We start from the raw sequence: 71,119 nt of genomic DNA, 5'->3' as shown, positions 1-71,119 counted from the left end.
GTCGGATTGGGCGGAGCTACAGCGACAAGTGTTTGGAGATCCTGACCGGACTGCTGGGACTCAAACAGGATCACATCACATCAGGTACCATCCCAGAGTCTCTAGACTAAAGAGAGCGAAGGCTGCAGTAGCAGGATCTTCTGACGCTCGTTTCTGATGTCCGCTGAGCCCCAAAACCAGGGATCAGAGTTAGCCGCCATTTTACTTTTATTGATCAAACCCAGCATCACAGGGTTTTCTGATCATGTGGATTAAACTGATTATAATGTGGTGGTCTCTGATGTGTTGGCTCGTTTCAGTGTCAGACTAAATTCATGTTTCTGTTGGAACTGTACAGTCTTTAACCACAGCCTCTCTTTGTCCCCCCTCCCCCGTCCCGTCCCCCAGCTGTGGTGCAGACGATGCGTGACCTGGTGTGGGTGTGTCCTCAGTGCAGCGACACGGTGTGTGCGGCTCTGGAGGGCTGTGAGGAGACGCTGCAGGACGGCCAGGTCAGGAACACAGACAGATATCAAACCAAGAGAAATAAACACAGTCGATGTCTGATGGCGTTGTAGCTCAGATTAATCAGTGCCTGTTTGATATCATGGGGACAAAAATAGAGCCTCTGGACACCCAGCATCAGGCTGTTTCTATGAACATGTCACAGCCAAATATGTAGGAAATGTCTCAGAACAGAAAAGTTTCCAACATGTTTGAACAGTTAAGACAGCGACCCGGCTCTCTCTCAGCAGAACTGGTCAAACTTAAATGTGCATGTGTTAAAAATCATGATAAAACTCTCATTGGATGGTTTAGACCAGGGGCTCTCAAGCTTTTCAGCCCGCAACCCACAAAATAGAGGTGCCAGAGGCCGGGGACCCCCACTGTACCTGGAGGAGGCTGAACAGCCAGGAACTTTCTAGAATAGTCATGTGGAGACAAGGCCGTCCATAAGGGGGGATTAAGAGGGAGGCCTGTGGGACCCAGCCAAACTGGGGGCCCATGGGGATCAGCAAAACCATGGTCCTTTGTGAAGTTAAGCTGTGAAAACCATATCACAACCATATCACTCTGATCAAAAAAACAAATGTCTTTATTTTATTCATTTAGCCTTTTTTAGATGAAAAAACTTTCACTAAAAACATTTCAATGGGTTAAAATTTACCAAAATTGGTTAATAATGGCAAAAATAGTGAAAAGGTGGTGAAATTGGATTTTTAAAGAACATAAATGGGTTAAAAGTGGAAAAAGAATTGGAGGAAATTGGATGGAATGGGATGAAAAATTGATAAAAACTGGCAAAAATGGGTTAACTGGTTAAAATGGGCAAAAAGGGGTTGATAAAGGCAATGACAGGCAGATAGTGGCAAAAATTGGTTTAGAAGTGGCAAAAACAGGCAGAAAAAGTGATGGACATGGTTTAAAATAGACAAAAATGGGTTTAAAGTGGCAAAAATGTTTTAAAATTGCCGAAATCTGTATTAAAAAAGTGAAGAAAAAGGGTTAAAATGTGGTAAAATTGGTAAAGTTGCAAGTTTTATCTAAAAAATGGTCTGATTTTAAGGCATCTGTTGACCCCCTCTCACTGTCTCATGACCCCGAAGGGGTCCCGACCCCAAGGTTGAGAACCCCCGGTTTAGACAGCCTGGTCTCCAGAACTCTCCGTGGCTCTCCGTGGTAAAACAGCCGCACATTTGCATGAATCAGCATGAATGATCTTATCTTCATTCTTGTATTCTGTGATCTTGTCTAGTCAGCATCCTCACTGCCTCAGCACATCTTACAACCACACCATCACTGCCTACAAGAGCTGTTTTATATTTAAATCCTATTTTTATACATCTGCAGTTTCTCTGTTTTTATAATTACTGTTTAATTTCTGAGTCAGCTTGGTGTTTAAGCATGTTTTACTACTAAAAGGTTAGAGAGCGCTGCTTTTCCCTAAAGGTGTGGAGTAAAGCTGCACAAGGGCTGTCGCGGTATACCGGTATTGACGATAACCGTGGTATTAAAAAATAAAATTTCAATATTGTGTTAAAAATGTGATAATATCGTGTAAATGATCCAGTGCCACTCCAGCGCCGTCACGAGCCCTGAACATTTTTAATAAGCCCATCAATGTCACAGATCATCAACTCCTGCTCTCCTCTAACCTCTGCACCCTCCTGCTGAAACCGTCCAGCCTCACTTCACCACTCTCTCTCTCTCTCTCTCTTTCTCTCTCTCTTTCTCTCTCTCTCTCTCTCTCTCTCCCTCTCTCTCTCCATGCGCACCAGCAGCATACGCACACTGGGACCTCAGCAAGACATTTAGAGAACACAAGTTTTCTTTTTCCTCGTTCACACATCTCTTAACGGACAGGATGTAGAGATAGAGCTCTGCGTCGGACAGCTAACACCCTACCTGCCTATTCCCCCTGATTTCCTGATCATTAACACCTGCTGGTGCGTGTGTGCCATCCCTCTCTCTCACCTGCACGCACAACATGTGTGTCCAATTCTTCCTAAAGTCTGACCATCCATGTAACGCACAGAATGACAGAAACTGTGTTCAGGCTAAGAAATTATAATATTGTGTTCACTTAAGCACTGCCCTTGACAAATAAGGTTTTTTCACTGTTCTAAACCAACTGAATGAAGCAAGAAAAAAAGTCTCACATCCTCATCAGCTATAACGCTCCAAAAACATCAGCAGCTGCCAGCCTGGACTAACTAACTGGGCAATATTGATAAGAGTAACATCAGGGTGATATTTACAGACTACATCCTTTGTTTTTTAAGCCGTAGGTAGAATTATTTTCCTGATCATTGTTCATGAGTGCCAAAGTGGCAGCGCTCCATCAGCTCTCTCTGAGAGTTCGTTTTTACTCTGTTTGCTCTCTCTGTCCCTGTCCTTGTCTGTAAATTAAACGCTTTATGAAAAGAGGCCAATTTTTATGGATAGAAAGAATTTCCCCTCAAATAACAGCATGTTGGCTCAGTATCTCTCTGCCAGTCTCTTCCTGTGCATCATGACGCGCATCAGAGCAGTGGAGACGCTGATACTGTCTGCAGCTATGAGGAGCGTTAAAGCTTCTGTGCACATTTAAAGAAATGAGACTGTGCCCTGTTTACTAACTTAAACAGTTTTAGTGCAAAATTTAAATTCAGACCTGATCCCAACACAGACATCTAACTCAGTTCTTTTAGTAGAGCTAACAGGATCATTCTGGTTAAAAACTGCTGCAGCTGCTCTTGAAATATGTCTGTAATTAATAATTTCCTAATGTGTTAATAACCCTACATTTCTGACACTGTTTTGGCATTATGACAATGTAAATCTCGTGCGGTGGATAAGTTTATCAGTCAGAGGGGGAGCCATGGGGGGGCTTGTGGGGTCTATGCCCCTAATGTTTACTCAAAAGCCCTGAATCTTTACCTCTGGTGAAAGTACTGATGAATGTTAAAAGAAATATCTTGGATTTTGATAACAGACTGACCCTGCTGATCACAACATGGAAATTTCAGTTTGTTGCCAAACTGAAAAAACCCATATCAGATGTTTTTTTTAGTTTGAAAAGCTTAAAAGCACATGCTACAGAGTAAATAAAAACCTTACAATTAATATTTCTGCATTTTTTGAGAAATATGACCCTCTGCAGTGACACAACAGCTGCAGTACCTCCTTAGACGGGTATTTTGAGTGTAATTCATCTGCCAAAAGAGGGAACACAACATAAATAAAGTTAAAGACAAATTTGATTAATTGTCCCATTATTATTTACATTTTTATTGATATCATGATAATATCGTTATCCTGACATTTTTTTTGCCCACGATAATCGTGGAGTGAAAGTCTGATATTGTGACAGCCCTAAGCTACACAAACCCCCTCTCAGATGCCGTTGCTCACCCTGGTTGAATATTCACCGAGCTCAGAGACAAACAAAGGAGATGCAAACTGTGGCTGCAGCCTGCAGCATAATGAACAGACTCACCTGTTACCTGTACGAGGCTGAGTGCATCTTATCTGCACCGCCGGCCCAGCAGGTTATAAAAGTTTAATAAGAATAACCTTTAATCCCATAAAACTCTGAGGGCAGATTCAGATTTAAAACCACTCAGTCATTTATTAACGTATATCTAGTTTGTTATACTCACCACAGAGCTCTTTTATGTCTTAATTTGAAACATAATTCCTATTTTTGCCGCTTCTTTTTGATACTTTTATCCCACTTTTTGCATTTTTTTTGCCCCTTTTTGTTTATTTTTGCCACTTCTCACCCATTTAAGCTGCCTTTTGCAGTTAAATTCCACTTAATTCCCATGTTTCCACCTTTTTGCTGATTTTTTGCCTATTGTAGTCACTTTTGACTATTTTTTGTCACCTTTTTGCCACTTTTGTCACATTTTTGCCACCTATAACTCATTTTTTGCCATTTCTCACCCATTTTTGCCACTTTTCCCCCAGTGTTTGCCCCTTTTTGCTTATATTTGCCACTTCTTGCCCATTTAAGCTGCGTTTTGCAATTGAATGCCGTTTTTTTGTTCATTTTCGTTTGTTTTTCAGATTTTTCACCATTTTTCCCACCTTTTTTTAGATTTTTGCCACTTTTTGACCATTTTTGCCAGCTTTAACTTATTTTAATCGCCACTTTTCACCTCTTAGATTGTGGCTCTTGCAAATGTATTGTTCAACTACTTGGCTCTTTGGTTGGCTATGGTTGAGTAACACTGATCTACATGATAGGCAAACATTTAAGTTTCTTTTGTGGATTTTTTTTTCTAGAAAAATCCTACTTTTCTTCTTCATTTGTTCATTTTTCTTTTTCAAAACAAGAATAACAAAGAAATGATCATCCATTGTGTTTAGAATTTCTTTTTTAAATTATTTATTTATCTAATATGGTGCTTGTTTTAATAAAGAATGATTTTTTGCTGGTGTTTGTTTAACACCATATTAGATGGGGAACCTAAAAATAATCCCACATTCAATCACAATATTGGGAAAAATAATCCCAATTAGATTATTTTTGCAAATCGTTCAGCCATAATTTAGATATAAACTCACAAAAAAGGAAATAGAACATAGTGATAATAATAGCAACAACAATTACTACCACTATTATTATCACCATAGTGAATAAAAAGGTGAAAATTAGGCTTCTAGTTTCTGTTGAAGACCTCTTATAAATAAATATGATATTCTTATAAACCAGAGAGTGATATTTGAATATTTCCTCCTCCTCAGACTTCCTTCATTCAGGCCTGAAACCTGAAATACCTTTAGACTCTGATTCAAGGTCTCAGTTATTTTGTTGTGGGTATCTGGGCGTGTTATCGATACGCGCTGATATCTCTTCCTCAAACGTGAACTCTGCTGGTGCAGCGCGAGCAGCTGAGCTCTGCGGCTGACTGGATAGGGAGCGTTAAAGCGGATCGCTTCAGGCGATACCCAGCCCTAACAGGATAAACCACCCCAGCAGACAAAATCAATCTTTTTAATGTCACCTTTCTAAAAACACCTGGGATGAGCTTAGACTCCACGTGCTTCTAACAGCATTCAGGTATACCTGGGTAGGAGTTTTGTTCTGATTTTACCCAGAATTCTGCACTGAGTGAAGAGATTATAACCCTGCTCCCTAAAACCTGGGACTAGAGACATCCTAACTGATCCACCAATCACCATCAGACGATCGTTCATGTGATCAATAGTGGGATTGATACTTCCTGTCTCATTTATGTTTGAGGTCTCTACACGTAGATCTGATCAGGGATCAGTCTCAGACCTGTCGGACCGCTCTGACCTCTCTCGGCTCCTCCCCCAGGGCAGGCAGGCGTTGCTGTGGCTTCTGGGTGTTTACGGCGAGAGGATCTCTAGCGCCCCCTACACGCTGGAGGGGTTCATCGACGGCGTGAGGAGCGAGGCGTCTCTGGGCGTGAAGATGGAGCTGCTGACGACCGCCATGAGGCTGTTTCTGTGCCGACCAGCGGAGACGCAGGACATGCTGGGACGACTGCTGCATTACTGCATTGGTACAGGAAGTGATGTTAACATCTTTAAACGAAGACTTCCTGTAATATTCATTGCAGTCTAAAACTTTATTCTTCCATCATTCTCAGCGGTGCCTGGTTGTAATGTCATGCCTCCACCAGATGGGGGCGGTAGTGATCTTAACGCTGTCTGCTAACCAACATTAAACACCAGTATTCTTCTTTTATTCCAGAGGAGGAGACGGACATGTGCGTGCGTGACCAGGCTCTTCTTTACTACCGCCTGTTGCATTGTGGGATTGAAGAGACTCGAAAAGTCCTGCAGGGCCTGAGGTCAGACCCCTCTCTGGGCGTTCTGATTGGCCGTCCCGCTGAGCCCGTCGGCCAATGGGCTTCCACCTTCAACACCCTGGAGCCTCTGAGGCAGGTCGCCGTGGAGACGGAGCCCGCCAGCAGAGGGAGCCCTGAACACGTGAGCACGGCGCCGTCGGACCCGCTGAGCTGCAGCGCAGTCGAGGAGGTCCAGTCAGGTGAGCGAGGGGTTAAAAATCTGTCTGTGCAGTTAATCAGAGTTAATTAGGCAGCTGTTCTACAGTTAATTGCAGTTAATCTTAGAGCTGAATGACTTTTAGTTTAGTCACAGTTTGATATGGAGTCGTTATGGTCGCAAAACTCTCATCTCACATTTTAACGTTGGACAGCCAGACTCACTGATTCTGTCTTTGTTTGTCTTCTGTTCTTTGCTTTTTCTTTTTTGGTTTCTTTAACCCAACCTTCTGCCTTATTTAACCCATATTTTAAACCACTTTTAACCTATTTCTACCTCTTTTGACCCATTAATTGCCACTTTTTTACCCCTTTTCACCATTTTTCCAGACCATTTTTGCCTCTTTTCCTTTTTAAACCTCTGTTTGACATTCTTTACTATGTATTATAAATTCTCACCTGTTTTTTTGTACTTTTACCCACTTATTGTCATTTTGAATGCCCTTTTTCCCCACTTTTAACCCATTTCTTCTACTTATAACCCCATATTTGCTCATTTTTGCCGTTATTAAATCTTTTTTAACTCAATGTTGTTCGAGTTTCCTCTGCTTTATCTTCTACCAGGTGATAATTAGCTATAAAGTCTAACATTACTTTTCTAATGTTGTAGTTTAGTGTGCCCATCCACATCGTTAACATACCAACAAACAAAGACTCTGTTTTAAGAAAGGTTTGGAAATGCTTTATTTTACTGCAGGGTAAACCCATAATGAAATGTTTTTGCTTTGATCAGAGTGGTGAGAATTCAGGTTAAAAATATTAAATATATTTATCACAGATTAACTTTATAATAGACCGGGGTATGGCTGACCTCCATGGGCCCCTGTTTGGCGGGGCCCCAGAAGGCTCTCCCTTTGCCCCCCCCATAATGGATGGCCTTGTCTGATGCTGACTGATGGTCAGGAAAGACAAACGCTCCTCTAGTGTGGTTTCACTGATGCTTCCAGGACCCTGACTCAGCTGGCATGTCTGAATGTTCTAGCATCTTCCGTCCAGTTTAACACCCCGACCTGACACATACGCCGTGTCTTTGTTGTGTTTTCCCGCTCTAGCTCGAACCGTTGGCACCATGATTACTGGTGATGGTCCAACGTTAGGTCTGTGTGCAAAACCTTCAAACAGCATGAGCGGACAGAGGGCCGTATCTGAGAGGAAAACCTACAAACTCAATCAGCTGATAGCACCATGACTGGTCAGGGTCACACTGGAGGGGCTGCCCGTCTGTGGTCCCGGCCTGGACCAGGTTTTTGCTGTGTAGTGGTATCAGAATGGTGTCACCTGTCTGTCCTTCAGACTGCTGATTGGTCTCATTTCTGCATGTTTTTTCTATCCCAGCCTCCTGCTGTGAGGTTTATGTACCTGTTGATCTACAGCCTCAGGATCCTGTTGTTGCTGAAACTCTTCTGACACGTTCAGGTCCAAATCAGCTGATCAGATGTTCTGTTTTATCCACAGTCGTCACTAAAATCCAGCAGGCATCCTGCAGCAGTTGTCCCTCTGCATGTTAAAGATCTGCATTCAGGAGTCTAGTCTTTATTATAGATGTGAAAGAGCCTCATCTGTCTGTGTTTAACCCTCCTCTGTCTCAGCTTAGACACTGGTTTAACAGGACAGGATGTCACTGAACCTGGACTACACCCTGGTTTAGATGAGTTTCACTTCTGGGTGTCTTCTCACAGAGCTGCTGGTCTTTCTGGTTCCTTCAACAGGTTTTATGGGTTTTTTCCTCCTTTGTTAAACAGCTAGAAGCTAAAAGAGAGTCAGGCTCTTCATGACCAGTATGAGAGGAATGTGCTGCTGTGGAGCGGGAAAAACTCCAGTAGATATGGAGATAAACTACAGAGTAGTTAGAGATGATAGCTGCATCGCTTTCTGGTGTGGTGGGGGCCAGCATTGTAAAGTTAAGCTGTGATATTTATAATTTATTTATTTATTTTAACTGAATAATAACCACTCTTATCAAAAAACCAATTTTAATTCATTTTTGAAGCAAGTAGCCCTCTTAAAAGCGATTATTTTGTTAAAAACAGAATTATGTTAAAAATAGCTCAAATGGGTTAATATTGGCAAAAATGGTGGGAAAGGTGGTGATTTTAGATTTTAAAAGTGGCAGAAATGGGTTAGAAATGCCAAAAATTAGATAAAAGTTCCAAAAAAAAAAAAAAAAAATGGCAAAAATGGGTTAAAGTGGCAAAAAGGGCATATTATGTGGTTAAATGGATTCAAAAGTGGCTGAAATTGCATTAAAGTGGCAAAGATAGGTGGAAATTTGGTGAAATGTGATGAAAATTGAATATATAAACTGGAAAAAAGGGTTAGTTAAATGGGCTTTTCAAATGGTAAAATGTGTCTTAAAAAGTGGATAAACAGGTTAATAGTGGCAATAATGTGTAAACAGAGCCAACAACAGACAGACGCAAGATTTGGTTTAAAAGTGGCAAAAACAGGCAGAAAAAAGTGGACAAAAGGGTTAAAAACTGACAAAAAAGGTTTTAAGTTGCTAAAATGTGTGGGAAAAGTGATAAAAACAGGTTAAAATTGGGCAACATTGGTGTAAAGTGGCAACAGTGCAATTTAAAAATGTTCTTAGTTTTTTTTAAGGCATCTGGAGACCACCTCTCAGTGTCTCGAGACCCTAAATGGGGTCCCAACCCCAACACTGAGAACCCCTGATCTAAAGAACTGAAAGTTTAGTGTATTTAAATATATATAAATAAATCATCAGTATGCTGACGTCTGCTGCCTGATACCAAAGGTTTTCTATTCAGTCCTCTGTTTGAGGCTCTTTCTTGTTTACTTTGAAGCGTTTTGTAACTTTCTTGCAATAAAAGTCGACTTTAAGAGAATCTCTGACGGATTAAGACTCCATTAAAGGAGGAGGATTGTCTGGAGCTCGCTCGTCTCCACAGAGATCTCCCTCAGAGACTTCCTGTTTTTTTAAATTGTCTCTGGGGATTAAAGTTTTCCTATTTTAGTCAAAGACACTCAGAGTCATTTTTCCCAGGGTTAAGATCCATTCCTGGGAGCGTAGAACCATTTTAATCACAAATCTCCTCCAGCACTCATCCAAACTTCCTGTGGCCCCCACTCCCCCCCCCCCCCCCCTCGACTGTCCACCATTCTCCTTCATCCTCACCCTCTCCTCTTCCTCTCGTCCTCTCAGGATCAGTTGCTGTCATCCGGCGTGCAGACTCCTCCGCTGACGTCCCGCCCCCCCTCAGCCTGTCCCCCTCCCCGGCTCTCAGCCCAGAGGAGTTTGAGCGTCTGTGGCTGCGGCGACGAGCTCTGAATGCTGAGCGAGGTAACTCAATAGATAAAGATTCTCTAGATTCTAAAGCTCCTGATGGGACGGGACGGGACAGGGAGGGGACAGGGAGGGGGGTCTGCAGGGACAAAAGGACTCAGAAACAGTAAAAGTGGGTGAGGTGGCCCAGTCTGTCCATACTCTCTGATACCAGGTACTTTAACACCAATCTAGGAAATAACAGCATTTTTCCACCACTACTATCAGTGTGGTTCGACAGGGCACAGATAGCTTAGCAGGTAGGTCTGCCCAAAGTATTCTGGCAGTCCGGCCTCTGGTTCTTTTCCATGTCATTCCCTACTCTCCTGACTCCATGGTCCTGTCTCTGTAACAGTGTTACTCAACCCTGCTCAACCAAAGAGCCAAATAGTTGAAAAACACATTTGCAAGAGCCACAATCTAAGTGGGGAAAAGTGGCAATTTAAATAAGTTAACAGTGGAAAAAGTGGTAAAAAAAAAAAAAAAAGTGGCAAACACTGGGAGAAACGTGGCAATAAAGGGCAGAATGTGGCAAAAATGGGTGGAAAGTGACCAAAAACAGATTAAAAGTAGCAAGAAATTGTCATAAAGTGGCAAAAATACAAAAAAAGCTGGGAAAAATGTTGAAAAACCAGAAAAAATGGTGCAAAAATGGACAAAAAACTGCATTTAACTGCAAAAGATAGCTTAAATGGGCAAGAAGGGCACAATAGGCAAAAAGGGGCAAAACTGAGGGAGAAGTGGCAAAAATGGGGAGAAGAAGTGTCAAAAATGTGTGAGAATGGGCAGAAAAAATGAGTTACAGGCAGCAAAAACGGTCCAAAAGTGGCAAAAACATGACAGAAAAGAGGGGAAAAGTGACTAAAATGGGAAAAAAACAGCATATAGTTGGAAAAATGGGGATAAAGTTGAAGTGAACTGCAGCTTAAATGGGGGAGATTGGCAAAAATAGGCAAAAATGGGCAAATAAATGCAAAAGGCAGGATTAGTGTCAAAAATGGGTGAGAAGTGTCTGTTCCTTTTTACTGTAGCACTTTGAGATTTCTCGAAATTAAAAGTGCATTATAAATACAATTTATTATTATTATTATCATTATAAGTGGTTAAAAAAATGAGTTATAGGTGTCAAAAATTGTCCAAAAGTGGCAAAACTGAGGCAGAATGAATGAAAAGTGTTTAAAAATCAGCAAAAAGTGGGAAAAATGGGCAAAAGGCATCAAAGAGTGGCAAAAGAAAAATAGGTGGCATTTATTGCAAAAGGCAGCTTAAATGAGCAAAAAGTGGCAAAAAAGGTACTTGAAGGGGCAAAAACATCGCAAAAAGCAGGATAAAAGTGTCAAAAATAAGTGGCCAAAATGGGAATGATATTTCAAATTAAGACATAAAAGACCCACATGTGGCTCCAGAGCCACAGGTTGAGTAACACTGCTCTGTAATAAATGGATCCAAAAGCCCAAGTACCGATGGATAAGGTCTGATTTTCTAGAATCACACCAGTTTAGATTTCTGCTGTCACAGCCTTTAGTGCGGCTGGAGTCAAAGTTCATTTACGATAAAGTTTTTGTGTTTTTGGTCGTGTAGGTGTGGAGAAACCGCCAGAGGAGGATTTTGTGCGCGTGGAGGAGCGTGTCCAATGCCCGGCGGTTCCTCTCTGTTCTCCTCAGAGCCTTCAGGCCGCCATGCAGCTTCTCAACATCCAGACATTAGCCTTCACGCCGCCGAGCACGCTCCCCTGGAGGGTCTACCTGTACACGCACACGCTGCAGACGCATGCTGACAAGACGCCACGGAGCACGCTCATACTGGGGGAGCTGCTGTACGCCAGGGGGAACGGAGATGGGAGGGAGGCGGAGGAAGGGGGGGGCGAAACCACGGGTGATGAAGACGTTAAAGTGACTCTTCAGCAGCAGCCCAGAGACGATGAAGCTCTGAGAGGGTTTCTGTCCATCCTCACCTCTGTGCTGCACACGCTCAGTGCAGACGGGGAATAAAGACAGGCAGACGCTGGTCATGTGACCTGATCATCCCAAAACAGTCTCACTGACCTTAAGGAACCACTGAAACAGTTGTTTAGGTAGTCTCTCCTGCTCCTAAATGTAGCCTGCATCTGTATGAAGCTGTATGAGGCCGATCCTAGGTGAACGGATCACCGCTACACATGGCGCCCCGTCCTGGTGCTCGCTAATCAACGGTCTGTTCACGGCTCAGATGTGCCATTTGTTTATTCTACAGCTTCAACAGCTCAGCCCTGTGAGCCGTCATTTAACTATCATTTGCACTCATGAGCCGGGGAACGTCAGCGAAGTTTCAGCGAACAACCATCAGATATGTATGGTGACACTGAAGGAGCACAGCGGCGAGTCTCTCTGTCTGCTCATCCTCACATCAGTGTGATGTTTGAAATCTGTCAGTGACATGAAGACCCGATAAGACAAAATGTCCAACTTTTTATTTAAATCTAATAAATGCGCATGAAAAGAACTTTAGTCTAGTTTTTATTTTCAGAATAGAAAACTAAAACTGTCTGTTTCTCAGCTCTAGACCAGACCCTGAAAAACAGCCCCAGACCATGATCCCTCCTCCACAGTCCAGTGTCGGCGTGTTTTACTCCACTTACCCTGATGCTTTCACTGGACTTGGTGATGTGAGGATGTATGCAGGTGTTGCCATGGCAACCCATTTATGAAGTCCCTGCTGCAGTTTTAGTGTTTGCATCAGTGTTACTAAACCAAACAGCCACACTGTTGAAAAATACCTTTGCAAGTGGTGAAAAGTGGCTAAAACAGCTTGAAGTAGCAATAAAAATAAGTTGGCAAAAAAGGTCAAAAAGCAACAAAAATGGGTGAAAAAGAGCGAAGATGGGGAGGAAAAAGTAAAAAAGATCAGAAAGTGGCAAAAATAAGTGAGATGTTACAAAAAATTAGTTAAAGGTAGCAAAAAATAGTCCAAAAGTGGCAAAAATGTTACAATGTTACAATGTCATTTAGCAGACGCTTTTCTCCAAAGCGACGTACATTTGAGAGCAAGAACAACACAAGCAATGATCTAGACAAGAAGAAACAACATCAGTAAGTGCCATCAAGTGCTTCAGGTCCAATTGGACGCAAGTGCTGCCGTGTAGAGTTTAAGGCAGAGTACCTAAAATATACGTTGTTTATGTAGTTTTGTTTTTTTTTTTTTGTTTGTTTTTGTTTTTTTTTTTTGTTTTTTGTTTTTGTTTTTTTTGTTTTTTTTTGTTATTAGACAGCAACAATGAATCAAGGAAAATGTGGGATCACTAATCGCCATTCATTAGGCTTCACAACAACTATTTACCAAGTACCAAGTGCTGGATCATTCCCAAAGAGCTGGGCAAAGAAATCCCAGAAGTAGAGCAGGACAGTGCGAGCTAACTATAGTTGGGAAACTCATTCAACCACTGGGGGCAGCAGTGGAGAATAGTCTGGCTGAGACTCAATCTACTACTGGGGACAACAGTAGAGAATTGCCTAGCTAAGTGCAAAGTGTTCTCTGAAGAGCTGGGTCTTTAGCCTTCTCTTGAAAGTAGACAGGGAGTCTGTAGATCGAATGGAGTTGGGTAATTCATTCCACCATTTAGGGACGACAGAGGAGAAGAGTCGAGCTAGTGACTTAGGAGCATGATGTGCTGGAAGTACCAGGCGCCTTTCGCTGGCTGAGCGTAGTGGGCGAGAAGGGGTGTAGACCTGGATGAGGGACTCCAGGTAAACAGGAGCAGTTTTAGTTACTGCTTTGTAAGCAATGATTAGAGTTTTGAATTTAATGCGAGCTGCAACTGGAAGCCAGTGTAGAGAGATTAATAGAGTCGTTACATGAGCTCTCTTGGGTTGGTTGAAGACCAGACGTGCTGCTGCGTTCTGGATCAACTGCAGAGGTATAGCTGTGCATGCAGGTAGGCCTGCCAGTAATGAGTTACAGTAGTCAATACGTGATATTATAAGAGCCTGTACCAGGAGTTGTGTAGCATGCTCTGTCAAGTAGGGTCTGATCCTCTTGATGTTGTAGAGGGCGAAACGGCAGGACCGAGCAATCGAGGCCACATGGAGCTTGAAGGTTAGCTGGTCATCAATCATGACACCCAGATTCGGGCTGACTTAGTGGGCAAGAGATTATTTGATCCAAGCTGGATACTGATCTGCGGTTCCATAGTGGGACTGGCTGGGATGATAATGAGCTCCGTTTTGGGCAGGTTGAGCTGAAGGTGACGTTCCCTCATCCATTTAGAAATATCAGCAAGGCAGGATGAGATCCGAGCTGAGACAGTTGTGTCATCTGGTGGAAAGGACAGGAATAGCTGTGTGTCGTCTGCATAGCAGTGATAAGAAAAGCCATGGGAGCGGATGATTGCACCAAGTGAGGTGGTGTATATTGAGAAAAGTAGGGGACCAAGCACAGACCCTTGAGGCACCCCTGTTGATAAGCCATGCAGTTTAGACACTCCTCCCTTCCATGATACTCTAAAAGATCTCCCTGTGAGGTAGGACTTAAACCACTGTAGGGCAGATCCTGAGATACCAAGTGAAGAGAGTGTGGAGAGGAGGATTTGGTGGTTTACTGTGTCAAAGGCAGCAGACAGATCCAGCAGTAAGAGAACTGAGGACTGACCAGCTGCTCTGGCCAAGCAGTGATTCCGTTACCGACAAAAGTGCAGTTTCAGTAGAGTGGCCCCGCCTAAAGCCAGACTGATTCTGATCAAGTAGATCATTGTTCTGCAAGTGTTCTGAGAGCTGGTTGAAGACTGTGCGCTCCAGTATTTTTGATAGGAATGGGAGAAGTGAGACCGGCCTGTAATTTTCAACCAGGGCTGGGTTGAGAGTGGGTTTTTTGAGCAGTGGTGTAACCCGCGCTTGCTTGAAAGCAGCTGGGAAAACACCTGTGGACAGAGAGGAGTTAATGATACAACTCACAGCAGGGCTGATTGTGGGCTCAATCGCCTGCAAGAGATGTGATGGTATCGGATCGAGGGGACAGGTTGTGGGCTTAGAGTCAAGCAGAAGCCTGGTGACCTCGCTCTCACTTAGTGGAGAGAATGAGCTAAGTGATGCATCACTAGCTGGTGGCAGAAAACTGAGTTGGACAGGCTCAGAGAATTGGTTGCTGATGGCAGAAACCTTGTCAGTGAAGTAGGAGGCGAACATGTCTGGAGTCAACATACTGGAGGGTTGTGGGTTTGAAGGAGAGAGGAGCGAGTTAAAAGCAGAGAGGAGTTTGCGTGCATCAGTGGCAGCACAGATCTTTGATTGATAGAACGCCTTCTTAGCAGATTTTAGAGCAGAGGTAAAACAGGACAGTTTTTGCTGATAAGCACTCAAGTCAGTGGTTTGTTTGGATTTACGCCATTTTCTCTCTGCCGCCTGAGCCCTGCCCTTTGGGTTCTGATGACCTCAGTGAGCCAGGGACAAGGTGGAGTATTTGAATAGGCTTAGACACCAGAGGGCAGAGTTTGTCCAGAGAGGAGGTCAGTGAGGAGCAGAATGTGTCTGTGGCCTCGTTAACAGTGAGTGTGAAGGACTCGTTACATGAGGCTAGTGCAGCTGAGACCTCGTCAGACAGCTGTGTTGGGTCAAGTGACTGAAGGTTTCTGCGGTATGATCTTAACTGAGTAGTAGATTGTTGAAGTTCAGGTAAGCCAAGTGAGAACTGAATGAAGTAGTGGTCAGAGAGGTGAAGTGGTGTTACACTCAAATTAGCCGTGGAGCAATTGCAAGTTAGAATCAAATCCAGTGTATTACCAGCCTTGTGTGTAGGAGGCGTTTGAACCAGTTTCAAGTCAAAGGAGGACAGTAGTGAAATAAAATCAGTAGCCTGGGCTCTATCCAAGTGGATGTTCATGTCACCCATGACAACCAATGGTGTGCCATCATCAGGGATGTCTGAGAGTAACATGTCCAGTTCCACAATAAAGTTGTCCAGGTGACCCCCAGGTGGGCGGTATACCACAACCATGTAAGCCTTTATTGGGGCAGTGACCTGTACTGCATGATATTCAAATGAGGTGTTATTGTCCAAGGGTTTGAACTGGCTGAAGTTCCAGCTATGAGAAAGAATAATGCCTGTGCCACCTCCTCGGCCAGAAGAGCGAGGTGTATGAGAGAACACTGCATCAACTGATAGAGCAGTTGGTGTTACAGTGTTCTCAGGGGACAAGTTTCTGTCAGGGCTAGGAGCTGACTGTTAGACAGTTTAGTGATGGAATTGATGAATTCTGCTTTGTTAACTGCAGACTGGCAGTTCCAGAGGCCAACTGTGATAAAAGGTTGTGGAAAAGAGGCATTCTGCAAAGTGGATAGATTATGCAGGTTTTGTTTTCTGTAACTATTGTGCTTCTTTCTGTTCCCATATATGACTTGTATTTTTTGGTTGCACATGTTGCGTTAGACTGCTGGGGTGCGTTAGACTGTTATGAGGCAGTGCTGCCTGTCGGTGGCCTTGCTCGGTGGACTCGCACAGGTAGACTCGCTGGTCTTTACCCAATGTGGTCTTCACACAATTGGGCTTCCACAAGGGCTGACGCTTCAGCGCAGTCTGTGTACTTATATAGAGAGATATGCCACAGATGTGCACAATTGAGTTGATTGTGCACAGCCGCTAACCGCCCCAGCTGGCAAATTTAGATTCAAACTCTCTTAAAGCTTGGACTACAGTGAAACTCCGCCCCGGCAGTTTACACTTTAGCAATCAATAGAGGGAGCCACACGCGTCAACTGCCTCACCTATTGTTGCAGAGAGAGTGAAACTAACACGTTCAGCCTAAGCAAAACTGCCAACAACCTACTTCCAACTGAAACAACCAAAAGCAGATCACTCATGTGGCAAAAACATGAGTGAATAGGACTAAAATGGGCAAAAAAAAGAGGAAACAAGTGGTATTTAATGACCAAAGGTAGCTTAAATGGGTGAGAATGGGGAAAAAAATGGTGAAAAGGGCAAAAATGGGAAAAAGTGTCAAAAAAATTGGTAAAAAGTTGCAAAAAAAATGTCAAAAATTGGCAAAGAAGTAGGGAAAAAGTGGTATTTTTGGCAAAATGTAGCTAAAATGGGCAAAAATGGTATAAAAGTGGCAAAAATAGAGTATAAAGTTGAAAACAGTGGCAAAAATGGGTGAAATATGGGAAAAAGTGGTATTTCATGGCAAAAGGTAGCTTAAATGGGTGAAAATGGGGAGATGAAATGGTGAAAAAGGGCAAAAATGGGATAAAGGTGGGAAAAAAAGGGGTAAAAAGTTGCAAGAAGAAGGGGCAAAGAAGTAGGGAAAAAGTACTATTTAGTGGCAAAAGGTAGCTTAAATGGATGAAAAGTGGGAAAAAAATGGTGAAAAAGGGGGGAAAAGTTTCCCTTTTTAAGGTTTTCTGGGGGAATAATATTTAAAATGAAGACATAAACGATCCACACGTTGAGTATGGCTGGTTTACATTAATGCCAGTGAATGTTCAGAACTCTTTAGAGTGTTGGAGACTTTTACCCATGATCCTTAGCAGTCATTGACCCCCACTCTGTGATTTGACCTGGTCTTCCTCTTCATGGTTAAGCTGCTGTTGTTCCTAAACTCTTCCACTCTCTACTAACAGCTGACTGGTGAATATCCAGCAGGGATGGTCAAAGGTGTCGTCACCACAGAACCACGCTGAAGTCTCTGAGCTCTGCAGAATGACCGTTTAGGACCACAGATGTCTGAGACTGCATGGACAGGTGAGGATTTAGACACCTGGGGGTCTGACTGGAACACCTGGAGTCAGTAATTAACAGGTGTGGACACATACTTTTGTCTACATAGTGTATCTCTGCAGGGAACCAAACACAGCACACTGAGAGTCTAGTGATATGAGTTAATGGAGAACTTACACCTTTTTGACAGCATTTAAATCAGAATACAGAAACGAAAAAGAGAAGAGGAAGAAAAACACAAGAAAGAAAGACACAGTTTGTTGGTGAGATGAGTGAGAACCACCTACAGTTAGACTTCCTGTTTCACTGGATGTGAAATAGAGCAGCGTGCGTGAAGAACTACAGCAGCAGGTGTGAAGCCTTCCGAGAAGAGAGAGAGTGATAAAAAGAAGACGTTTGGAGAGCTGAGGGTCAAACGTCTCCTCAGACACAGCTGAAGTCTTAATTAAAGGTGGATTAAGGAATAATTAAGGTAAGTGGACCTGAAGGAGGGCAGTATAAAGGAGGCATAAAGAGAGGATGGAGGAACAGCCCAGTCATTCTCTGGCTGCAGAGCTGCAGTATGTCTGAAATAAAAGCTTTAATGGATGTTTTAAATGTACGAGCTGCAGCTAGACCAGCAGGGAGGGTCAGTCTGAAGGATTAGACTCCTTTCATTAAACGAGAGGAGCCCCATCCTCATGGTACACACCGTTCTCTTTCTGTTTTCTCTTTACTATTGTTTCATGGTGCATTAAAAGTAAAAGCTGTCATGTGTTTGTTAAACATCACACTATGTGGCTACTACCCATCCTGATGACTGACATGGAATCTGGACGATCTATCGACTTTAGGACCTGACTGTAATTCCAGTTTTAAAGGATTTTATTTTTTGTCTTTCATTGGACTTTTGAGGCCTCAGCATGCTTAAAAATCATATTTTTTTCCAGATGCATCAGGACTTGCAGTAGTTTGTGGGTTTTAAAAAAGCACAATCCTGCTTCTGTCACTTGTTTTAATGTATTTTGTTTGCATATTTATTTTCTAACAAGTGTATTCAGTGATGCTTGAATACATTTTTACATAAACATTTAAGGCAAACTATATAGACTAATTTAAAGAACTAAACACCAGTAATCAGAGATTATGATGGGAATGTTTTTATTTACATGGTTTCATGACAAATTTAGTCTTCATTTCTTTTTGTTTACAGTTTATTGATCATTGAAATTGACCTGGGGCCACACTGACTGAGGTGGAGGGCCGCATGAGGCCCCAGGCTGCCACTTGCCCATCCCTGCCCTAAAATGTAAGTCTGAGTCCTCTCGGAAAGGCAAAAGTCTACATAGAATGCTGCCAATTTTTTGTTTTATTTTTTGTTCGCCATTAAACAGGAAGTAGTTTTCAGGCGCCCACCCCTGTCCTAAGATGTAGGCCTTACTCCTTTAACAAGGGCAAAAGTCTACGTAGCATGCTGCTTTTTTTTTTTTTTTTTTAGGCGCCCACCCCTGTCCTAAGATTTTAGCCTTACTCCTTCAAGAAAGGGCAAGAGTCTACATAGAAAGCTGCCTTTTTTTTATTATTATTATTTTTTTTTTTTTTTTTTTTTTTTTGGTCGCCATTAAACAGGAAGTAGTTTTTTAGGTGCCCACCCCTGTCCTAAGATGTTAGCCTTACTCCTTCAAGAAAGGCAAAAGTCTACATAGAAAGCTGCCTTTTTTTTATTATTATTATTATTTTTTTTTTTTTTTTTTTTTTGGTCGCCATGAAACAGGAAGTAGTTTTTTAGGTGCCCACCCCTGTCCTAAGATGTTAGCCTTACTCCTTCAAGAAAGGCAAAAGTCTACATAGAAAGCTGCCTTTTTTTTTTCATTTTATTTTTTGTTTGCCATTAAACAGGAAGTAGTTTTCAGGCGCCCAACCCTGTCCTAAGATGTAGGCCGCACTCCTTTAACAAGGGCAAAAGTCTACGTAGCATGCTGCCTTTTTTTTTTTTTTTTTTTTCATTTTATTTTTTTGTCACCATGAAACAGGAAGTAGTTTTTTAGGTTCCCACCCCTGTCCTAAGATGTAGGCCTTACTCCTTCAAGAAAGGTCAAAAGTCTACATAGAAGGCTGCCTTTTTTGTTCATTTTATTTTTTTGTTTGCCATGAAACAGTAAGTAGTTTTTGTGGTGCAAACCCCCATCCTAAGATGTAGGCCTTACTTCTTTAAGAAGGGCAAATGTCTGCATAGAACACTGACATTTTCTTTTTCTTTTTTTGTTCGCTGATAAAAAAGGAAATAGTTTATCAGGCACCCACCCCTGTCCTAAGATGTAGGCTTTACTCCTTTAAGAAGGGTAAAAGTCTACTTTGAATGCTGCCATTTTCTTTGTTTTATTTTTTGTACCCCATGAAACAGGAAGTAGTTTTTCATATGTCCACCCCTGTCAGCCGTACTCCTTTAAGAAAGGCAAACATCTACACAGAACACTGCCATTTTTTTAGGGTTTTTTTTGTTCACCATGAAACAGGAAGTAGTTTTTCAGGTGCTTATCATACTTGAACAGCTGTGAAGCCTGGCACAAAAATTCCCGGTGAGATACTGAGATGAATGGTATGGACTTTCTTGATGGCTGTGGTCAAGTGTCTCACTAAACCAGCCCCTGCAGCAGGATTAATGTAGAGACGTGGAATTTGGCGAGCACATGTGTCATGACAGGGCCTGCAAAAAAGCTTAGGACCCATGTCACCAAATCAACAGGAAGTGCGCCATTTTGAATTTTTAGTAAAAACATTCATCAAAGTAGCATTTTGTCCCAATCATCCTGAGTTTACCTCTCAGTGTTTTGGTGCATTTTATCAACCTTCACTTGAACCTGGTCGTCTGTGTAATGGACAGTGGGGCCCAAACTTAGATCTTCAGGTGGAGCCCAGAACTCCTGGGGCCGGCCCTGGATGGGACTGTTAAAGGAACTGTGGACTCATCCTGCAGAGACAGAGTGTGTGCCGGTGGCTCCCAGTGTGCCCAGTAAAGACAGAGGTCCCTGCCCAGTGGCGACACACCTAGTCCATATAAAGGCTGTACACCTGTGGAGCGGTGTTCACTCTCTTATGGAGCGCGTGCTGGAAGGAGCCTCACATTGTCAGGATGTTGACTCAGTCCTCGGTTTATCGGTGATAAAGGGGAGCTGTTAGCGGTAATCATGATGACGTTGTTGTGGTTAGAATGATCCGCTCTTTGGACCGGACAGTCACCGTTTCCCTACAGCAGCAGAGCCCGCGGACACACGGACCGTCAGCCGCCGAGAGGAGCTCAGACAGCGGCTTCAGGAGGTGAGAGGACCCGGGGGGGCGACACACGGACTAGCGGGACTACTTTACCTGGATTTACACTGCCCTTAAATCACTCTGAGTTTATTTAACTGGCTTCTTCATAACGAGGAAGTGACATTAAAGCCCTGTCGGTAAAAGAACCGTAACTTTTCCAGTTACTAACGGCTCATTCATAGAAACGGAGTCACTCGGTGCTTCAACGTAACGGAAGGAGAGCCGCATACCGGGCATAGAACACGGCTTATTTTAGATACTCATGTCTGTTAATAGAAAACGACCTCATCCTGGCAATAATAACGGTGTTAATGTGGTTCAGATGATGGCAGAGGCTCTCTGTGGCGCCTAAGAATTACTCAACAATTAAATAAACGACATAAAACCACGGGATAGAGTCATCTACGCTGCTGGTTAGAGTTTATAACAAAAACACAGAACTGGTTTGGTTATAGGGGTGGAAATGACTGCTGGGAGTTACTTTACCCTCACAACTTAACTAGCAGTTAATTACTCAGTCTTTCTCTGTTAAACAGTGTTAATATCATCGACTGACACCATGACTAAAAATGTTTGTCAACAGCCTTTTTCCATGACAAAAACTAGACTAACAACAATAGATCTGTGATGACTAAAACTAGACTAAAACTAACAACAATAGATCTGTGATGATTAAAACTAGACTAAAACTAACAACAATAGATCTGTGATGATTAAAACTAGACTTAAACTAACAACAATAGATCTGTGATGACTAAAACTAGACTAAAACTAACAACAATAGATCTGTGATGACTAAAACTAGACTAAAACTAACAAAAATAGATCTGTGATGACTAAAACTAGACTAAGACTAACAAAAATAGATCTGTGATGACTAAAACTAGACTAAAACTAACAAAAATAGATCTGTGATGACTAAAACTAGACTAAAACTAACAAAAATAGATCTGTGATGACTAAAACTAGACTGAGACTAACAACAATAGATCTGTGATGACTAAAACTAGACTAAAACTAACAACAATAGATCTGTGATGACTAAAACTAGACTAAAACTAACAACAATAGATCTGTGATGACTAAAACTAGACTAAAACTAACAAAAATAGATCTGTGATGACTAAAACTAGACTTAAACTAACAACAATAGATCTGTGATGACTAAAACTAGACTAAAACTAACAAAAATAGATCTGTGATGACTAAAACTAGACTAAAACTAACAAAAATAGATCTGTGATGACTAAAACTAGACTAAAACTAACAACAATAGATCTGTGATGACTAAAACTAGACTAAAACTAACAAAAATAGATCTGTGATGACTAAAACTAGACTAAAACTAACAAAAATAGATCTGTGATGATTAAAACTAGACTAAAACCAACCAAAATAGATCTGTGATGACTAAAACTAGACTAAAACTAACAAAAATAGATCTGTGATGACTAAAACTAGACTAAAACTAACAAAAATAGATCTGTGATGATTAAAACTAGACTTAAACTAACAACAATAGATCTGTGATGACTAAAACTAGACTAAAACTAACAACAATAGATCTGTGATGACTAAAACTAGACTAAGACTAACAAAAATAGATCTGTGATGACTAAAACTAGACTAAGACTAACAACAATAGATCTGTGATGATTAAAACTAGACTAAAACTAACAACAATAGATCTGTGATGATTAAAACTAGACTAAAACCAACAAAAATAGATCTGTGATGACTAAACTAGACTAAAACTAACAAAAATAGATCTGTGATGACTACAACTAGACTAAGACTAACAACAATAGATCTGTGATGACTAAAACTAGACTAAGACTAACAAAAATAGATCTGTGATGACTAAAACTAGACTAAGACTAACAAAAATAGATCTGTGATGACTAAAACTAGACTAAGACTAACAAAAATAGATCTGTGATGACTAAAACTAGACTAAGACTAACAAAAATAGATCTGTGATGACTAAAACTAGACTAAAACTAACAAAAATAGATCTGTGATGACTAAAACTAGACTAAAACTAACAACAATAGATCTGTGATGACTAAAACTAGACTAAAACTAACAACAATAGATCTGTGATGACTAAAACTAGACTAAAACTAACAAAAATAGATCTGTGATGACTAAAACTAGACTAAGACTAACAAAAATAGATCTGTGATGACTAAAACTAGACTAAGACTAACAACAATAGATCTGTGATGACTAAAACTAGACTAAAACTAACAAAAATAGATCTGTGATGACTAAAACTAGACTAAGACTAACAAAAATAGATCTGTGATGACTAAAACTAGACTAAGACTAACAAAAATAGATCTGTGATGACTAAAACTAGACTAAGACTAACAAAAATAGATCTGTGATGATTAAAACTAGACTAAAACCAACCAAAATAGATCTGTGATGACTAAAACTAGACTAAAACTAACAAAAATAGATCTGTGATGACTAAAACTAGACTAAGACTAACAAAAATAGATCTGTGATGACTAAAACTAGACTAAGACTAACAAAAATAGATCTGTGATGACTAAAACTAGACTAAGACTAACAAAAATAGATCTGTGATGACTAAAACTAGACTGAGACTAACAAAAATAGATCTGTGATGACTAAAACTAGACTAAGACTAACAAAAATAGATCTGTGATGACTAAAACTAGACTAAGACTAACAAAAATAGATCTGTGATGACTAAAACTAGACTAAGACTAACAAAAATAGATCTGTGATGACTAAAACTAGACTAAGACTAACAAAAATAGATCTGTGATGACTAAAACTAGACTAAGACTAACAAAAATAGATCTGTGATGACTAAAACTAGACTAACAAAAATAGATCTGTGATGACTAAAACTAGACTAAGACTAACAAAAATAGATCTGTGATGACTAAAACTAGACTGAGACTAACAAAAATAGATCTGTGATGACTAAAACTAGACTAAAACTAACAAAAATAGATCTGTGATGACTAAAACTAGACTAAGACTAACAAAAATAGATCTGTGATGACTAAAACTAGACTAAAACTAACAAAAATAGATCTGTGATGACTAAAACTAGACTGAGACTAACAACAATAGATTTTTGATGACTAAAATTAGACTAAAACTAAGTTTAGTTTTCATTAAGATGACTAAAACTAGACTAAAATGTAATTTATTTCATGTTGCACATTCAAAATCAGTGCTATTTCTCCACTGTTAGTAAATCTAAGAAATGGTGGTTTGGGTGACTGTAAACGATACTTTTTGAAAACGGGTCCCAGAGTGCACAAATCTGTAAACGACTACCGTTTCCTCTCCGTGTGGATGGCCAACCGCATCTTTCTTGAAATGATTACGTCACAACAGCGTAGCTCTCTTAGACGCCTGCGTGGGTCCGGCCAAAACAACAATGGCGGCTTACAGGGTTGTGTTTTTGCTGCAGAAGCTTCTGAGCTTATTATGGCACACACCAGATGTTCTGAAACCAACACAGAGAACAAGCAGAAGAGCAACTAGAAGAAAGTTTGTGTCAGTTTTCTGTGATCTTCTTCTTCTCTGTTTTGGTGCATTTCTGTGGCAGCAACACAGCGCCACATACAGGCTTGGCATATGCACTACAGCGTTTTCAGTCGTTTCAGTGGATCCGTGCTTATATTTCCTGAAATGTTCCCGTCTTTACGGAAAATATTTTCAAAACTAAACAGCAATAAATTGTTTTCTTCTCCATGTGGACGGGGCCTAAATGTGAAGCAGCTGTATTCTTCCTCTCCGCTGTAGAAAGCAGGGACCCCAGGTTTGGCAGAGAACACACTACCATGATTTGGTACCAGATTTAGGCAAGAAAATAAATGCTTGGACTAAAAGTAACGACTAAAATGTGAGGACTTTTATGGACTAAAACTAGACTAAAATGTTTTGAGTTTTCATTGACTAAAACTAGACTAAAACTAAAAGGATAGAAATGACTAAAATGTGACTGAAACTGAAGTACATTTCATTTAAAAGCTAAAACTAAGACTAAAATTAAAAATAGCTGCTAAAATTAACACTGCTGTTAACCAGCAGTTAGCAGAGGTGGAAAAAGTCCCAGACTATTACTCAAGTAAATCAAAGTTACTCTAGTTAAAATTTACTTGCGTAGAAGTAAAAGTACTGCTCTATAAAACTACTCAAGTAAAAGTAAAAACTCATTTTAAATGTACTGAGTAGAGACTTCTGATATCCAAAGGGTTGTCACAGTGACATCTGAGCTGTCCTTAATGTGTAATAAAAACAAGAGAACATGGCCCTCTAACCAGGTTATTTATTACAAGGTGTGTCCTCACCTGAAGTAGACTGCAGCAGCGGTTTAGGTCAGAGGTATGGAATCATTCTAGCTGCGTTTGTGTGCAGAGCGTCATGTATGTGTAATTAGGTTTGTTGTTTGATAGTCCACTGTTATGAACCTTCAGGTCAAAGTTCAGTCAGATAAAATGTCTGTAAGTTTATGAATTCATGAAAATGAGGCGGTAAAATCTGCTCCAGGATGGTGTGGGTGTGTCTGTTGAATGAGCTGAAGTCCACATATTAGCCCCGCCCACATTAAACCCAGCCAGGTGAAGAACTTTCTAACAGTCTAAATCCAGAATTCAGACCCATGTAGATCTCAGTGTTTTCACATGTTTACAGAAACCAGATTCACACATTTATCGAGTGTTCAGACACAAAGTTTGGATTTGACTTTACAAGGTCTTTAAGTAAAAGTAGTGATTTAGAATATAGCTGCTGTAAGGAGTTACCCTCCACTAGGGGTGCACCGATCGATCGGCCAAAATCGGTATCGGCGCCGATTTCCTTAATTTTGGGAGATCGGTGATTGGCCGATCCTTGTAAATAAGATCGGTGGATAAGATCGGTTTCATCTGCCTCTACCTACTAAAATGTGAAAAATGAAAGCCTAAAGGAACTGATATAATTTAGTAGTTTGGACTGCAATACTTTAAACTTTTCATTTATATTTGAGAGAACTGCCTCATGTCCAGTTAAAACAACAAGTTAGTATTGTTTCATGGGTATTGTTCACTGTTATTCACTAAAATAAGATTGGAACATTGAAGGTGTATGCTGTCAGTTATAAAAAAATCGGTATCGGCCAAAATCCGAATCGGCAGGTCAGGCTTTTTAAAGATCGGTGATCGGTAATCGGCCAGAAAATTGCAATCGGTGCACCCCTACCCTCCACCCCTCTGTCCTCATGTTTGTATGTACATCTGCATTTAAGCTGCTCTACCTCACGGTTTGTGTGACATTCCAGTCTCTGTATTTGAAACTCTATAAGTCATCAGCTGTTAGAGCATAATTCAAATGTTTTTGAACAAACTTCATAATGACAAAAATTATTTAAAAAAAATAAAAACCTCAAAATGCACTGTTCCACATTATTAAGCACAACAGCTTTTTAAAACATTTTATAGGTTGTAAAGAAGTGAAAATGGTCATTTGTAGAAATTGCAGCATCAGGAGGTCATATTTACTGAAATCAAAGCTATTTCAATCAAAAACATCTTAACAGGACAAGTTCCATGTTAACATAGGAGCCCTTCTCTGATATCACCTTCACTATCATTCATCCATTGAACTTGTGAGTTTTTGGAGAGTTTCTGCTTGAATTTCTTTGCAGGATGTCAGAATATCCTCCCAGAGCTGCTGTTCTGATGTGAACTGCCTCCCACCCTCATAGATCTTTAGCTTGAGGATGCTCCAAAGGTTCTCAACAGGGTTAAAGGTCAGGGGAGAATGGGGGCCACACCATGAGTTTCTCTCCTTTTATGCCCATAGCAGCCAATGACACAGAGGGATTCTTTGCAGCATGAGATGGAGCATTGTCATGCTTGAAGATGATTTTGCTACAGAAGGCACGGTTCTTCTTTTTGCACCATGGAAGAAAGTGGTCAGTCAGAAACTCTATACACTTTGCCGAGGTCATTTTCACACCTTCAGGGACCCTAAAGGGGCCTATCAGCTCTCTCCTCATGATTCTGGCCCAAACATGACTCCGCCCCCTCCTTGTTGACGTCACAGTCTTGTTGGGACATGGTGGCCATCCACCAACCATCCACTACTCCTCCATCTGGACCATCCAGGGTTGCACAGCACTCATCAGTCAACAAGACTGTTTGAAAATGAGTCTTCATGTATTTCTGGGCCCACTGCAACCGTTTCTGCTGGTGAGCATTGGTTAGGGGGGGCTGAATAGTAGGTTTATACACGACTGCAAGCCTCTGGAGGATCCTACACCTTGAGGTTGGTGGGACTCCAGAGGCACCAGCAGCTTCAAATACCTGTTTGCTGCTTTGTAATGGCATTTTAGCATCTGCTCTCTTAATCTGATGTATTTGTCCGTCAGAAACCTTCCTCATTATGTCTTTATCTGCACAAACCCGTCTGTGCTCTGAATCAGCCACAAATTTCTTCACAGTATGATGATCATGCTTAATTTTTCCTGAAATATGGAATGTTTTCATTCCTTGTCCAAGGCATTACACTATTTGACACTTTTCAGCAGCAGAGATCCTTTTTCTTTCCCATATTGCTGAAACCTGTGGCCTGCTTAATAATGTGGAACATGTGGAAAAGTGCATTTTGAGGTTTTTATTTTAAAAAAAAATAGTTATCATTATGAAGTTTGTTTAAAAACATTTGAATTATACTCTAACTGCTGATGACTTGAAAAATATTCTGTCATTTTCATTGATATTTAGAAAATCAGAGAAAAACTAATTGCATAATAATGTGGAGCGCGGTGTAATGCATGTTTCCGGGTAAATATTATTCTTAATGGATTTTAAAAAGCATGAAGTTCTGAGTTAAAAAATAAACTTTTAAAGAGGAGGAGGTCTGAGTTTTCTGCCAACAACCAGAAAATGGTTTCAGGTTTGACTCCACAGTAAAGAACAAGAGAACAATCCCACATTTCATCCTGCTGTGTTTCACCTTAGGTTTACTCACAGCTTATAATAAATAACCTGGTTGGAGATCCATATTCCACTGCAAAAAATTAAACCAAGAGTTTTGAAGGTGAAATTTGAGATAAAATTAAAATTATGAGTTTTAGAGGCAAAACATGAGATAAAATTCAAAACAATAAGTTGGATTTTTGAATCAAAAAGGTCAACAACTGGGAATTAAAGTTATATTTAAGAGTTGAAAATGACAAGATGTGAGCAAAAATTTCAAACTGAAGAGTTTTAGAGGTGAAATATGAGATAAAATTCAAATTCATAAGTTTAAATGGTAAAAATATAAGCTAAAATTCAAAATCATAAAATTTTGGATATGAGATAAAATTAAAATATTGAGTTATAAAGGTCCAAAGATGAGATAAACATTTTTTGAAATTAAAATGTCAAAATATGACTTAAGAATTTAAATTGTAAATCCAAATGGTCAAAATCTGATCAAAACCAGAACTTTAGGTCATAATTGTGAGATTCAAATTAGAAAATAGGAAATGAAAACACAAATTTCTTTTCCCACATTCCTGACTTTATATCAAATGGTTTTAACTCTTTATTATTTCTAATTCTTAAGATTTAACAAGGATATTTAAATCATCAGTGTTCAGTTTACATTTTTATACTGGAGGAAATCTGCAGACTTCATACTGGTGGGCCAGTTAGAATAAAAATATGATCTGAACTGGTGGACCGGGTATAACTGTGCTACGGGCCGGATTTGGCCCCCGGGCCTTGAGTTTGACACCCCTGCTTTAAAGCCTTTGATGGTGTTTTTTTTAAAGCTAGTTAAACATTCCATCCTTGCCTTTTGCCTCCAGCCCAGTCTAGAGGAGCAGCAGGCTCCGCCCTAAAATTTGGGCGTGTCTCTAGTCCAGGTTAGAAAATAAAAATAAATGTTCTATCAGTGACAGACCTGGTCTCCGGCTCATGGATTATTGATCCATGGTCCCACAGTGATCCACCAATCACTGTTCCAGGGATCTACCCTGCCATTGTCAGACTGATGTGAAGACACCTGGGGGGGTTTTGGGGTAACCAAAGCCTATTTTGAAGCTCTTGGCCTGTTATTTACATTTACAGTACATGTCTTTATAATTTACAGTAGTTCTAGAGGCCGTTTGGTCCAGGAGGTCCCAGCCAGCTTTGTCTGAACCCTGCTGGCGGCTGTTTACCAGCGGACACACCTGTGCCGTCAGTCAGACTCAGCAGCGTGTGTTTGGGGTGACATTCAGCCTGTTAAAGGTGGAGCTCAGTTACTAACTGTAGATATGTGTTTGTGTGTGTGTGTGTGTGTGTGTGTGAGGGGGGTCTGCTGGTCTATAAATAGAGCCAGCTCAGATACGTGTTGACATAACAAAGACCGCGCTCCTCTTAGTAGAGCCGTGTGGCGTGCATGTATCGGTCTGGACAGTCACCTACTAGAGGATTCTCATAATGACTGTAATGAGTAGAGAAAAATAATCTTGCTGTTTTTTTCCTGCAATATTGTGATTTAAAATGTGATTATTTAGGTTCCTCAGTTTTTCTGTGGTTTAACAAACATCAGCACTAAATCCTTCTATATTATAACAGAACAATATTAGATCAGTTAAACCAGGAATACATTTAGAATAAAAATATCTTTCTGTGATTTTGGCTCATAGAGCAAATTTGATATCAGTGACTTATTCTCATTTAGATGGAGAAAAATAAATGCATGAGCCAGAAAAGTAAGATTTTTGTAAAAAAAAAAGAGACTTAAGGGTTTGAATAATGTATAAATCAGTGATACTCAGCGCGTGGCTTTAGAGCCACATGGGACTCATTTATGTCTTCATTTTAAATATTATTCCCCAGAAAACCCTAAAAAAAGGGAAACTTTTATGCACTTTTTCACCTTTTTTCCACTTTTCACCCATTTAAGCTACCTTTTGCCATTGAAAACCACTTTTTTGCCACTTTTATCCCATGTTCCCTTATAAGGCTATCTTTTGCCATTTAATAATTTTCCCTACTGCTTTTCCCTATTTTGACCTTTTTTTGCAACTTTTTACCCTTTTTTGCCACTTTTATCCAGTTTTTGACCTTGATCACCTTTTTTCCCTGCATTTTTACCCATTTAAGCCACCTATTGTCATTAAATACCACTTTTTCCTAGTTATTGCCACTCTTGACTGCTTTTTGCCCATGTTAGTCACTTTTCACTATTTTTTATCACGGTTTTGCCACTTTTGGACCATTTTATGCTAACTGTCACTCATTTTTTGTCACTTCTCACCCATTTTTGCTACTTTCTGACCCTTTACTCCCCATTTTCACACATTTTTTGCCACCTTTGACTTACTGTTATTGCAACTTAAGCTGTTTTTTCCACTTTTCATCTCTTAGGTTGTGGCTCTTGCAAAGATATTTGTCAACTGTTTGGCTCTTTGGTTGAGCAGGGGTGAGTAACACTGGTATAAAGCATAAAAAAAAGAAAAAAGATTGTTTCAAATTGGTATTTTGACACTTTTCAGGTTAAAGAAATATTGCACTGTCTGTAATGTGAAAATTGCAGCATGCTGCATATTGGATTTAATCTAATTTGCGAGAAAGTGCAATATTTCTTTGACCTGAAATTTGCATTAAAATGGCAGTTTTAAACTTTTTTTGCAGCAGAGATGTTATACATGACCTATCATACAATCATTCAAACACCAATTTTTTAGAATAGTCTATAAAAAGTTCCTACCTTCATTTTTTTCTACTTTCTTATCAAATATGAGAATGACAAAAACACTTCAATGAAACAGTTCATATCCAATTTTCAATATGAGTCCAAATCATCAGCATCAGACATTTTTAAAGAATTTTTCAGCCTTTGTTCAGGAATAAAAAGAGTTAAGGAGTATGGCTACAATCGGGCACGTTTACATGTCCATGTTCATAAATAAATAAATAAATAAACTGTGTATCTGGTTCCTCTAACCCAGGAGAACCAGACCAAGCTCTAGAATAGTGGAAATATTCTCCGCTGATGCGGTAAATGATCCTTTATTGGACGCTGAGCATGTCCAGGCCTCTGAAACATTCATCCACTGTTTGTTGAATTATTTACCGTTGTCTCCACTGAAACACACGCTAGCATGCTGAAGGGTTGTGTGTGTGTGTGTGTGTGTGTGTGTGCAGGAGATGAGGCGTCTGTCGAGAAAGAAGAATGTGGTCGCTGCTCTGCTGCTGCTCGTGGGTGGATTTTACCTCACCAACCACTCAGACTTCCTCATGGCTGTGAGTACACAGGATGGCGTTACCCTGCCAACAGGAAACGCAACAGCATCACCTGCTGCAGCCCGTGCTGGCAGCGTTCACTTCCTGTCACTGTTAAAGTCATTGTTTGTGCGGTGATGATGAATGAGCGAGCGTGTTTTCCAGGGCCTGCGGCGGTCTCTGGAGTCGCGTCCTCTGGAGTTGACCTGGGAGGCTGAGCGCCTGGTCAGCAAGGAGTCGTGGGTGGAGCGGGGCGACTTTCTGCCTCTGAATGTGACCTATCAGCTGCTGGCTGGAGCGCCGTCGCCTCAGCAGAGTGAGTCCAACACAGACTGACCAATCAGAGCCCTTTAAATACATGGGTATTTAGTAGTCCGGGTCATCAGGTAGGGTCCAAACCTGCACACCTGAGCACAAAGATGCTGAATAATCTCACAATTCTCTATTTATTCACATAAACAACATATCAGATGTTAAACTGAGACATTTTACCATTTCAGGAAAATATTAGCTCATTTTGAATTTCATGGCAGCAACACATCTCAAAAAGTTGGAGCTGGAGGAGCATTTAAACACTAATCAGGTTAATTATCAGCAGGTCAGTCACATGACTGGGTATAAAAGGAGCGTTTTTTTGCTGACTGACTTCTTAAATCATGAGGTGTTTATAAATTTAGATCAATTTATTTTGATTCTGTGCAGCTGTTTTCTCCATTTCTCCTGCACTTTAAAGAGTTAAATTCATGCTCTGATGTGTTTGTGTGCCAGAGGACATTACTTTGCATATGCTGGTTAAAATGAAAACATCATTTGGATATTTTCCCTCTGGGGGGGCCGAACCTCTTATGAGAGAGACTGATAGCTGATAAGCAGGAAGCGTTAAACTGCAGATAAACAATCTGTTGAGTCAGTTTGACAGCAGCCTTTAGCCGGGGTCAGACTTGATCTTCAACGTCCAGAAACACAAGAGCTTAACTAAGAGGGAAAATAGCTGAAGCACTGAAGCCCTGCTGCTCTGTCACAGCATCAGGGAAGGTTCTGATTGGCTAACAGGGCTGATTCATGCGCCACAAAAACAAGGCGTCATGTCGGCATGCACGTGTGTCGCTCAGCAGCCAAGGTCAAGCTTGACGGCTTGTGACAATGCTGCTACTGGCCCTCGGCCATGTTTGCTCGCCACAACCCCCTTTTACTCCACCCTGAAGGTGTGGACTTTATTTCTCACCAGATTATTTCCCGTGTCCCTGATAATATGCAAGGAACACGCCCACGGTTGTTTCAGTCGTCCTGCCTGATGCCTGACAGCTATTCCTTACTTCAGCCTCGATTTTTGGCCCAAATATGCCAGAAAGCTCTGCTTATTACTGTATACCACGTCCATCTGCAACTTCTCATAGATCAGCGTTACTCAACCCTTCAAAACCAAAGAGCCAAATTGTTGAAAAATACCTTTAAAAGAGCTGCAATCTAAGTGGTAAAAAGTGGCAAAAATAGGTTAAAGTGGCAATAAAATAAGTTAAAGGGGGCAAAGTAGGCTTAAAAGTGACAGGAAAAGTGACAAAAATGTGTAGAAAAGGTGGAAAACAGGCAGAAAAGGGGCAAAATTTGGGTGAGAAGTGACAATAATGGTTACAGGAGGCAAAAATGGTCAAAAAGTGGCAAAAACAACAAAAAATGAGTGGAAAGTCACTATAATGGGCAGAAGTCAGCAAAAGTTGGGAAAAATGGGCAAAAGCAGCAAAGAGTGGCAAAAATTGGAAAAAAAGTGGCAAAAAAGCAGCAATGAGTGGCAAAAATGGGATCAAAAAGTGGCAAAGAGTGGCCAAAATGGGAAAAGAAGTGGCAAAAAGTAGCAGAGTGGCACAAAATGGGGGGAAAAGCAGCAAAGAGTGGAAACAAAAGGGTAAAAAGCTGCACAGAACAGCAAAGAGTGGCAACAAATGGGAAAAAAATTGGCATATTGCAGCTTAGGTGAGTGAAAAGTGGCAAAGTAGGCATAAAAGTGACAAGAAGTGACAAAAATGTGGAGGAAAAGTGGCCAAATGGCGGAAGAGTGGCAAACTTTGGATAAGAAGTGACACAATAATGGTTACAGCTAGCAAAAATGGTCAACAAGTGGCAAAAAGAAGTGACAAAATGGGCTTAAAGCAGTATAAATTGATTAAAAGTGGCAAAAAAAATGAGGAAAAATTGTCAAAAGGCAGCTTAGATGGGTGAAAAGTGGCAAAAATAGCACAAAAAAAAAAAACAGGATAAAAGAGTAACAATCTGGGAAAAATGGCCAAATGCTGGGTAATAGTAAAAAGTAGTGGCTAAAGGAAGTGACAAAAATGGGCTTAAAGCAGTAAAAAATGATTAAAAGTGGCAAAAAATGCAAATAAGGGCAATGAAAATGTACAGAGGAAAAATAAAGGTTGCCAATTAAAGCTAACTGTAACAGTGTGGGAAACAAACTGATTAATGTGACTTTCAATGGATAATTTCTGAGGTCAAAGTTTCTCTTTTTAAGGTTTTCTGGGGGAATAATATTTCAAATGAAGACATAAAAAAGAGCCACATGTTTAGTATCACTGCCACTGATGGAGATGGAAAGGGTGGAACCTTTCAAAATAAAACATACCATCATATTTTAATTAGTATTAAAGGAGACAAGCTTAAAATGGTCTCAGAGGTTCCCAAAACATGCCTGTGAAGTTTGTTGCTGAAAAAAACACTCCAGTATAGGATTTTTGTACGTTTAAAACCCCCTCTATTTCAGCCCTTCTCAGAACGAGCCGTTTCTGTCTGTTGCTTTAAATGGTGATTAGCTGTCTGACTCCGCCCCTGACCACACCCCTCTCAGGAAATAGATGCAGTACTCCTGATACTACAAATTCAAATTCAAATTCAGAAAAACTTTATTTGTCCCCCGGGGGGCAATGAAAGGCAAAAAGAGCAGCAAGTAAACAACAATATAGAAATTCAGTCAACAACTGCACATAGACAATAAGGCTAATGTTTAAAGAGCTGAAATATTAAATATAGAAAGTAGCACTACTACCAAATAAAAACAATAAAATAAGGGGAAGAAATAAAGTAAGAGAGAGAGAGAAAGGGCGAGGGAGAGAGAGAAAGATAGAAAATAGTAATTGCTGAAGTATTAAAATGCTAAAAGTGTTCTGAGTACTGGAGACCAGCATCATGGGTGCAAATTGGCATAAGGTAAAGTGCATTACTGATAGCAGGTGCAAATAAGCATGTGGTAGATTTACATGTGCAAAAGGCATTCGAACATAAAGGCAGGAAGGAATGCTTTATGATTTTTTTTTAAATTGAGGAGCAGCACAGCTTTGGGCACAAAGGTGGCCTTTCTCCTCTGAGTTCTGCAGGCGGGGCATCGAAGCCGGCGCCCTGATGGCAGCCATTCAAACTTTGGAAACAGAGCATGTGAGGGGTCTTGAACAATGCGACCTGCTAGCCTGCGTGTCAGATGTTCATAAACAGTCAGACACTTTCATCCAAAGTTTAGAGCTTGACTGGGATTTGAACCATCAACCTCCCAGACCCTAGTCAGCAGGATAACCCACTGAGCTATCCAGCATCTCAGCTGGTTGTTGAGAGGATCAGTAGAGGAGGGCAGAATTTTCCTCTGAGTGGGGGAGGGCCAACCAAACCTGGGGGCGGGTGCTTACGCTCCTGGTGAGGTCACCAGGGGCTAAATCTGAGAACTGCTTGTTTCAGCACACATTTTCTGAAAGGTAGAGAAAGAGAGGGGAGAGGGAATGGATTTTTCTGGTATTTAAGGGGATTGTGGACAGGGGCACATATTTATGTTAGAAAAGTCTGAAAAAGTGATTTTTGCATGTCTCCTTTAAAACCATGAGAGGGAAGCACCAAGCAGGAACCGCACATGTTCCAGCCTTTCCTGTGCCTTTAAGGAGAGTCTGAGGCAGCAGAGCGGACTGACGCTGATAAAGCCAGAAGCAGAATAAAGGAGGAGCTGGGGTGGAGGAGGGTTGCAGAGGAAGCAGCAGCAGTAGCCAGGCTAGAGCAGTTTAAATATGGTAGCATGAGTGATTAGCCAATAGTGTGTTTAGAGTGAATCAGCTGGCCGTCAGCTGATGAGGGCTTGGGTGAGGTCAGCTGATCTCAGTTTATGGCAGTGCCTGCCTGAACTGATGCTTTATGCTTGATTTGTCCAGCCATCTATCTCTCACTTGCAGGTGTTCATTTAAATAATGAGCCTTTACCCAAAGGACACCATTTTAAAGTTATAACTGCAGATTTCTCAATAAAACCACAACATTTCTAAAGCGTTTCCATGGTGATGCTCTATGAAGCTGATAGAGGGCGGGGTCTAACTTTGGGTTGATTGGTCCTGTGACTATCTGATTTAATCTGAAGTCTTGCGGTGACTCTGAGCTTGTTTTTGTCTCCTTCCAGGGTTTTTATCGGTGGGAATGTCCTCGGTGAAGAGGCAGAAGGGCAGCTACCTGATCCCCACTCTGCAGTCCCTGTTCTCCCAGTCGTCTGCGGAGGAGCGCTCCTCCATGGTGGTGGTGGTGCTGCTGGCAGACTTCGATGCCAGCTGGAGGGCCAGCACGGTGAAGGAGATCAGGTCTGCGTTAGCCTCAGAGCTGGATCAGGGACAGCTGCTGGTCCTGCACGTCCCTCAGGAGTGGTACCCTCCTTTATCAGGTACATGCTCCAGGTGTTTGTAGAGGTGGGGGATGACACACCATCCCAAATGAAATATCCTCCATGACAGACGCTGGCATATAAAGGGTTAGATCACAGACAGTGGCTAATTTAAGCACAATTCTCTCTTCTCATTTTCACTTTTAAGAGAACTTAAGACGTTAACTCTCAGCAGATCACCTGTACAGTGAAACAGTATCTGAAGCAGCGATTCCCAACCTTTTTACCTAAGCCCCTCCCCCACTCATATCTAATACAGCTAGGCCACACCCCCATATCTAAGATTCATCTAAGATCTTAGAGTCAACAGTTCAGTCTCTGTTGGCGTGATTCTGACTGGCTCTCTGCCTCCTCCTGCAGGTCTGAAGAGGAACTTCAACGATGCCGCTGACAGGGTTTCCTTCCGCTCCAAACAGAACCTGGACTACGCCTTCCTCATGCACTACAGCGCTGCTTTGGGCCGATACTACCTCCAGCTGGAGGACGACATCTCCTCCGCCAAAAACTTCCTGAGCGCCATCCGGAGGCACGTGGATGAGCAGGAGAGGACAGGGAAGACGTGGGCGACGCTGGAGTTCTCCACCCTCGGCTACATCGGGAAACTCTACAAATCAGCTCATCTTCCTCTCCTGGCACGCTTCCTCTTCCTCTTCTACCAGGAAATGCCCTGTGATTGGCTGATGTCTCACTTCAGGATGCTGCTGACTCAGAAGGAGCAGATCTTGTTCAAGCCGTCGCTCTTCCAGCACATGGGGACGTTCTCGTCCTTCAGAGGGACCTACAACAAACTGAAGGATAAAGACTTTGAGGACGGCGTCTACAGTAATCCTCCAGCAGAGGTTTTCTCTGACATATCTGTCTTCCAGAAACACGCCCCCATGCTGGCCTGGGAGTCCGGCGAGGGCTTCTTCTGGGGGCGCTCTCCTGAGAAAGGAAACCACCTGACCGTGGTGCTCCGGGAGCCCGCCGTGCTGACGGGGATTCTGGTGGAGACGGGCTCTGGAGGGAAGGACCTGCTGGAGTCGGGGGAGGTGGAGCTGGGCCGCGAGGTGGTGACCACGGCCAAAAAGGAGAAGACGTGCCGACAGTTCCTGTCCCTGGGGGAGTTAGAGAGCGGCAGGTTTGAGATGCACGAGGTGGATAAGATGTACAGCTCCGCCTCTTCCTGTCTGAGGATCATGGTGACGGCGGGGCAGAAGGACTGGGTCATCGTTAACAAAGTCAGGATCTCTAAAAAGACGTTAACAGAAGTGAAACCGTCCTGATGGAGCCATGTTTAACTCAGGATAAACTCTGACTTTAGTGCCTTTAAAACGGTTATATGACACTTCTACCTGAGGACCACGTTCAACCAAAGTCTGTGAGGAATCAGGAGATTTACGTTTTTATAAGAGAAGCCATGTATTTTATATTTTTATATATTCATAATCATACTGCTGCAGTGTTTCTGAGATCAGGCTCGTCATGATATTTGAGTTTTGTTTGGATTCTTTTAGCAGAAATAAAATAAATAAATACAAAAATAGAACTTTTAACCCTTCCTAGGAACATTTTGTGCCATTCAGTTTTTTCCTCTCTAGCCATTCTGACTGTGTTGAATGAGTATCGCTTAAACTGGCCTGTCTGACTTCCTTAAAGGGGACATATCCTGCAAAAATCACTATTTCAGGCTTTTCCAACTAAACTATCCTGTCCGCAATCCCCTCAAGTACCAGAAAAATCCACCCTCTCTTTCTCCACCTTTCAGAAAATGTGTGCTGACACAAGCCGTTCTCAGATTTTCTCCTCATGATGTCATGTGGGGAGTTAGCCCCGCCCCCAGGTTCTCTTGGCCCTCCCCTCCCCCCTTGGAAGAAAGTCCCGTCCGCCTCTCAGCTGGCATCTGAGAGGAAGATCAGGAGAGCCACATCCAATTCCCAAGAGGGGTGTGGTCAGGGGCGGAGTCAGATAGCTCAGTAACATTTAAAACCACAGACACAGAAACAGCTGGTTCTGAGCAGGGCTGAAACAGAGGAGTTTTAGACATGCAGACATCAATACTGGAGTGTTTTTACAGAAACAGACTTCACAGTCATGTTTTGAGGACCTCTGAGACCGATATAAACTTGTCTTTAAAGGGAAATATACGTGACCTTTAAATTAGCCTAAAGTGGCTAAGCTACACAAAAACGACACATTTGCTCCTAAGGACCAAAAATGTCCCATTGAAAAAGCCATTTTCATCCCACATTTATCTGAACATAAACTAATGCATTTCTTTATGTTCTGATTTCATTTTGGACTACAAGCTTTCAATTTTTCATTTTTATATTTATGCACCAGGTGGCGCTACTTTTTCCCATTCAAAGCGTGCTGCAAAATTCCAGACGTTTACTGTTTCCTGCAAAGGTGCCTTTCTACTGAGACGACAAGTGTGTGTCCCTATTGATGCTGGATAATGGTGTGTGTGTGTTTGTATGTATTATAGTTTGATTTTTGTGAGTTTGTTCTGTTAAAAACAGTGGAGTTGTGTAAAAATACTGTCCTTTAAAGGGTTGAAAGCCCCAAAAATGTAACTAACATTTGACATGTTTATTTCAGACTGATGTAGTTGTAAAAGATTGACTTGTTTAAAATGGAAAAAAATATCAATATATAATATTTTATAGCAGTTTTTGGGAAGCAGACATTTTTTGTCCTTAGGGGTGAATGTGTCAGGATATTTAAGGAACTCTTCAGGGTTAATAAATGGTTGTAAGTGTTCCTCGGTTCTAAACCAACAGTACAGAGTAACAGAATGGAATTAAAATGGAATAATCTCATGGCCTGTTGAAAATATTTAAAAATATTATTTCTTATGCACATGCATGTCAGTGGTGTAATACCAGCTGGCATTTAAAGGGTTAACCCCTGGAGGAATAGAGGATTGACTGTTCAGTGGTCATCAGGAGTAAAAAGTTCATCCTGATAGAAACCAGATAAAGTTATTTATGGTCGATCATCTTGTCTTTATAGAGACTCTGGTGTCCATTAGTCCTGGTCTCACTTCCTCCCCGTTCCGGTTTTAAACCTGTCCCCTCCCTGTGGTCCAAAGTTCCTCTGATATCACTGTAAACACCAGCCTCCCTCTGGTGACTCTACAGCATTGATCAATAAAGAGTCACTCCATCAGGAAGAGAATCCCAGAGACAGCAGAGTAGAAACAGGAAATATTTAATCTGTGAACCATAAACCACCGTCAGTGAGTGTTTGAACAGAACAGTGAGCTCTGACTCCAGTAAAAAACCACAGAAACAGAAGCAACAGACCTAAAACACAGCAGATCATGGTTTTAGGATGTAGCAGGTTAACTCGTTCCAACACTAAAAACTATCTCTACACGTGAAAACGTGCAGGGCAACATGAAGCATGCACCTTCAGATGGATTTACTCCTCCTCTAAAAACTCTGTTAGTTCTACAGTGTTTCACAGGATCAGTAACAGGTGGTGACAGAAATATAAACTCTGATGACGACCTTTAGGAAGATAAACACGAGTGCAGAGACCTCTCTGCAGTCTGACTCTGCACCAGTAAACCATTTATTAAAGGACTAGTAAACCATTTATTAAAGGACCAGTAAACCATTTATGAAAGGACCAGTAAACCATTTATTAAAGGACCAGTAAACCATTTATTAAAGGACCAGTAAACCATTTATTAAAGGACCAGTAAACCATTTATTAAAGGACCAGTAAACCGTTTATGAAAGGACCAGTAAACCGTTTATGAAAGGACCAGTAAACCATTTATTAAAGGACAAGTAAACCCTTTATTAAAGGACCAGTAAACCATTTATTAAAGGACAAGTAAACCCTTTATTAAAGGACCAGTAAACCATTTATTAAAGGACCAGTAAACCGTTTATTAAAGGACTAGTAAACCATTTATTAAAGGACCAGTAAACCATTTATTAAAGGACCAGTAAACCATTTATTAAAGGACTAGTAAACCATTTATTAAAGGACCAGTAAACCATTTATGAAAGGACCAGTAAACCATTTATTAAAGGACCAGTAAACCATTTATGAAAGGACCAGTAAACTGTTTATTAAAGGACCAGTAAACCATTTATTAAAGGACCAGTAAACCATTTATGAAAGGACCAGTAAACCGTTTATGAAAGGACCAGTAAACCGTTTATTAAAGGACCAGTAAACCATTTATGAAAGGACCAGTAAACCATTTATGAAAGGACCAGTAAACCATTTATGAAAGGACCAGTAAACCATTTATTAAAGGACCAGTAAACCATTTATGAAAGGACCAGTAAACCATTTATGAAAGGACCAGTAAACCATTTATGAAAGGACCAGTAAACCATTTATTAAAGGACCAGTAAACCATTTATGAAAGGACCAGTAAACCATTTATTAAAGGACCAGTAAACCATTTATTAAAGGACCAGTAAACCATTTATTAAAGGACCAGTAAACCATTTATTAAAGGACCAGTAAACCATTTATGAAAGGACCAGTAAACCATTTATGAAAGGACCAGTAAACCATTTATTAAAGGACAAGTAAACCATTTATGAAAGGACCAGTAAACCATTTATTAAAGGACCAGTAAACCATTTATTAAAGGACCAGTAAACCATTTATTAAAGGACCAGTAAACCATTTATTAAAGGACCAGTAAACCGTTTATTAAAGGACCAGTAAACCATTTATTAAAGGACCAGTAAACCATTTATTAAAGGACCAGTAAACCGTTTATTAAAGGACCAGTAAACCGTTTATTAAAGGACCAGTAAACCGTTTATTAAAGGACCAGTAAACCATTTATTAAAGGACCAGTAAACCATTTATTAAAGGACCAGTAAACCGTTTATGAAAGGACCAGTAAACCATTTATTAAAGGACCAGTAAACCATTTATGAAAGGACCAGTAAACCATTTATTAAAGGACCAGTAAACCATTTATGAAAGGACCAGTAAACCATTTATTAAAGGACCAGTAAACCATTTATTAAAGGACCAGTAAACCATTTATTAAAGGACCAGTAAACCGTTTATTAAAGGACCAGTAAACCATTTATTAAAGGACCAGTAAACCGTTTATTAAAGGACCAGTAAACCGTTTATTAAAGGAACAGTAAACCGTTTATTAAAGGACCAGTAAACCGTTTATGAAAGGACCAGTAAACCGTTTATGAAAGGACCAGTAAACCGTTTATGAAAGGACCAGTAAACCGTTTATTAAAGGACCAGTAAACCGTTTATTAAAGGACCAGTAAACCGTTTATTAAAAGACCAGTAAACCGTTTATTAAAGGACCAGTAAACCGTTTATTAAAGGACCAGTAAACCATTTATTAAAGGACCAGTAAACCATTTATGAAAGGACCAGTAAACCATTTATTAAAGGACCAGTAAACCATTTATTAAAGGACCAGTAAACCATTTATGAAAGGACCAGTAAACCATTTATTAAAGGACCAGTAAACCATTTATTAAAGGACCAGTAAACCATTTATTAAAGGACCAGTAAACCATTTATTAAAGGACCAGTAAACCATTTATGAAAGGACCAGTAAACCATTTATGAAAGGACCAGTAAACCATTTATGAAAGGACCAGTAAACCATTTATTAAAGGACCAGTAAACCATTTATGAAAGGACCAGTAAACCATTTATTAAAGGACCAGTAAACCATTTATGAAAGGACCAGTAAACCATTTATGAAAGGACCAGTAAACCATTTATTAAAGGACCAGTAAACCATTTATGAAAGGACCAGTAAACCATTTATTAAAGGACCAGTAAACCGTTTATTAAAGGACCAGTAAACCGTTTATTAAAGGACCAGTAAACCGTTTATTAAAGGACCAATAAACCGTTTATTAAAGGACCAGTAAACCGTTTATTAAAGGACCAGTAAACCATTTATTAAAGGACAAGTAAACCCTTTATTAAAGGACCAGTAAACCGTTTATGAAAGGACCAGTAAACCATTTATTAAAGGACCAGTAAACCTTTCATTAAAGGACCAGTAAACCATTTATGAAAGGACAAGTAAACCATTTATTAAAGGACCAGTAAACCATTTATGAAAGGACCAGTAAACCATTTATTAAAGGACCAGTAAACCATTTATGAAAGGACCAGTAAACCATTTATTAAAGGACCAGTAAACCATTTATTAAAGGACCAGTAAACCATTTATTAAAGGACCAGTAAACCGTTTATTAAAGGACCAGTAAACCATTTATGAAAGGACCAGTAAACCATTTATTAAAGGACCAGTAAACCATTTATTAAAGGACCAGTAAACCGTTTATTAAAGGACCAGTAAACCGTTTATTAAAGGACCAGTAAACCGTTTATTAAAGGACCAGTAAACCGTTTATGAAAGGACCAGTAAACCGTTTATTAAAGGACCAGTAAACCGTTTATTAAAGGACCAGTAAACCGTTTATTAAAGGACCAGTAAACCGTTTATTAAAGGACCAGTAAACCGTTTATTAAAGGACCAGTAAACCGTTTATTAAAGGACCAGTAAACCATTTATTAAAGGACAAGTAAACCCTTTATTAAAGGACCAGTAAACCGTTTCTTAAAGGACCAGTAAACCATTTATTAAAGGACCAGTAAACCATTTATGAAAGGACCAGTAAACCATTTATTAAAGGACCAGTAAACCATTTATGAAAGGACCAGTAAACCATTTATTAAAGGACCAGTAAACCATTTATTAAAGGACCAGTAAACCATTTATTAAAGGACCAGTAAACCATTTATGAAAGGACCAGTAAACCATTTATGAAAGGACCAGTAAACCGTTTATTAAAGGACCAGTAAACCGTTTATTAAAGGACCAGTAAACCGTTTATTAAAGGACCAGTAAACCATTTATTAAAGGACCAGTAAACCGTTTATTAAAGGACCAGTAAACCGTTTATTAAAGGACCAGTAAACCATTTATGAAAGGACCAGTAAACCATTTATTAAAGGACCAGTAAACCATTTATGAAAGGACCAGTAAACCATTTATTAAAGGACCAGTAAACCGTTTATGAAAGGACCAGTAAACCTTTCATTAAAGGACCAGTAAACCATTTATTAAAGGACCAGTAAACCGTTTATTAAAGGACCAGTAAACCGTTTATGAAAGGACCAGTAAACCATTTATTAAAGGACCAGTAAACCATTTATTAAAGGACCAGTAAACCATTTATGAAAGGACCAGTAAACCGTTTATTAAAGGACCAGTAAACCGTTTATGAAAGGACCAGTAAACCTTTCATTAAAGGACCAGTAAACCATTTATTAAAGGACCAGTTAACCGTTTATGAAAGGACCAGTAAACCATTTATTAAAGGACCAGTAAACCATTTATTAAAGGACAAGTAAACCCTTTATTAAAGGACCAGTAAACCGTTTATTAAAGGACCAGTTAACCGTTTATGAAAGGACCAGTAAACCATTTATTAAAGGACAAGTAAACCCTTTATTAAAGGACCAGTAAACCATTTATTAAAGGACCAGTAAACCGTTTATTAAAGGACCAGTTAACCGTTTATGAAAGGACCAGTAAACCGTTTATTAAAGGACCAGTAAACCGTTTATGAAAGGACCAGTAAACCATTTGTTAAAGGACTTTAACTCCCAGTTGAAGGTCAGATAAACACATTGTTAGTGGAGCTGGATCCAGAAATGACCCAACATACACAGTGACTGGTTCAGCCACATGTCTGAGGAGGAGGAGCATGCAGGCTTCAACCTTCATCATCTTCATAGACCCTCTAATAGAAGCCTCCTCAGCGTCACATCTGTCTGCTTTATTTCAGCACAGAAACACTGTCAGGATTTTATTAATCATGCTGGAGCTTCTTTAAATATTTGAAAGATTCATTTCCTCTCCTTCAAACTGTACTTTTCAAAAATTTAAACATTTTAAGCTTTGATAATCCAAAAATAACACCTCAGCTGATTTCACCAGGAGAGGATTAGGTCAACTTGAGATTCTGGTAAAAATGGCATAATTTTATATATATATATATTAATTTATTTTGAACACGCATAAAAGTGAAAATAAAAACTATTTAAAAAGTAAAAAACAAACAAACAACAAAGAACAATCTGAGATGTCACCATAACAAATACAGTCACCCAGGCTTTTGCGAAAAAAAAGGGAAAAAACAAAAAGATAGACTTTTGACAATATCTTGCATTTGATGCACGTTTACATGTTCAAAAAGGAGTAGGCAGAAGTAAAAACTTATTTAATCCTACCCCTTTAATTACCAATTACTACAATCAAGTTTTTATTTTTTATCTTTTTTTCCATAACTATAATATTTACAACACTGAAAATCTATTCAGGAACCAATGGTTCCTATAATATATTGACTATAATTTAAGCTACATACAAGCAGATGTACAGATAAAGTTTCACCTATCTGTAATACATAAGCTCTGTACATATGGTACTCTATACGCACACACAGCAAAAAGACATTACAGAACTGGACAATAAATCCATGTTTCTCCTAAATCCTGCCATTACCGTCCTGGGTAAACCGCTGCTCTTCATCCTTGTATTTATTTAAGATTTGCTCTTTTAAACTTACCTATGGTTTTACATTTCTTTAATTCACCTGCTCAACTGTTCCATACTTTAACCCCTGAGACTGACACACACATGCTTTTTAATGTTGTTCTGACACAATGCATTTTTAGGTTCAGCTCCCCTCTTAGATTATAACCTCCTTCTCTTTCTGAAAACAGTTTATTTATATTGTTTGGGAGTAAGTTATTTTTTGCGTTGAATAATATTTGTGCTGTTTTTTAACTTCAGAATTCTCTTTTCTTCTCACAGTTCTGACTTTAATCTCAGAATTCTGACTCTTTTTTTAGAATTCCAGCTTTTTAAGAATCAGAATCTAAATTTTTTGGATCTCCAACACGTGCCATGGCCCTTATCCCCCTCCGTAGATCTCCTTTAAGATTCAACAGCAGTGTAAACAGAAGTCCACGACACAGAAAAGCTTTATTTGTGTTAAATTATTCACATTTTATATTTGAACAAACTCTATAATCTATAATCTATAATCTACGACATCTTCAGTCCCAGTAAATCTGTCCTTATCAGAGCTTTATTAACAGTCGTTAGAATAAACTGACTCCTAGTGTCTGATAAATCCTGCTGACAGTCTGTCACATATTCCTCGTGGTTCCTGGTGTTGTCCGTTGGGTGTTTATTGTTCAGGTGTGACTCGGGTGCGTTCTCTGACAGACACTCTCATTGTTCCTCACTAACAGAGCGTCTCAGTCTGCAGTCGCCACGCCCTGAATGAGAAACCACAGCTGCTGTTGTGCTACACCTACGCAGTAATTTCAGATTTTAACCACAGTCATTAGATAATCTCAGACTGTGTGCTTTTATTTTGAAGGGTTTCACTTCTCCATCAGCAGAATACCAGACTGTTACTAATGCTTTTATAGAATGCAGTGATGCTAAAGTGAGTCCCAGCTGCTGCAGTTAGAAGGTTTTATTTTGCATTATGCTCTTAGATTTACTGAGGTCAGAGGTCACTGGTGCTGCCGGGCGTCTCTGTGGGACTGCCTGGAGGATGATGGGGTTCCTGGGACTAACTCCTCGGCCGCTTGACCCCCTGTGACGCTGCGAGCTCTGCTGCCCTGTGAGGCTGCAGAGCTCACCGCTGGTTTCTCCTCTGCAGCAGGGCTCGGCGTTCTGTCTCTCTCTGCAGCTCCAGGACTCCTGGTGGTCTCGCCGTCCTGGTTCTGGGATCCTCCAGAGACGGGTCGGTCCTGAGACGCTGGTGGAGCCTGAGCCGCAGAGGGTGGAGGGTCAGCACCGTCGCTCTGCAGAGAGAAATGAGACAGACTGGCATTAGACAGATAACATGTAAGCCCCGCCTCCAGGAAGCTGTCAGTCAAAACAATAACAAAAGATGGCCTCAGGAGGACGAGTGATAAACCAGACCTCTGAGCTCAGTGGGTTAGTATTTCATTCAATCACAGCTTATGTTTACAGGCAGGAGAAAGTCCTTCACCTTATCTCTGTGACTCTTTTATACAAACAGAGTTAGGGCCTTAAACATTCAACATTATGATGATTAGTAAGTTAAAACTGCCTTAAAGGTGCAGTGTGTAATATTTAGCCTATTAGCATTTAGCAAAACAAGCTTGGTTAAAATGAAACATAACATTTATAAGTAGATTGATCTTAATTAGTGTTGACATCTGATTACACATTTTTTTAATTTATATTTTAAATTAACTCAGAATAAACCTTTTATTCATACATAGGGAGGGTCCCCTCCAAGGACGCTGCCATCTTGGATTTTTGCATTTGCCTGTTTCTATGGCACCATAGAAGGAACCAAATAACAGTTAAGCATGTGTTGATTTTTAAACTTCACTGGTTCCCACAGTTATCACCAGAGAAATGAGCATCACACTCCAGAATCGACTGTTAGATGTTGATAGTCCCAATTTTACACACTGCACCTTTAAAGGATTCATCTGCTCCGTTTAGGCCCACTCAGGTCACTGGCCTGTTGACCTTTAACCTTAGTAGCTGTAAAATGCTCTTCCAGCTGTTTTTCCATCAGTACCACTTACTTTTCCAGCTTCTTTTAACTCCTCCCTACTTCTCTGAGACGCCATCAAATTCAAACTGAGCTGTCCTTTCAAAATAAAGTTAAAAAAACAGCCATCTTCGGCTGTCCTTTCAAAATAAAGGTAGAAAGGCCATCTTCACCTGTCCTTTCAAAATAAAGGTAAAAAGGCCATCTTCAGCTGTCCTTTCAAAATAAAGGTAAAAAGGCCATCTTCAGCTGTCCTTTCAAAATAAAGGTAAAAAGGCCATCTTCAGCTGTCCTTTCAAAATAAAGGTAAAAAGGCCATCTTCAGCTGTCCTTTCAAAATAAAGGTAAAAAGGCCATCTTCAGCTGTCCTTTCAAAATAAAGGCAGAAAAGCAATCTTCAGCTGTCCTTTCAAAATAAAGGTAGAAAGGGCATCTTCACCTGTCCTTTCAAAATAAAGGTAAAAAGGCCATCTTCAGCTGTCCTTTCAAAATAAAGGTAGAAAAGCAATCTTCAGCTGTCCTTTCAAAATAAAGGTAGAAAGGCCATCTTCACCTGTCCTTTCAAAATAAAGGTAAAAAGGCCATCTTCAGCTGTCCTTTCAAAATAAAGGTAAAAAGGCCATCTTCACCTGTCCTTTCAAAATAAAGGTAAAAAGGCCATCTTCAGCTGTCCTTTCAAAATAAAGGTAAAAAGGCCATTTTCACCTGTCCTTTCAAAATAAAGGTAGAAAGGCCATCTTCACCTGTCCTTTCAAAATAAAGGTAAAAAGGCCATCTTCACCTGTCCTTTCAAAATAAAGGTAAAAAGGCCATCTTCACCTGTCCTTTCAAAATAAAGGTAAAAAGGCCATCTTCAGCTGTCCTTTCAAAATAAAGGCAGAAAAGCAATCTTCAGCTGTCCTTTCAAAATAAAGGTAGAAAGGGCATCTTTAGCTGAAAATAAACCTGATTTCAACATTTTTCCTGAAATACTTAAATGTCTCAGTTTAACATCTTTATGTTTGTTTCTGTTCTATTGTGAATCAAATATGGATTTATGAGGTTTGACTATCATTGACTTCTGTTTTTATTTACATTTTACACAGTATCCCAACCTTTTTGGAACTGTGTTTTATTTTGAAAGGGTTTTCTCCTGTCTATGGGGTGTTGCCCTGATGTGAGCTCCAAGTCTTAAACCTAAACCTTCTGTGGCGTAGTCCATCTCTGCTCAGCTCCATTCTTCTTCCATGGTGTTTAATTCTCCATTCTTCTTCGGTGGTGTTTTATTCTCCATTCTTCTTGGGTGGTGTTTAATTCTCCATTCTTCTTCGGTGGTGTTTTATTCTCCTGGAGCTAATCATTGACCTCTGGCTGTATAAATACGTTACTTCTTTGTTTAAAGCTCAGCTCAAAGGTCACACCTGTCAGGATTCACCTGGAGACAGCCACTAAACCACAGATCAAACATTTACCTACAGATCACTCCTTGAGGAAACAGGGCGGTGTTGTGGAACGGGTCGTCTGAGGTTTCAGGGAAGGAGCAGGAAGCTTGAAAACTAACCCAGAGGAAAGCGCTCCTCTCAGATCATGTGACTAACCTGCCCAGTGCCCTGCGGCCCCTCCGAGCTCCTGCTGCGTGTCTCCGACCTCGCTGTATCAAATCCCCAGGACCTGAGCCGGCTCAGACCCTCCTCAGAGCGACCTGTGGGGTTGATGGGACGGGCCGGGATCCGAGCGGGGAGATCCCAGGTCCCTTTAAAGTGGGGCCATGCACTTCCTCTCTAGAACAGACACGTGAATGGAAGCACAGATAAATGTCTGATGTAAATCCACCTGTTAGAGTAAACTCACTGATTTCTGTTCTAGTTTAAGATGAAAATTAAAAACCTGTATTTCTGCCTATACACCTCTAATAAAAGCCTGTATTTTTGCATATAAACCTCTAATAAAGCCTGTATTTTTTGCATATAAACCTCTAATAAAGCCTGTATTTTTGCATATAAACCTCTAATAAAAGCCTGTATTTTTGCATATAAACCTCTAATAAAAGCCTGTATTTTTGCATATAAACCTCTAATAAAAGCCTGTATTTTTGCATATAAACCTCTAATAAAAGCCTGTATTTTTGCATATAAACCTCTAATAAAAGCCTGTATTTTTGCATATAAACCTCTAGTAAAAGCCTGTATTTTTGCATATAAACCTCTAATAAAGCCTGTATTTTTGCATATAAACCTCTAATAAAGCCTGTATTTTTGCATATAAACCTCTAATAAAAGCCTGTATTTTTGCATATAAACCTCTGATAAAGCCTGTATTTTTGCATATAAACCTCTAATAAAAGCCTGTATTTTTGCATATAAACCTCTAGTAAAAGCCTGTATTTTTGCATATAAACCTCTAATAAAGCCTGTATTTTTGCATATAAACCTCTAATAAAGCCTGTATTTTTGCATATAAACCTCTAATAAAAGCCTGTATTTTTGCATATAAACCTCTAATAAAAGCCTGTATTTTTGCATATAAACCTCTAATAAAAGCCTGTATTTTTGCATATAAACCTCTAATAAAAGCCTGTATTTTTGCATATAAACCTCTAATAAAGCCTGTATTTTTGCATATAAACCTCTAATAAAAGCCTGTATTTTTGCATATAAACCTCTAATAGTTTAGACAGATTAAAACAGCTTTTAATTTTTGGCCCCCATTTTTTTTTTATCAGGAAATACTTAGTGGGTCAAAAAAGGAGAAAAGTAGAGAGACACATTACGTGAAACTTTAGTGCCAAAACTTCTGCTATAAATATTTTATTTTAATGACTGATAGAATTTAAAGTGCAGAGACTTTGAAAGGAGACTTCAAGCAGCACTGTGCAGACCCCTGCACCTTCATGCACGCCATGGTCACTCAAAACTAACTCTAAGCTGTGGACCACCATGAGAAGATCACTCATATTTTTGACCACGAGATCCTGCAGACCAGGCCTTCTGGTCCAACATCAGAGCCTGACCTCATCAATGCTCTACAGAACGAACGGACACACATTCACACAGAAACACTCCAGAATATTCTGGAAGCCTTCAGAGAAGAGAGGAGGCTGTTAGAGCTGCAGAAGAGGACCGACGCCATAATAAAGGACATGGATCTGAACACGATACCATTACAGTCCCTGCTGGTGGAATGGTCAGGTGGCTGAATACTTTTGTCCATGTAGTGTGTGTCATGGATGTGATGTGTTTGGTCACCTTCCTCACTCCTGGCAGCAGGTGACCTCTGTCATCAGCGATGAAGCTGCTGTGGCCCTCCTGAGCTCCGGGTCTCTGCAGACAGACACGTCATCAATAACACGTCATCAATAACACGTCATCAATAACCAATGAATCAAACTCTGCAGCAGTGACATGATTAAACCTGTCCTTCATGTCTCCAGATGACCATGCGACTGTTAAAGCCAGGAGGCGAATCACAACAAAGCCACAGTAACCAATGAGGACAGACCTGCTGACTCAGCATGGACTCACCTGTCTGAAGGTCCTGGTCTCACACCAGTTCTGCAGCCTGGTGGAGCTGAAGGCGCCGTCATACTGAGGACAGACAGAGACAGCTGGGGTCACAGAAGCATCCGGAACACTTCCTCTAACAGGAGGACTGTCTTACCTGGTTCGCCGAGAAACTGGACGACATGGTTGGCTCTGTTTTGGTGGACTCGTTGCTTAGCAACACAAACAAACTGACCTCCTCGGTGTTCGGACATTCCCGTGACCGATCGTGTATGACGTCACCGAGGTGAACGGAGATACGAGGAAAGGGACAAAAATAAAATAAAATAAAAAAACCACTGAAATAAAACAACATAATAAACTAGAAAGAACACAACCCTGATTTATCATCCAACATTTAAATAAAAACCAAACTGATGATCGATGATTGTTTTAACATAAACAATAACCGTCTGACACATGGAAACACAGATATGTAGACAAACAAACGTATTTTAAAAGACTTTGGCGCCATCTCCAGTCTCCCAACAACCTTTAGAGCATTGGTTCCCAACCTGGGGTCCGGGCACCCCTAGGGGGCGCGTTGGACCCTGTCTGCTCTGAGGCTGTTAAAATTAGACGTACATTTATATTTCTATTGAATCATGATTGGCAACATAATGTATGAAGGCCAACCTTAAAGCTTTTTAAAGAATGAAGAATATCTGCTCATTTCTAAGTAAAATAAAGTTCACATTTTCACATTTTCACATTATAAGTTGTTTATGTACAAGAAAAAAAATCTCTGAATGTCAGAGTTCAGACTGTAGGATATTTACTAGAAAAAGTTACAATTCCTGAGTGTATAAAGTCCTTAAATGTGATAATAGAAACTCAGAAATGTCAAACTGTAAAAACCGTACATTTACAGTAGTGTTAGGCCAAAAATGTACAAGAAACCAAAGTGAAAATAGTGGTTGGATTTTTGATTTTATAATCTCAGAAACTAAGTTTATCTTCACTTACATTTACAACTTTTAGAGTAAAAATGTTGATTTTTTCTTGTAAATTACTGACTTTTTAAACTTTAGAATTTTTAGATTTGTCCTAAAAATAAATCCTCTCTGTTGCTGTTTTCATAATTACAGAAGAGTATTAGAGCCTCAGAGCAAAAGAAAGATTTGAAATGATTTTTTTTTCCCACTTGTGAGAAAAAGTCAGAATTCTACGGAGCCCCTTAAGGGACATAGCAGAAAAAATAAAAAATGGGAGATTTTTTTTTCTTCAACAGTTTTGTGAGATCTCGCAAAAATAGATTTAAATGACGTAGCAGTAACTACTTCCGGGTCAAACCAACCAAAACAACAGAGGGCGAGCATCTGTGGGGGAGATTCATTGAATTTTACTTCAAAATTGGCCTAAAATTTAAAGAAGTTCAATCCATGCTTAGTTGCAGGCGTGCTTTTGTCTCAGAGAAAGGCGTTTGAAGGCATTTTTGCTGAAAGGGGACTCCTTCGTCGTAGAACTTACTCAGGTCTGGCGTACCTGATGGAGTTCATCAGTAACCAGTTGCAATCCTCCGGACAGCTGGGCCCGGGTGTTCAAAAGGTGTAATTCGGATAAAAATTATCCGGATTTTGAAATCCCTTTTTGTTGCTATCCAGGATCACGTAATCCATCTTACTTTTATCCCAGTTGTTCAAAACAAAGTTGGACTGGATCAGTCTGATCCAAATCCAAACTTTTCAGGATTCCCAAATCTGGATAATGCATGCTCTAAATTAGACTTCATATCACTCTGAAAGCTGCTGGGTGTGTAAAAAAACTGGTGGAATAGCCAGCATGGGGTCACTCAAAGTGGATTTATTTTAAGAAACAAAAAGAAAGCACATAAAGTAGAAATACCCCATTTTCAACAACTTTGACAAGCCAGACCATATCTGTCCCACAAAAAATTAAAAAAGCAAATGTACATTCCATGTGCTTCAAATTCAAAATTAAAATTTCAACCTATAAACATTGAAAGAAAAAAAACAACACACACATTCAGTCTTCTTCTTCTGTGGAATGCCCAAGCTTTGTTTTCAGAAGGATCTCAAGTTTGGTTTTGGTTTGCTGCAGTTTGGTTAAAGTAATCTGTCCCTCTGCTCTTTCAGTTTCTCGTTTAAGAAGTGCAAAGGACGTTTTAAGCCTCTTCGACTTCCTGTTGAAGTGATTACTGTCTCTACTTGTGCAGTTCCACCTTCTCCCACAGTAACAGAACTGAAATCAAGAATCACAGTTTCCTCTGAATCCGTAGGAAATGACTCACTTTCCTCTTCAACTGTGGGCTCACCATCCCCTGCAACACCCTGAATCCCACGTAGGGCTTGTGAACTCTCCCCACCAATAATATCAAGAACCAAGTCAGTGTATTCACCTGTCTTGAAGGGCTTGTTGCCTGTTTGAGTGTTTTTTGCAAACATCTTTTTTCTTCTTGTTGGTCAATTCTCCTCCCTTTGAACATCTAAAACGTCCTACTGTGGAGGCATAATGATGCCTTATACCTTCCAGCAGTGCATGGGTTTCTGCAACTGTGAAATTAGATCTTTTTGAGTCCATGGTTCCACCTGTTTGGTGTGGTGCACAGAGGCTATATAGGCCCTGGGCAGGATTGATTGATAGAGAACAAGGTGCAGCTTATCAGCTCATCATTCAGTCGTCTCATTCAGTCTTTCTCAGAGGACTTACACAGGGCCACTGACATGGCAGGTGTAGTCCATCGCCACTACCATTTTGGCAGGAGAGAATACAATAGAAGGGTTTATGTTGAGCGTACAAAACCACTAGAGCAGTACACCAATGAGGAGCTTGATGCTCGATTTCGGTTTGGGAAAGCTGATATTAAATACATCGCAGACCTTGTCAGGTCAGAGCTTCAACGCAGAACCAGAAGGATTCACAGTCTGTCTGTGGAAGAACAGGTCCTCGTTGCTCTGCGCTACTATACATCTGGGTCTTTTACCAGGTTGTTGGTGACAGTATAGGAGTGGACGAATCAACTGTGAGTAATGTGGTGAAAGCTGTGTCAGTCACTTTGTCCAGCCTGGCCAATGAATTTGTCTGTTTTCCAAGGGGTGACCAGATTTCCCAGACCAAGCGCAAGTTCTTACTCTTGGGGAACATGCCCAATACTATTGGGGTTATCGATTGCACTTATGTGTCTATACAAGCCCCCCATGAGAGAGAGTGGGAGTATATCAGCAGGAAGGGAAGGCACAGCATAAACATACAACTTGTGGGTGATGCTGACCTCCTCATCACGAACAGTGTTGTGAAGTGGCCTGGGTCTGTCCACGACAGTACGACTGTACAGAAGGCTCCAGACCAACCGACCAGATGGCATAATATTAGGAGACAGAGCCTATCCACTCCTACCATGGCTGATGACCCCTTTTCTTGCACCAAGCACACCTGAGCAGGCACGCTTCAGCACTGCTCTTTCCAAAACAAGGTCTGCTATTGAGCGTTTACATGGAGTCCTGAAGAGGTGCTTTGCATGCCTCAGCTACTTGTGAGAGGAACCCCAAAGAGTGTGCAACATCATACTTGCTTGTATTGTCCTGCACAATATTGCTACAAAGTGGAATGTCCCTCTCTTTGCTGTCAGTGATGCACCTGAGCCAGCTGAAAATGAAGATGTACCACCGACTTCCTCTCAGAATGAGAGAGTGACTGGACATGCAGTAAGGGATGCCATTGTCTGAAATTATTTTTGAACAATGATTTTTGGATATGTCTGTAAATATTACGTTTCCAATTAGAGTTAGCATTGAATACTTTGTTGTTTGATTTTGACAGCTTTTGAGAGGATTATATTATTTCTACTTTAGTGGTCTTTGGTGTTAAGTAGTCTATAATTTAAACTGTATGGTCTGAAAATCAGTTGAAAAAATATCAATAAATAAATGTGTATCTACTTCATGATCAATGTTATTTATTTGACCAGTTTTGTTCCTGAAATCCACCCTGAATCCACCAAACTGCTGGGATCAGAATAATCCTGTTTTTTGGATCAAAGTTATCCCAATCCTACTAAAAAGTTTTGAACAACACAAACTGAGGGTTTTGTCCAGATTATAACCAGGATTGGATTACGTGATCCAATCCGATTTCAGAATCTGATTTTGGCTTTGAACAACCCATTTTCAAGATTTGATCCGATCCATTATCCAAAATACAATCAGATTACCTTTTGAACAACCGGGCCCTGCAGGGTTCAGACGGGTGTGTGCCAAATGCAGAGAGCTAATATTACGTGTAAGTAAAGAAAACGTACAAATGGGTTTGAAAGAGACGGATCCAGGACGGCATTCAGTAAAAGACAAGCGAGCCGTTTCAGCAGACAGAACTACTTTGATAAAGGAGCTCACTTCATCTGGACTTGGATTGATCCGATAAACTGAAGCCTTATGGAATAACAGTGGAGGCATTGTTGGCTTTTTAAGGACGGGCAATGGCTTAATGCCTGCACGACATTTGGCACACACTCATCTGTACCCCTGCAGCTGTCTGGAGGATTACGGCTGGTCACTGATGAACTAGACCAGGTCCACCAGATCTGAGTGTTACACCAGAGTCCCTGTTCGCCCAAAATGCCTTCAAATGCCTTTCTCTGAGACAAACATGCCTGAGACTGAGCACGGATGGAATTTCTTTAAATTTTAGGCCAATTTCCAACTTTGGTAAAGTTATAAAGATATACTGGTTGGATAAAGGCTGGGACTCACTGCTTTAGACTACTTTGAGATTTTTTCTTAGCTTGAAACGATCGACTTCTCTCAAAAATGAAAACTGAAGTTAATTAATTTGATCTTAAATGGAAATTTTAAGTGGAAATTTTAAGTGGCACAAAACTGATGAAATTAAACAGATTGAAAAATTCACCCTTTTTGACAATAAAAAACAAAAACATGCTAAAGTACAAATTTGATGACAAATCTTTACTGAAAATGTAGCCTCTGCTACCAGACATGATCAGAAACCTTTAAAATTCATCCTGCAGCTTTGTTTTGTTTGTCCGTCTATCTGACTCAGGCTGATTTCTGTCCATTATATTATAATTACTGTCATTCCTGATTTTAAGGAAAATCTGGAACATTTTAACCAGTGTGTCCAGGTGGAGTGAATTAAGTAGCGGACCTGTTTCTGTGATTGGTTTTAATCTGTTTAAAATCGTTACCCATAATCCATCACATCATTTTTAGTGCATTATCCACTATCTTGCTTTTGAACATATTTGTACCATCCTTACACTCCGGTACAGTAGGGGGCGACTTTCACATTTAATGAGGGTTTATAGCTAAGAGGAAGAATAAACGTGACAAAACAAATATCAGACAGTAGAGGGCAGCAGAGCGCCGGTAAAGCATGAGGCTAACAGAATCCAGAAGTAGAAGAAGAAGTGGCGCTAGCGCTGTAGCACTGATTAGCCGTCCTCAGTGTTTGATAGAGCAGTTATTTAGACTGTAATTTAGTTTAAAAGTACCCTCACTGAGGCAGATTACTCTGATTCATAGATCTGCTGTCAAACAAACTCTTGTGGAGTCATCTATCGCCAGTTATCGTCCAGTTAACCCCCCTCTGGTCCACCATGGAGGGTCCGTCCTCCCGGGTTCCCTCCATCCCGGAGCAACCGCTGTGTCTGCCGGGAAGGAGAGACTCCAGCGGGGGCTCCGAGAGTGACTCTGCCCGGGACATAAAGACACATTTCCGAGTGTGTCGCTTCATCATGGAGACAGGTAGCCTCCCCGCCAACCGCCGGAGGGATGTTATGGTGTAATACGTGACCGTGTTAATTAGTGACCTGCCGAATCTGAAAAAGAGTACCAGTACACATCTCTTTGAAACGGTTTTTGATATAATGGCAGAAACACTGTTAAAATAAGGCTGCAAGGACAGAAATTATACTAAAGAACGATTCACAAAAGTTTATATTCAACAGCTTCACGATAAGGAAGTAGGCTGACAGGCACCAGATAACACGGTCACTCTTTTAATTATAACACCGGTTCCTTTATTTACGTGCTACAGCTCCTCATATGAAGTCCGATCAACATTTCAGCCATAAAAACACACAAAACATGATAGGTTTGGGTAAAAGAAAATATCTAATAGTTATCTAGAGTCAAAACTGTCAAATATAAAAACGACCTCTGACTGTCAGCATTATGAACATTTTAAAGCGCTTGAGAAAGAATTTGGATTTTACTGAAAAAGGAGATTCAGAGTGAGAGTCATTTTGATTTCAGACGAATAGATTTAAGCTATTTCGTTTTTAAAGATTTGTTGAAGAAATTCCTGCAATAATCAGACACATGAAATAAACAGATGGTGTACTGATTGATTTTGATGCTTTTGATTAAAACATTTAATTCTAAAATAGCGGACCTATGGTTTGAGGGGAGTGATATTGGTCTAGTTAAGCAGTTATTTAAATATAAAAGCAACAGCTGTGTGCAGTTTTCTGGTCATGGTTCTAAGTATGTGGGCATCAAATGTGGCGTCCCACAAGGCACACTACTGGAAGCCCTGTAACAGTTAGAAGGTGTAGCGGTGAATTCTTCCCCTGTAAAACTTGATGACTCTTCTAGTTCCTGATTCATCATCAGCAGTTGTCCACAGCATTCATGTAAACAGACGACAACACCGAGCATTTCCACTCTGAGCCATTAAAAAACACTCGCTCCAAATCAAAGCACCATAATAGTTTTCAGCTTTACTTTATTAAACTGGAGCGTTGCCTAGGGCTGGGCAGTTAATCACAAATTAGATTAAATCGCATTATGGCATGCTGCAAATTCAAATCACTGACAGAGCAATATTTCTTTAACCTGAAACGTGTCAAAATGCCAGTTTGAGATATTTTTTTCTTTTTCTATGCTTTATACCAGTGTTACTCAACCCTGCTCAACCAAAGAGCCAAATAGTTGTAAAATAACTTTGCAAAAGCCACAATCTAAGAGGTGAAAAGTGACAAAAACAGCTTGAAGTAGCAATAAAAATGAGTTAAAGGTGGAAAAAAATGGTCAAAAGGTAACAAAAATGGGTGAGAAGTGACAAAAGTGAGTTACAGTTGGCTTAAAATGGTCCATAAGTGGCAAAACTGTGGAAAAAAATGAGTGAAACATGACTAAAATGGACAAAAAGCAGTCAAGATTGGCTGAAATGGGCAAAAACTAGTAAAAAGTGGTATTTAATGACAATTAGTATCTTAAATGGGTAAAAATGTGTAGATAAAAGGTTGTAAAAGGACAAAAATGGGATACAAGTGGCAAAAAAAGGGTAAAAAGTTGGAAATAAAATGTCAAAATGGGCAAAAAAGTAGGGAAAAAGTGGTATTAAATGGCAAAAGGTAGTAATAAAAGGGAAAAAAATGGGATAAAGGTGGCAAAAAGTGGTTTTCAAAAAGGTAGCTTAAATGGGTGAAAAATGGGAAAAAAGTGCAAAAAAGTTTTGTTTTTTTCAAGGTTTTCTGGGGGAATGATATTTAAAATGAAGACATAAAAGAGTCACATGGCTCCAGAGCCACATGTTGAGTATCACTGCTTTATACAGTATTCAAACCTTCAAGGATCTTTTTTATTTAAATTTTTTTTTTTACAAAAATCTTGCTTTTCTTTCTCATGCATTTATTTTTCTTCATCAAAATGAGAATGCTATGAGAAATGATCATCCCCTTCAATAAAGCAACTGATATCAAATTTGCTCTGTGAGCCAAAATGGAAGTAAGATTTTTTTTTTTCCTAAATTTAGCCCTAGCTTAACTTATTGCAGGAAAAGTTGCGATTACATTATTTTTGCAAATTGTTCAGCCGAAGCGTTGTCCTAATTTTCAGACCTTGCTGGTGATTCCCAAGGCATTCTGTGGGATTTCCTATAAGCTTTGGTTTGGACAGTGCCTCTGGAAAATCTCTGTTTGAAGATCCAGATATCACCAGAACTTCATCACGTCTAATGCTGCAAAATTAATCCAACTGCAGCTGTTATTTTGGGCTGTGCAACTGCATAATCCTATAAAAGGCTGCGATTATTTTAGTAGAACTATAAAGGTTTATGAAAATGCCAGCAGAAAGGCCTTTAGTTTACCGTGGTGCCACTGTTGACCTAAGAAGAAGTGCCTTCATTTAAAAATATTAAAAACTTTAAAGTTTACAAATGCACATTTCTAAATCATCATTATTCTCTGCATTTTCCTTGATAACAAAGCAGTTGGACAGGTGGCTTTAATCCCAGTAGTGTCCAGTATGATCTCAGTAGTGTCCAGTATAATCTCAGTAGTGTCCAGTATAATCTCAGTAGTGTCCAGTATGATCTCAGTAGTGTCCAGTATAATCTTAGTAGTGTCCAGTATAATCTCAGTAGTGTCCAGTATGATCTCAGTAGTGTCCAGTATAATCTTAGTAGTGTCCAGTATAATCTCAGTAGTGTCCAGTATGATCTCAGTAGTGTCCAGTATAATCTCAGTAGTGTCCAGTATAATCTCGGTAGTGTCCAGTATAATCTCAGTAGTGTCCAGTATAATCTCAGTAGTGTCCAGTATGATCTCAGTAGTGTCCAGTATGATCTCAGTAGTGTCCAGTATAATCTCGGTAGTGTCCAGTATAATCTCGGTAGTGTCCAGTATGATCTCAGTAGTGTCCAGTATAATCTCAGTAGTGTCCAGTATAATCTCAGTAGTGTCCAGTATAATCTCAGTAGTGTCCAGTATAATCTCAGTAGTGTCCAGTATGATCTCAGTAGTGTCCAGTATGATCTCAGTAGTGTCCAGTATAATCTCAGTAGTGTCCAGTATAATCTCAGTAGTGTCCAGTATAATCTCAGTAGTGTCCAGTATAATCTCAGTAGTGTCCAGTATAATCTCAGTAGTGTCCAGTATAATCTCAGTAGTGTCCAGTATGATCTCAGTAGTGTCCAGTATGATCTCAGTAGTGTCCAGTATAATCTCAGTAGTGTCCAGTATAATCTCAGTAGTGTCCAGTATAATCTCAGTAGTGTCCAGTATGATCTCAGTAGTGTCCAGTATGATCTCAGTAGTGTCCAGTATAATCTTAGTAGTGTCCAGTATAATCTTAGTAGTGTCCAGTATAATCTCAGTAGTGTCCAGTATAATCTCAGTAGTGTCCAGTATGATCTCAGTAGTGTCCAGTATAATCTTAGTAGTGTCAGTATAATCTCAGTAGTGTCAGTATGATCTCAGTAGTGTCAGTATGATCTTAGTAGTGTCAGTATAATCTCAGTAGTGTCAGTATAATCTCAGTAGTGTCAGTATGATCTCAGTAGTGTCAGTATGATCTCAGTAGTGTCCAGTATAATCTTAGTAGTGTCCAGTATAATCTTAGTAGTGTCCAGTATAATCTCAGTAGTGTCCAGTATAATCTCAGTAGTGTCCAGTATGATCTCAGTAGTGTCCAGTATAATCTCAGTAGTGTCCAGTATAATCTCAGTAGTGTCCAGTATGATCTCAGTAGTGTCAAGTATAATCCCAGTAGTGTCCGGTATAATCCCAGTAGTGTCCAGTATAATCCCAGTTGTGTCCAGTATAATTCCAGTTGTGTCCAGTATAAACTCAGTAGTGTCCAGTATAATCCCAGTTGTGTCCAGTATAATCCCAGTAGTGTCCGGTATAATCCCAGTTGTGTCCGGTATAATCCCAGTTGTGTCCAGTATAATCCCAGTAGTGTCCAGTATAATCCCAGTAGTGTCCGGTATAATCCCAGTAGTGTCCAGTATAATCCCAGTAGTGTCCAGTATAATCCCAGTAGTGTCCGGTATAATCCCAGTAGTGTCCGGTATAATCCCAGTTATGTCCGGTATAATCCCAGTTGTGTCCGGTATAATCCCAGTAGTGTCCGGTATAATCCCAGTTATGTCCGGTATAATCCCAGTTGTGTCCGGTATAATCCCAGTAGTGTCCGGTATAATCCCAGTTGTGTCCGGTATAATCCCAGTAGTGTCCGGTATAATCCCAGTAGTGTCCGGTATAATCCCAGTAGTGTCCGGTATAATCCCAATAGTGTCCAGTATAATCCCAGTTGTGTCCGGTATAATCCCAGTAGTGTCCGGTATAATCCCAGTAGTGTCCAATATAATCCCAGTTGTGTCCGGTATAATCCCAATAGTGTCCAGTATAATCCCAGTAGTGTCCGGTATAATCCCAGTAGTGTCCGGTATAATCCCAGTAGTGTCCAATATAATCCCAGTTGTGTCCGGTATAATCCCAGTAGTGTCCGGTATAATCCCAGTTGTGTCCAGTATAATCCCAGTTGTGTCCAGTATAATCCCAGTTGTGTCCGGTATAATCCCAGTTGTGTCCGGTATAATCCCAGTAGTGTCCGGTATAATCCCAGTTGTGTCCGGTATAATCCCAGTAGTGTCCGGTATAATCCCAGTAGTGTCCAGTATAATCCCAGTTGTGTCCAGTATAATTCCAGTTGTGTCCAGTATAAACTCAGTAGTGTCCAGTATAATCCCAGTTGTGTCCAGTATAATCCCAGTAGTGTCCGGTATAATCCCAGTTGTGTCCGGTATAATCCCAGTTGTGTCCAGTATAATCCCAGTAGTGTCCAGTATAATCCCAGTTGTGTCCAGTATAATCCCAGTTGTGTCCAGTATAATCCCAGTAGTGTCCAGTATAATCCCAGTAGTGTCCAGTATAATCCCAGTTGTGTCCAGTATAATCCCAGTAGTGTCCAGTATAATCCCAGTAGTGTCCAGTATAATCCCAGTTGTGTCCAGTATAATCCCAGTAGTGTCCAGTATAATCCCAGTTGTGTCCAGTATAATCCCAGTTGTGTCCAGTATAATCCCAGTTGTGTCCAGTATAATCCCAGTTGTGTCCAGTATAATCCCAGTCGTTGAAACGATGGTAACATGGCTCATAAACCTTCCTCTACCGTCTTCTCAGGTGTGAAGCTGTGCATGCGCTCGGTTCCCGTGGCGACAGCGTGCGTGCTGTACCACCGTTTCTTCGAACGTGCCAGCCTGCAGGATTATGAGCCGTACCTGGTGGCCATGAGCAGTCTGTACCTGGCCGGAAAAGTGGAGGAGCAGCACATCAGGACGCGTGACATCATCAACGTGAGCCACAGGTGAGCAGAGCTGGCGTTATGTCATGCTACGTCACACTGAAACTACAGGAAGGGGATTGAAAAGGGCGGTCACCTCGGTCCCCCTCTCCCTGCAGGTATTTTAACAGCGGCAGCGCTCCTCTGGAGTGCGACACAGAGTTCTGGGACCTGAGGGACAGCGTGGTGCAGTGTGAGCTCCTCATCCTCCGACAACTCAACTTCCACGTCTGCTTCGAACACCCGCACAAGGTCTGTCAGCGAATGTCATTGATTTAACCCTTTAGGAGGCGTTTCTGTCTGCTGCTGCTGGAGTATAGCGGTCTGAGGTCTATGGTTACTAACTGGTCATCAAAGAGACGGGGGAAAAAAGCACAGTTTAATGAGTTTCATGGACGTTTTTGTTCCCAGAATCACATTTTTGACCCGCTGATAGAGGCTCAGAGACCCGCTTTTGGGTCCCAACCCACCAGATGAGAACCCCTGTTTTAGATGTTTGTTTCAGACAGCAGATGATCATTTTTATTCATTCATGTTATGGTACCATTGTCTCTGTCGCTGCAGTATTTACTCCACTACCTGCTGTCTGTGAAGTCGCTCGTGAACCGCCATGCTTGGTCTCGGACCCCCGTCGCTGAGACTTCCTGGGCGTTGCTAAGAGACTGTTACCACGGATCCATGTGCATCCGCCACATACCCCAACACATCGCCATAGCAACGCTGTACCTGGCCCTAAACAGCTACGGAGTGGAGCTTCCTGTCGGGGAGAGAGAGTGGTGGCAGGTGTGTGAGCTGTGTCGGATCATCACGGTTATTTAAAGCTACGGCAGCTTGATTTAGCTACATGCAGCACAGACCCGTTACATGGAGGAGGAACTGTAAAATTCCTGAGTACAGTCTGATCTGTGTGTCTGTATGAAAGCTAAGCCCTCCCATACACTCTAGGTCCACATAGTCCTGAACCAACGGGAGCTGGAAGGGTGGTGGAAGGTTGTCTGCAGTGAGGTGATCCCAGTGGTGCACGAAAGTCAGATGGGGGTCAGGAAGTGAAGATCAGTAGTTCTGAATCAGTGGTAATGTAGTAAAGTATAAAGCTAAAGCTCTAGGTGGCGCTGCACACTGCAGTTGTCATCAGAACCTTTCTACATCCACAGGCTACGATCCATACACTTTACAACAAAGGGATTTTTACCACAGGTTCACTGTTTTAGCTGGAGCTGATCCAGTCACTAAGAACTTAGTCCTTAGTCCTGCAGACCTCCTACTACAGGTCTCAGCAGATGAAGGGAGACCGGAGTCTAGAGGAGTCCAGGACAGAGCTAAGAGGCTAGCTGAGCCACTTTAACAGCTTTCCTCCCTCATTCAGTCATAAACATGCTTGTAATGGAAACACTAATAAACTATTAAGATTATAAACTTAGTGAGGAACCACTTAGACTGGCCTTGATGCAAATGGCAGGGATGGAGTGTTTCATAGGGATGGGGGTGTTTTCAGTAAGAGATTAGTATCAGCAGATATTACTTCAAAACATGAATTATTAGGATCAGACACCTGTAGGATGACATCATCTTTCTAAAGATTATTTAAGTATGGCAAGCAGTTTTAACATTTAAAAGCTAAATTTGACTATCTGGAATTCACATGTAGGTATCAACATAGTCTTTCTGACTATCTGTCATTTCAGATATCTACAACGTCATTTTGACTAGGCCAAATGACATCACTTTTGCCATTCATGTGTATGGGTTTGTCATTACAGATACCTACAACGTCATTTCGGATATCCACAATGTGAATTACTGATATCTGCAAATGAATTGTAGATGTTGGTAATTCCAATTCAAGATATCTACAATCACATTTTTACTAGGCAGAATTCCATTTACAGATATCTACAATGTAATTTTGCCTAGTCAAAACTTAATTTAAGATATCCGAAAAGGGACATGTAGATATCTTGAATTGTATAGAATTGAGGTGAATTAAAGATATCTGTAATTCTAATTCTGCCTAGTCAAAATGTAATTGTAGATATCTTGAATTAGAATTACAGATATCTACAATTCATTTGCAGATATCGGTAATTCATATTGTGGATATCCAAAATGACATTGTAGGTATCTGTAATGACAAACCCCATACACATAAATGGCAAAAGTGACTTCATTCTGCCTAGTCAAAATAACGTAGATATCTGAGATGACAGTTGTGGATAGGCAGAGTGTATTTGCAGATAACTGAAATGGTCTTCTTGACTAGGCAAAATTGATTTACAGATATCTACAATGTTAATTCCAGATATTCAAACTTAACTTTGAAAGTTAAAACTGCTTGCCAAATTTAAGACTTCAAAGGATGACATCATCTTTCTAAAAATGATGTAAGAGTTCAAAGGATATCATCATATTTCTAAAGATAATTTAAGACTTCAAAGGATGACATCATCTTTCTAACAATTATTTAAGACCTCAAAGGATGACATCATCTTTCCAAAGATTATATCAAAGGATGACATCATCTTTCTAACGATTATATAAGACCTCAAAGGATGACATCATCTTTCTAAAGATTATATAAGACCTCAAAGGATGATACATCATTCTAAAGATTATTTCAGACTTCAAAGGATGACATCTTTCTAAAGATTATTTAAGACTTCAAAGGATGACATCTTTCTAAAGATTATTTAAGACTTCAAAGGATGACATCATCTTTCTAAAGATTATTTAAGACTTCAAAGGATGACATCTTTCTAAAGATTATTTAAGACTTCAAAGGATGACATCTTTCTAAAGATTATTTTAGACTTCAAAGGATGACATCATCTTTCTAACGATTATTTAAGACCTTAAAGGATGACATCATCTTTCTAAAGATTATATAAGACCTCAAAGGATGACATCATCTTTCTAAAGATTATATAAGACCTCAAAGGATGACATCATCTTTCTAAAGATTATATAAGACCTCAAAGGATGATACATCTTTCTGACGATTATTAAAGACTTCAGTGGATGACATCATCTTTCTAAAGATTAAATAAGACTTCAAAGGATGACATCATCTTTCTAAAGATTATTTTAGACTTCAAAGGATGACATCGTCTTTCTAAAGATTATATAAGACCTCAAAGGATGATACATCTTTCTAAAGATTATTTAAGACTTCAGTGGATGACATCATCTTTCTAAAGATTATTTTAGACTTCAAAGGATGACATCATCTTTCTAAAGATTATATAAGACTTCAAAGGATGACATCATCTTTCTAAAGATTATTTTAGACTTTAAAGGATGACATCATCTTTCTAAAGATTATATAAGACTTCAGTGGATGACATCATCTTTCTAAAGATCATTTAAGACTTCAGTGGATGACATCATCTTTCTAAAGATTATATAAGACCTCAAAGGATGACATCATCTTTCTAACGATTATTTAAGACCTAAAAGGATGACATCATCTTTCTAACGATTATTTAAGACTGCAGTGGATGACATCATCTTTCTAAAGATTATATAAGACCTCAAAGGATGACATCGTATTTCTAAAGATTATCCATAAGTGAATTTCACTTTTCTAATTCTGTATAGACATTCCATAAAATCCTTATTGCAACACCCCTAATGTATGAACAAAGCTAACCAGAGTACTCATGACTATAAAACATTTGGTTTGCCATGTTCATAATCAGAGTAAAAGGCAAAGATACAGACTGTGTACATATTTCTTTACAAAGAGGACAGAACTACATATCTCACAATTCACTGCAATTCATATTATTTACTATAAATAATAGTTTTTCAAACTATCAAATCATATATGCACCTGTTTGCTTTACGTATCTTTGTTGTAGTCTTTACATTTTAAACAAAAATGTCGTTTTATATACACATTTGTGTTTATTCTGCGTCATACAGCATACAGATTGTGGGTATTGTAGTATTTTTAGCTGGGGTCATAAATAAACAATGTTTTTCTTAAAGTGTGGTTGATATCTTAAGAACGTTGCAGGAGCATATACCATCATTTCACATTTAGGTAGCTTCTGGTCAGTCTGACTCTGATATTTCTGATAAAATAGCCAATAATCAAGTTCACTGTGGAGAAAATGAATGATTTTTACTTCCAGAACCACGCTGTTGAGCTCTGTCGTAGGCCATTGTAGACAACTTTTAGAAGAGTGAGCGGAACTCAGTTTTCCACAAGTTGCCAACAAAGAACAGTCAACATAGAGGAGGTCTTTGATAATAATGTGTATGAGACCAATTATAATGTGTTGTTCATGAACGAGCCTGTTCGAAGAGCCAGCTCTTTAATGAGAATGACGGGAGCTGGCTCCTGTTTGAGAACCAATCTTCTTTTTTCCATCTTTGTTGGTTTTTAATCCACATTTTAAAAGCTTAACTAGTACCAAACAGAGAGCCATTTGTGTGAAATAAGTGTCTGAGTTTAATTCATGTGTGAGCATCAACAACATCCCCGTCCGTCTCTCAGGATCTGTAACAAATGGATGACCTTATTTGGCTGAATTGGACGTCCCTAGCATGAATGTCTGCTCAGGGCTTCTGTAGGTCCTATAGATATTTTACCAGGTAAACATTCCTGACCCATATCTGGGTTCAGATCCACCAGTTGAGAACCTCTGCTCTAACACTGACGGATACAGTTGGATGGTTCAAGCGTAGCTCCTTTTGGTCTCGTCTCCGTCTTTGTGAGTTAGAACAGACCGACCACAAAGCGGCGTCCCGTCCTCAGAGCGGAGCCGTGGACGGTAATTGGATGGTGATGTTTCTGGTCTCTCATTGTCTGACACTTTTCTAAACGCTCTCTTTGATTCTCAGAGCCACTGTAACTGAATGCAAATGCAAAAAGTCTGGATTAGTCACGCTGATCCACTTCAGTCCTCCAGGCACTCAAATCTGGGTCGTCTGTCTGTGTGAGCGCCGTTTGAAGTCCAGGTGAGGCGCTAACGCTTGTGTCTGTGTGCAGGTGCTGTGTGAGGACGTGACCAAAGCAGACATCGATGCCGTGATCTCAGACCTTCTGCAGCTCTACGACATGGAGGCCAAGTGTATCTGAAGGGCGACCGCACAGAGCCGGCGCACAGACACGGGGCGGTTCTTGGAGGCGGTGTGTGTTTCAGTATGGAGATCCAGGTGTGCATGTGAGACGGCGAGGAGACTTCATGTTGGCCCAGTTATTCTGTGAGCTGTGACAGAAACTCGCTGCACTCCTGATTCCTGCCACCCCGGGGAGACATTTCTCTGAATAACGATGAGCTCCGAGCAGCAGCAGCTTCAGGTACAGCCAGGGGGGAGAATCACCAAGTTTTTATCATAAACCAATCAAAAACATCCAACAGATATAGAGGAAGGAACTGATACGGTCACCTCAGTGTTAAATCGGTTAGATTTGGTGTTATCCTGAGATGTCAGGGCAGGGACGGACGACTTTGAATATCAGAAGAGCCAGATTTATTTTATTCTCACTGCCACAGGGCAGAAAAAAGAGCTGGATGTTCTCAGTTTAACCACTCTGATTACTTATAACTCTGTAGAAGAAAGAAGAAAGCTTTCAGGATCATTTCTATGCCAACATTTATATTTTTAAACTCAAGTGGAAATAGAAATAGTAGATTTAATGACCTAAAATAAGAATGAGATCAAATGTAGGCTACTTATTCTATGCAGTGAGCACAATAGTAGGATATATCAATCTGCATGTCTATTTTTCTGAGGATGCATTCAGTAAGGCAGAAAACATGCAGGCAGTTACACTGATTCATGCACAGACTTCACATATTCCGGTAGTCTAGGACAGTAGCGCTAATGTCTCCACTTTTCATGCTTTCATGGCAGATTTTTGGTGGGTGATTTTTTCATATTTGTAATTAAATGATATGTGAAATTGACTGGGGGAGGTTTAAAGGTATCAACCTTGCAGACGATAATAAATGAGCAGAATCAGTCCTCCCTGCAGACCTCCCACTGATATTTGTTATTAGCTGATGGTTGTGTTTGCTGTTGATGCTGTTTATGTGACTGTTGTTGATCTTTGTAGATATTTAAAGGGTACAAATTAGGGATGCACCGAAAATCGGCCGCTGGAAATTTTCGGCCAAAAATGGCCCAAAAGTGCATTTTCAGTTTTCGGCTGTAAGGCTTTTATCACCAAAACAACAAGGCCGAAACGGATGTTGTGATGACACAAGCAAAAACCGTGGCCAGCACGCACTTGGATCAGTGGTTCTCTAATCGAGGTACGTGTACGTGAAGGCGAGAGGGGGTATGCGAGATTTTAGAATATATGCCGGCTATGTAAGAAAAATAGCACCTTTCTTTGCATGCCAGGAGCAACACGATTTTGCGAGTATATTATATTCTTAAATCACATTCGTGCTGAGAACTTCTGCGGTGTGTTTTCTCTGTCCTCTGATAAACAGTGATATTTACTGGAGCGGAAGATAAAAGGAGGTTTCTATCTCTCTATCCTTCACTCCATGTGTAGTGCGGCACTTTTACGCACAGCCAGGAGGTTAGTGCCGTTTAGTTTCACGGTTTCATTCACTGTGCCAGACAAGTTTGTAAGAGGAGGGGCTGACTTTTCATTCATTTTATGTCAAATATGATCAGTAATAGTATAAGGACGCAGCTGAGGCTCACGGTGAGAGGAGTTAACTCACCTACAGCGTACAGATTGGCTCACCTATTTGTGTTCCAGACTGGTCAGAGGAGTCATTTCAGTGAGCTGGTTGATCCGGAGCATTTATAAGTCGTATGTCTCAGGTTAGGGTCGGCCAAGAATTTTCATTTCGGTACATCCCTAGTAAAAATGAAACTGTATGACTTCAGCCTCCATCTATGAGACTTTTCAAAGGAAACTGACATTTGTTAGAGTCCATCCTAGTCCATCTGTTCTTCACCTCACACAAAACTGGTGCACAGTGGTCATAAACGCTTCAGTGTGAGCTGACTTTTCACCACAACTGTTAGTTTTTTTTTTTAATTGTTCGGTTTATGCCCGGCTGTAATCCTCCGTAAACATGGCCGTCCATAAGGGGGGAAAAGGGAGAGGTTTCTGGGGCCCAGCCAAGCTAGAGGGCCATGGAGGTCAGCAGAATCATGGTCCAGTGTAAAGTTCAGCTGTGATGACCATATTTTATATTTTTACCTGACCAACGACCACTTAACCTGACACGCCAGATGGATTTGTTTCATACATCCATTTGGTAAACCTCTTATAGATGGTATTTGGGAAAGGGCAGAGCCTTTGAAAAAAAACTCAGTGTGATTGGATGAACGTTCTGTCACATCTTTACAGGCCAATCAAAGCAACAAATCACGTGACGTAGCTGCTACCAAGGAGTAAACTCCATAGAGAACTGCATAACGGTAACCATGGCGACTGTAGACATGTCCATACACAACTTTTGTGCTTTTTGAAAAGAGAACAACTCACTGCTGTTCTTTGTTCTTCTTTTAATGAAGAAATGTTGTCAAGTTCTGATAAAACTGGCGCTTTAGCAGCATCCACGCTAATCGCTTCCACCATATGTTCAGTGGCTCCTTGTTGCTGCTTGTTTACATCACGACTCCACCGCGCCTGAAAGTACTGCCCCTCGTCGCTGATTGGTCCTGTCACTTTCTAACCAGGCCCAAACGGTTCAGACTGGAGATTTACAAGACGGATTCGCCACTGAGAAACACGGAAATGGGCGTATCCATCTGCTTTGCAAGGTTTAAGACCACTCCCATCAAAGCAACAAATAATTCATTAGTTTATTTATGCTTAGGTATATAGCCTGTTCAAAATGGAATAAAAATTGGTTAAAATGACAAAAATGGGTTTGTAGAGGCAAAAACTAGGCAGGAAGTCTTAAAAATTGTAACTGTAGGGGCAAAAATGGACACAACAAAGTGTAAAATGTGGTTAAAATTGGCATTTAAAGTGTAGAAAAGGGGTTTATAGTGGCAAAACTGGGCAGAAAGGGTTAGGGTCCACACCAAGCATCATAGAGCAAAGTTACAGCAGGGAGGAGGAACTTCCTTTACCAGACTGAAGATGAAAACTCTGAAGCCGGGGATGGAACCATTGACCTTCTGGTTGACGGCCCAACTCTACCACTCATCCACAGCTACAGAGATGAGAGACTACTACAGTGGATCCCTGTGTTTTTGTGGTTTGTGTTTGAATAAATGAAATAAATGAATTTCTTGTTGTTCAACATTTCTCAAATAACACGGTCTCATTTTCTTTATTGTGTTTGCTCTGCATGAGAACCACAGGTAACTAAAGCATGATTTAAAAACTCAAATGATGACAAAGAAAAACAGAACAGTATACGCCTCTGTGAAGTTTACCGCTACGCTACAGTGAAAATACCACAGCTGTAGAGATGCACAATAGCCACTGACCTTTGTCATTTGTGCAAAGTTTAAAGGAAATTCCTCAAGTCATTCTAAAGTTAGCCTGATGCTACATTATAATCATTTTTATCCTCACTAATCTACACTCAGTCGCCTTCATAGCACTGGGGAAACTTAACTTAAGAAATGTTCGCAATATTATTAAAAATAAAACTGAAGTATCACAATGACATCAGTATTCAGACCCTTTACTGGGTGAAACTCCCTTGGCAGCAGTCCCAGTCCATTTGAACAATAGTCTTTTACTGAAGAACAATAGTCATAGACTTTTACAGGAGACCAATAGTCATGGACTTTTACTGGAGAACAATAGCCATGGAGTTTTACTGGAGACCAATAGTGATGCACTCTTACTGAAGAACAGTAGTCATGGACTTTTACTGGAGACCAATAGTCATGGACTTATACTGGAGACCAATAGTCATGGACTTTTACTGGCGAACAGTAGTCCTGGACTTTTACTGGAGACGAATAGTGAAGCACTTTTACTGATGAACAATAGTCATGGACTTTTACTGGAGACCAATCGTCATGGACTTTTACTGGAGAACAAAAGTCATGGACTTTTACTGGAGACCAATAGTCATGGACTTTTACTGGAGACCAATAGTGATGGAGTTTTACTGGAGACCAATAGTGATGCACTCTTGCTGAAGAACAGTAGTCGTGGACTTTTACTGGAGACCAATTGTCATAGACTTTTACTGGCGAACAGTAGTCATTGACTTTTACTGGAGAACAATAGTCAATGACTTTTACTGGAGACCAATAGTGATGGACTTTTACTGGAGACCAACAGTGATGCACTCTTACTGGCGAACAGTAGTCATTGACTTTTACTGGAGACCAATTGTCATAGACTTTTACTGGCGAACAGTAGTCATTGACTTTAACTGGAGAACAATAGCTATGGACTTTTACTGGAGAACAGTATTCATGGACTTTTACTGGAGACCAATAGACATGGACTTTTACTGGAGACCAATAGTGAAGCACTTTTACAGAAGAACAATAGTCATGGACTTTTACTGGAGACCAATAGACATGGACTTTTACTGGAGACCAATAGTGAAGCACTTTTACAGAAGAACAATAGTCATGGACTTTTACTGGCGAACAGTAGTCATGGACTTTTACTGGAGAACATTTGTCATGGACTTTTACTGGAGAACAATAGCTATGGACTTTTCCTGGAGACCAATAGTGATGGACTTTTACTGGAGACCAATAGTGATGCACTCTTACTGAAGAACAGTAGTCATGGACTTTTAGTGGAGACCAAGAGTCATGGACTTTTACTGGAGACCAATAGTCATGGACTTTTACTGGAGACCAATAGTCATGGACTTTTACTGGCGAACAGTAGTCCTTGACTTTTACTGGAGACCAATAGTAAAGCACTTTTATTGATGAACAATAGTCATGGACTTTTAGTGGAGACCAATCATCATGGACTTTTACTGGAGAACAAAAGTCATGGACTTTTACTGGCGAACAGTAGTCATGGACTTTTACTGGCGAACAGTAGTCATTGACTTTTACTGGCGAACAATAGTCATGGACTTTTACTGGAGACCAATAGTGATGGACTTTTACTGGAGACCAATAGTGATGCACTCTTACTGAAGAACAGTAGTCATGGACTTTTACTGGAGACCAATTGTCATAGACTTTTACTGGCGAACAGTAGTCATTGACTTTTACTGGAGACCAATAGTCATGGACTTTTACTGGAGACCAATAGACATGGAGTTTTACTGGAGACCAATAGACATGGACTTTTACAGAAGAACAATAGTGATGGACTTTTACTGGAGACCAATAGTCATGTAGTTTTACTGGAGACCAATAGTCATGGATTTTTACTGGAGAACAATAGT

At 40.3% G+C, this 71,119-nt stretch overlaps 4 protein-coding genes across 9 annotated transcripts in view; 3 read left to right on the top strand and 1 right to left on the bottom strand.

The window, feature by feature from the left end:
- The window catches only part of ap4b1 (adaptor related protein complex 4 subunit beta 1), a 25,145-nt gene extending 12,881 nt beyond the window's left edge, over positions 1–12,264 (top strand). The window contains exons 9-14 of one of the 2 annotated variants that reach the window (XM_041799978.1): positions 1–84; positions 388–491; positions 5,711–5,996; positions 6,188–6,484; positions 9,664–9,801; positions 11,365–12,264. In XM_041799978.1, the coding sequence (XP_041655912.1) occupies positions 1–84; positions 388–491; positions 5,711–5,996; positions 6,188–6,484; positions 9,664–9,801; positions 11,365–11,774 (1,319 nt within the window). In that variant the 3' untranslated portion in view covers positions 11,775–12,264. The remainder of the gene's footprint in view (positions 85–387; positions 492–5,710; positions 5,997–6,187; positions 6,485–9,663; positions 9,802–11,364) is intronic. The other variant, XM_041799979.1, reaches the window with a different exon arrangement.
- Positions 12,265–17,367: 5,103 nt separating this feature from the next.
- On the top strand, positions 17,368–37,679 carry LOC121516959 (alpha-1,3-mannosyl-glycoprotein 4-beta-N-acetylglucosaminyltransferase C-like). 5 transcript variants are annotated; one of them, XM_041798413.1, is made up of 7 exons: positions 17,368–17,490; positions 18,659–18,754; positions 30,138–30,192; positions 30,918–31,016; positions 31,161–31,311; positions 35,418–35,672; positions 36,033–37,679. In XM_041798413.1, exons 4-7 carry the CDS (start codon positions 30,921–30,923, stop codon positions 36,935–36,937), a joined length of 1,407 nt encoding a protein of 468 aa, XP_041654347.1. In that variant the 5' UTR covers positions 17,368–17,490; positions 18,659–18,754; positions 30,138–30,192; positions 30,918–30,920; the 3' UTR covers positions 36,938–37,679. The 5 variants fall into 5 exon arrangements, with proteins under 5 accessions (XP_041654347.1, XP_041654349.1, XP_041654350.1 ...); XM_041798415.1 differs by lacking the exon at positions 17,368–17,490 and adding an exon at positions 17,835–17,938; XM_041798412.1 differs by lacking the exons at positions 17,368–17,490; positions 18,659–18,754 and adding an exon at positions 20,230–20,763.
- Positions 37,680–44,894: 7,215 nt separating this feature from the next.
- On the bottom strand, positions 44,895–49,909 carry cfap126 (cilia and flagella associated protein 126). The gene is made up of 5 exons (XM_041800410.1): positions 49,883–49,909; positions 49,747–49,809; positions 49,471–49,545; positions 47,824–48,006; positions 44,895–45,518 (listed from the first exon to the last, which is right to left on the bottom strand). Exons 1-5 carry the CDS (start codon positions 49,907–49,909, stop codon positions 45,225–45,227), a joined length of 642 nt encoding a protein of 213 aa, XP_041656344.1. The 3' UTR covers positions 44,895–45,224.
- Positions 49,910–55,136: 5,227 nt separating this feature from the next.
- On the top strand, positions 55,137–66,785 carry ccnq (cyclin Q). The gene is made up of 5 exons (XM_041798651.1): positions 55,137–55,484; positions 60,650–60,833; positions 60,929–61,061; positions 61,374–61,592; positions 65,803–66,785. Exons 1-5 carry the CDS (start codon positions 55,337–55,339, stop codon positions 65,890–65,892), a joined length of 774 nt encoding a protein of 257 aa, XP_041654585.1. The 5' UTR covers positions 55,137–55,336; the 3' UTR covers positions 65,893–66,785.
- The last annotated feature ends 4,334 nt before the right edge of the window (positions 66,786–71,119 follow it).

Source organism: Cheilinus undulatus, linkage group 11 (assembly GCF_018320785.1).
Source record: "Cheilinus undulatus linkage group 11, ASM1832078v1, whole genome shotgun sequence".
Lineage (NCBI taxonomy): Eukaryota > Metazoa > Chordata > Actinopteri > Labriformes > Labridae > Cheilinus > Cheilinus undulatus.
Note: the sequence above shows the minus strand (reverse complement) of the source record. Positions and strands in the feature narration are given on the sequence as shown.

What these genes read in the sequence shown, in the direction of transcription:
- LOC121516959 (XM_041798413.1), top strand. Translation starts at nt 30,921, where the DNA reads ATGAGGCGTCTGTCGAGAAAGAAGAATGTGGTCGCTGCTCTGCTGCTG. An exon ending in ACTCAGACTTCCTCATGGCT is followed by an intron (nt 31,017 to 31,160) that starts GTGAGTACACAG and finishes CGTGTTTTCCAG; the next exon opens with GGCCTGCGGCGGTCTCTGGA. An exon ending in GTGGTACCCTCCTTTATCAG is followed by an intron (nt 35,673 to 36,032) that starts GTACATGCTCCA and finishes CTCCTCCTGCAG; the next exon opens with GTCTGAAGAGGAACTTCAAC.
- cfap126 (XM_041800410.1), bottom strand. Translation starts at nt 49,909, where the DNA reads ATGTCGTCCAGTTTCTCGGCGAACCAG. An exon ending in AGACCAGGACCTTCAGACAG is followed by an intron (nt 49,546 to 49,746) that starts GTGAGTCCATGC and finishes GTCTGTCTGCAG; the next exon opens with AGACCCGGAGCTCAGGAGGG. An exon ending in GGCCGCAGGGCACTGGGCAG is followed by an intron (nt 45,519 to 47,823) that starts GTTAGTCACATG and finishes TTCTCTCTGCAG; the next exon opens with AGCGACGGTGCTGACCCTCC.
- ccnq (XM_041798651.1), top strand. Translation starts at nt 55,337, where the DNA reads ATGGAGGGTCCGTCCTCCCGGGTTCCCTCCATCCCGGAGCAACCGCTG. An exon ending in GCTTCGAACACCCGCACAAG is followed by an intron (nt 61,062 to 61,373) that starts GTCTGTCAGCGA and finishes CTGTCGCTGCAG; the next exon opens with TATTTACTCCACTACCTGCT. An exon ending in GGGAGAGAGAGTGGTGGCAG is followed by an intron (nt 61,593 to 65,802) that starts GTGTGTGAGCTG and finishes GTCTGTGTGCAG; the next exon opens with GTGCTGTGTGAGGACGTGAC.